We start from the raw sequence: 72,089 nt of genomic DNA on the forward strand, positions 1-72,089 counted from the left end.
AAGTCTTCCTAATGTATTCACCTTTGTGACTGTGACTGTGACTGTGTGTGTGTGTGTGTGTGTGTGTGTGTGTGTGTGTGTGTTGCTAGGGATCAAACCCAAGGCGTCACACAAACTAGGAAAGCATCCACCTCTGAACCACATCCCCAACCCAACGACTGATGTTACGTAACCATTTGGCTTTATTATAAATAGTGTTTCCATGGCACATATTTCTTTTCTTTTTTACTTTTAAGCAATGTGTGCCCTTGTAGTTAAAAGGTGTCTTTTTGAGACAGCATTTATGATTGGGGCTTGCTGTCTTATACTCATGGACACTGTTTGCCTTTTATTTATTGTTTGTTTATTTGTTTTTTGGGGGGAATACCAGGGATGGAACTCAGGAGTACTCAACTACTGAGCCTCATCCCTAGCCCTATTTTGTATTTTTTATTAGAGACAGGGTCTCACTGAGTTGCTTAGAGCCTCACTAAATTACTGAGGCTGGCTTTGAACTTGTGATCCTCCTGCCTCTTCCTCCAGAGCCTCTGGGATTACAGGTGTGTGCCACTGCACCCGGCTACGGTTTCCCTTTTAATTGGAAAATTGTATCCCATTTATATTTGATGCAACTATTGATATGATTGTGTTCACATCTGCTGTTTGCTTTTTCTATATCTGCTGTTGTTACCGCTGTTGACCGGTGACGAGTTCTTGCTCCCCGATGTTGAAGAATAACACCAAAGAAGCACGCCGAGGCAAGGTCAGAGTAGAAATTAGAAATTTATTAAAGGACAGAAGAAAGGACTTCTCCCGGAGGAAGAAGGGGACCCAGAAGGTGGAATCCGTGGAAGTGCAGTTGTCTCCCCTTTTTATAGTTCTTTCAGTGATGGAATGTAGGTTGGAAGGCCTGAGGGGTGGGACACAGGTGGGCCAAAGAAGTAGTCTGAGCAGGAAGGACTTTTGAGATGGGCTTATCACTTCTCTGGAATGGGCTATCTCCAAATCTGTTGGGGGCTGTTCATTAACACTTCTTCCAGGTGGACTTTGGCCTAGGGCCTTTTCAGGACTTCATTAACATTCCATGAGTTGTCCTGTATTTTCCCTGAGTCATTCCCAGCATGGCCTCCATTTTAGATTTCACTCGATTTTAGACCTGATTTACCTAACTACACTGACTACCTAACTTTAAATCTGGCTTCACTGTTGTTGCTTATCTATCTGTTCCTCCTTTCCTACCTAATGTTGAGTTAATTAATTATTATTAGCATTCTTTATTTTTCTTAATTGATATGACTTTTTTTATTGGTTGTTCAAGACAATACAATGATCTTGACATATCATACATTTGATTCAAATGAGGTATGAATTCTCATTTTTCCACATGTACAGATTGCAGGATCACATTGGTTATACAGCCACATTTATACACACAGCAATTCTAGTGTCTGTTGTATTGTTAGCATTCTTATTTTGAGATTTTTCTATTGAATTTTAGTACATTTCTTTGAATTTTTTAATAGTTGCTCTAAGAATTATAATACTCATGTTTAACTCTTTTCAAAATATGTAGAATACTAGTTCATATATAATATGTGGGAAACTTATAGAAATGTGGAATTCAGTTTACTACCCCAAGTTCTCTGAGATGCATGCATGCACACACACACACACACACACACACACACACACACAGAGCACAGTTTTTACATATACAATTAACCCCATCATATCATGTTTCAATTTTTCCTTTCTGTGAAAATACATCTTTTGTGACAGCTATTCTCAACCAGGAGCAATTTTGCTCCCCTGGGAGACAGTTGGCAATATCCAGGGACATTTTTGATTGTCACAGCTGGAAGAAGGGTGCTGTGACAACCGACAGGCAGAGGCCAAGGGTCCTGCTCGAGACCTCGCAGTGTCCCTGAAGATGCAGCGTTTGTGCACAGAGCCCTCGCAGGGCCGGGGAGACGGGGTTCGAGCCTGAAGGTGTCACTCTGGTCACCAAGCGTCCCAGCGGATCAAGGACATTTGCTTTCCATATTCAAAGTTCCTCCAAATACACACTGTCTGCATCGGAACCTAAGAGCTAAGCTCTCTGTGCTTGTGTGAGGGGCTCCTTAGCTGATGGCTAGTCTTGGAGTTTGTGGAGCGACTTGATGATGTTGTGTGATGTCACTCGAGGAAGGTGAAGGCAACTGAAAGAAACCAAAGACCCAAACTAGAGTCTCCACTGCCAGCCTCTCCCTGCCTCCCTCTTCTCCTGGTGCAAATACCTCTACGTGATCATTGTTGGGCTATCTTCATTTCAGGGCCGTCGAAGAAGACAAACTAACTCAGCCAAGTAGGCTTGTGTGTTAAAAAAAGTGCTAAGGATCTAAGTCCCTTCACACAGAATCACCACACATTTCTTAAAGTTTAATGGGTGGTTTCCTTTTTCAAGGGTGTCTTTAAATTTTATTAAACCTACTGCTGAAATAGTAATAAAGCCAACTTTGGAAAAATAACCCAGGATTTCCAGCGAGACTTGGATGTGAATCTCTGGATCCATAATTACTAAACCTGGGACACGGTCCTCCAGCTCTCCTCCGAGTCATCTTAGTATTATAATGTTTTAACTGTAAAGTGTGGGTGCTGCCTCTGTCCCACGGTGGTGGAGAAAGGCCTCACGCTGCTGTGGCGCAAATGCAGCCGCTGTGCCAGGCTGTGTTCTGTCTCGGGAGACTCACTGCCCCCGGGGATTTGGCCCCTGTGAGTAAAGGATTCAGGCGCAGTAAGCTGGACTCTGAGGAGGGATCTAACACAGGGGGTCACGGCCCTGGGGACCCAGGTCAGCATCACCGAGTCAGGGCCCGAGGCCTCTGCCACACGCCACTCATTTCAGGTAAGCTTAGAGCCACAAGGGAAGGGCGAAGGGGCTGCGAGGCCCTTCACGTCCGCAGGAGCTGCAGTTAGTTCCTTCCTGGGAAGGGCTGGGTTGCCTGTGACCTCCAGCAAGTCCACTGCTCTGCCAGATGCCCCCACGCCCGGGGCTCGCACACCTGCCTGGCCGCTGCCTTCCAGGCTGGAACCAAGAGCAGGCGCAGGAGTGGACCCTGTGGGCCAGGGCATCCTCCAGACTGGCAGCAGCACTAAGTGACTTTCACATCAGCCTCCAAGGTTGCCCCGAGGGGCCCTGCCTCGTCCTGGGTGAGCAGTTAAGTCAGCACCCACTCGATTGGCAAAAGGCCTTCCACCTCGCCTGCGGCCTGCCGTCCCCAAGGGTGCTCGGTCACACCTCGGTCACACCTCGGTCATGCCAGCGTCTCCTCGGAAGGCCTTTCCACCTCCAGTCAGGCAGGTTGTTCCCAGACCCGCACAGCAGCCTGAGAGGAAGCGCCCCCAGCTGTGCCGCACTAATGGTCTTCCTTGGTCACCTCCTGGGTGTTGTTGCTCACCTGCAATTAGGAAGCATGGTTTGCTTTGCTCGTGGCCTGGAGGAGTAGGAGGCAGGTCACGGTGCCCACGGACGGAGCAGGTGCCCGGCCGAGGCAGCCAGAGCCGTGATGGGTTCGCCCAAGGCTCTTCAGTTCTAAGGAGCCCCATTCAGCTTTACCACTTCCTGTGCTTCCTGGAGAGAAAGCAGACTCTCCGTTTCCTGTTCTGGGCTCAGCCGGGCAGGTCACAGGAGATTCTGAATAAAGGAGAAAATGCCAATTCTCAGGACTGGCTTATCCCTTTCTCATTGATTTCTTACCAAGCATCCCAGAGCCAATTTTTTTCTAACCTACTGATTTATTTCTATTTGGCAATTTTTTACTAGTATCAGGTTATTTTCCCTGAATAGTTAAAGAGCAACTTTTCCCGAATTACTTATCAGAATGAGGGGTATGTAAGAATCTGGGATCCAGGGAAGAAACAATTTCAAGTTTACAGAGATAATTTCCCATTTTGGAGAAAAGGCCAGATCACTATTAAATTTTGCTCTTTCTAAGATGGACACACTGTACATTTATTCTCTGAAAGTGTTTTCCCCAAATTTTCTGATGAGGAAAATTAGAAGGCATTGCAGAATACCATAACAACAACACTTGGACTGCTGGAAGAATGGATTCCCCCTTCCCACTCAAACTGGCTGAATCAGTGAAGGCCTGATGTGAGAAATCATGTCACCGAGGACCCTCATTCCAATCCGATTCTTCCATTCACTGGCTGTGCAACTGGGCAAGCCCCGGGCCCCGCTGCCCCCCTGTTTCTCTACGGTAAAAGGAAGATGCAGCCCTGCAGAAGCCCCAAGTTTCAAGAAGGTTAGTGGAGAGGACCAGCCACGGAGGGGGGAGCCAAGGACAAGCTTTCTCAAGAACTGGGAGATGTTGAAAAAAATGACCCTGCTTCTCCAGGTCCTTCATTCTGATTAGATTTATTCAAGTGAGAAGGAGACTAGTTTTTGAGAACAAAGATGCATTCTGAGACCACTTGTTGCTATTAGAGGGAAGCCATCAATCCTGCTCACACTACAATTTGAGCACAATTTAGACAGAAGAAATCACAAACAAACCTTTCTACCACACACCCTCTTCCTCTGCCCCGTATTTCCACTTTGTGACCCAGAGATTCCGGACAGCCAAAAGCAGGCTCCGTGGCTCCCTTCCAGAGGTGTGTTTTTAAGTAGCCTCCAAAGGACAGAAGAGCCCCAGAGCAGAGGCCCCCACAGGCCCTCAGCACAGCTGCAGAACAATGCTGCAGATTCTTTTGTTATTCTGCAACGCCTCAAAATCTGTTAAGTCTTGTTGTCTCCCACCCTCGGGGATTTTGGCAACTTAATTAAGTTATTGTTTGCAGGCCTGGGATAAATTCATTCACATCACAAAGGAAACAAACTCAGTTCCAAATGTCAATACACACTAAACTCTGAACCAGGAGTCCAGGAGCCACAATGTGATTGTGGGTCTCTCTTTCAAAAAAAGAGCCTATGTGACAATATGAAAAGAAAAACAAGGACCTATAAAGCTAATTGTTTTGTGCAATGTCTTCACCAAACTCGGATGATTTTGCTTAAATCATAAAAGTAGTTGATGCTTTCACATAATCGTTGAGACTATAGAAGGACTTTAGGTGGAAGAATGTTAAATACTGAGTGTGAACCCAGCTCCTGTTCCTGATGCTTCTCCCTGATGTCTCTGATGGCTGATGGAGATTTTGCTACTAGAAAGCTCTAAACTGGATGGAACCACTGCAGGAACAAAACTGTGATCCAGGCTCCTGTTCTTTCAGCTGAGTTATTAGCAAAATTCACCACTGTGGTTTAGAGAAGTCCTAACATACCCTGGAAACTCATGTTGTTGGAGCTTAGTAAGGACAGTGATGAGGTTCCTGGTGGCTGGAAGTGACCCCCAGGTCAGACAGACCCCAGGAATCCCAGGGTATGCTCGGCCGTTCCCTCTCGTACTCCAGAGGCAGGCAGGGAAAGCTCCAGGGAACAGTGCCACCTCCCCTGGGCCTTGTCCTGAGACAGACCCAAGTCACCATGCAGCAGCAGCTCCGCACCAGTGTCCGGCCGTGGCCCTCACAGAGCCGCACCTGCTCCTGGGCACCGGCACACCGGGCACCTGATACCTGGCTTCCAGGTGGCGCAGGGCCCTCGTTTCCTAACTGCCCCAACTCTCTCAGACTGTTGCATACGGCGAGGCTCTTAAGACCCACCTGCATCTGCAGGGGTTGTGGCTCCTGTACCCAAGGCTTGCCCCGGCAGTAATGGATAGTTGCCTGTAAAAAAAGTGTCACTAGGAACTGCAATGATCTTTCAAGGTGAAAATCCCACCAGCCTGTGCCTAAATCCCAAAGCCAGCAGAAAACCCAGCCAGATCCCACCACACAGGCTACCAGGGGGGACACTGCTCAGTCCACAGCGTCCCCTGGCAAAATCACCGACCGCACCCAAAGGCTTCCCAGGGGCTGTTTGGCCTCCATTAGAGGCTCCATCTTCTGCTTCACAAGGTTCCCCATAAATGAGCCAAATACTCCAAAGTGGGGTGACGGGGCTTGTAAACAGCACTCCTGTCCCCCTCTGGGTCCTGTGCCAATTATGAAAGGAAATGGGAGTGGGCTGCTGGAGGCCCATCACTGGGCAGAGACACCGGGCAGGAGGCCCCGAGGGAGAGGGAGAGGAGACACGGCCGGCTCACGTTCCCGCCAAATGCTGCAGACCTACAGGGAACGGTTTCTCCGCTTCTGATCAGGGAAGTGTTAGTTTTGTAAAATGTAATTTTTGTCTTTTCCAAAGATTCAGAGAAGCTTAAAGCTAAGTATATTGGCTCCCTATGGGTTTCCTGGGCTGTGGCTCTTGTTCTGAAACACGTGCTGTCTCGACCACTCGGGTCCCTGGTCATTCCTTTACTTCACAGAATCGAAGCCTTCCACGTTCCAATCCATCCCCAGATTTTTCTGCTCCGAGTGGTCCATCGAAAGTGGTTTCCCACCAGGGCACAGGCAGGGTGACCCTTCAGGGGCACAGGTGGCCCTTCTCTGTGGTGTCACAAAGACACTGTTGATGAGCCCTGAAAAAGAAGAGGTTCCGGTGCTTCTGAGGTTGGGACTCTGGGTTCTCATGACCTGGGGCTCCAGATGGAGAGGAGATGGAAAAGCTGACTCCCAGAGACAGGTGAAAGCGGGTTTCACATGCTTCTCCCTCAGCAGAGTTCCCTTGCCAACGAGGAGGGAGACGGTGAGTTGAAAACGCAGAACTCCTTTGCATCGCAGGGCCACCATTTGGTGCCTTATTACGTTCATTCTTTTTGCAGAATGGCTTGAAATTATTAACTGAAATCAGGGGTTTCTGAAAACAGAGGGGACGGGAAGAAATCATCTTTCTATCCAGTGCTCATTGACGTGCTCTGCGTTGGTCAGAGGCCAGCGTCGATGACAATATTTTAGTCTTTCCAAACCTCTCCCCATGTGATCCGCTCTCAGGATTTCTTGATTTCCCGGCCCAGGATGCTGTCCGCAGTCTCCGCCTGGCTGACAGCTGGTGCCTTTGACCCACAGATGTCTTTGTGTCTGAGTTGTAATCATCAGAGACAGATTCCAGGATTAGGGTTGCCCTCCCACCCCTCTCCCATGTGCAGACACTTCCTTCAGAAGACAAAGGGAATGCACTTGAACACACCCCAGGGTGTGGATGGGTTTAATAAGTGCAGCCTCCTGTGGAGAAAGAGCCTAACTCTTCCCAGGGCGGTAATTGCACAACTCCACCCAAGTTATTCGAAATGGTTCCAATCAGGCCGAAGCCCTGGCCCATGGAGTCACGGTTGGAGACCCCTGAGCTCCGTGGGACCTGGGCAGCAGTGTCAGAGTGAGGAGCTCATGGGAAAGGAATCCCACCCTGTTGGCCTGAACTACACGGGCTGCAACGTTACTGAAGTTTTGCAACCACAGAGCAAGGTCTGAGCTGCTCTGCCTCCGGCTTCCACAGCTCCTGGTGGAGTGAGGCTGCGTCAAGCCTGGTGTGGTCCCCTCCACCAGTGACTGGCTCCTTCCCTCCAACAGGCAACTGAGCCCCCACCACCTCATCTAACAGTAAAGCCCACCTGGGGCATCCTGAGATTCAGGGCAGAAATACAGCTGAAGCACAGCCTGCCCCATAGATCACACTCAGCAAGGGATGTTGGTGGTCATTATTTATCTTCAAAACCACATAACCACCCAAATTCAAAGCTGACTTAACGTGATGCATGATGTGACTCTTTATATGTAAATAGTATATGTAGAAACACTGGGTTCACAGAACATGCGTTGGGCAGAGTCACATTAGGAATATAAGAATCTGTTCTCAAGTCCAGAATAACCAGACCTCATCTGTAGCTGACACCCTGCCAGTTATTAAGTTTAAAGCCCATTTTAATAAAACAACGTGCTAAAATTGCTTTGCTCGCTTCAAGGTAAGGTATGCTGTGTGACACTGTTGAAATCTGCACTGATTGTGTAAATAGCGGACCCATCTCTGGAAGAAAGAGGACCATCATGCAGAGTATTGAGTTTTAACCCGACAGCCAAAGAACTGGAGGTTGGTTTCAGGGGAAACAAGATTCCCTGAGGATTCCGTGCGTTCACACGGCAGCTATAAAGCAGGTGCCTTGGAGACCATGGGCCGAGCTGCCTGCCGTAGACTTCAACTTCTCCTGGTTTCATTCTATTTGAAGTGTTTCAGAGTATCAGTTTCAAATAAGGACTGTGATGTCTTTCCACTACACTTGGATGTGAACATTGTTTTGTAGCACTTAGATGAACAATCAAAAATGTGCTCATACTAGTTTTCAAAGGCATGTTTTAAAAATGAAGAATTTAAAAAGCAATTTTAAAAACTCCTAGAGAATACTCAGACTCCTGATAACGTCCCCGTGACTGATCTAGAAAAACACCTTTTGACGTGGACTCCCCTCGTTTCATAGGCAAGGTCAGCTCTCGCAGCTCAGCCTCTCTCTGTTAGGCAAAAAGTGCACAGAAAAGCTTGCCCACAGTTTCAAGATGGTAATTCACACTTTGTGTTCAGTATTTTCAACGCCATATTATATTGTCTCTAAAATTAATCAACCAAAGCCTGCAGCCCTCCATTTATGTCTTCTCAAAAGTCATTATCTAGTAAGTATTCCAAGGGTCCCTTCTATTAATGGTCTTCCTCTCCCCCTGAGGTTTACGTAGTCATATGTCAGTTTCTGCCTTATTGACAGTTACACTCTGCGGCTGCTCACGTTTACTACCAAGAAAAAATACCCGGCCAGCCCAGGAAAACCTTTCATGTTTACCTCAAGAAAAGTTTCAGCTCAGTCTGTAATATTTTATACCTCACCACACAAGACACTTTTATGTGTGCATTCGTGTTCTCTGCTGTTTCCTGGCTGGGCATGACTACGGTACTGTCTAATTTACCCTAAACCCTTGAATTCGCCCTGACTTTACCATCTTGGTTCTGGTGGTGGTGGCTGGAGAACAGGGGATGGTACCAAGATAAACAGACACAGAAATGGAGGGAAGCAGGAAGGGGAGAGGCCCACCCGGCCGCCCCACAGGCCACGCCCCACAGGCCACGCCCCACAGGCCACGCCCCACAGGCCACGCCCCACAGGCCACGCCCCACAGGCCACGCCCCACAGGCCACGCCCCACAGGCCACGCCCCACAGGCCACGCCCCACAGGCCACGCCCCACAGGCCACGCCCCACAGGCCACGCCCCACAGACCACGCCCCACAGGCCACGCCCCACAGGCCACGCCCCACAGGCCACGCCCCACAGGCCACGCCCCACAGGCCACGCCCCACAGGCCACGCCCCACAGGCCACGCCCCACAGGCCACGCCCCACAGGCCACGCCCCACAGGCCACGCCCCACAGGCCACGCCCCACAGGCCACGCCCCGCTTAGAACGCCTCCTTTTTATGAATGAAGCATTCACTTGGTTTTGAATGAAGACTCCCTAATAAGTAATAAGATATTTTAAGGGAACACTTGATACAGCAGTTTACTCTTTTTTTTGGGGGGGGGGACTGATAAAAACCGTCAGTATCACCAGGTTTTGAAAGAGTCGTCTTAAAAGGAAAGACACTTGAAGGAAAAGTCACGAGGAACAGAAGTCAGAACGCCACGTCTCCCTTCTCCAGTGGAAACTCACCTTTTAAACTTGGGCAAGTTGAGCCCAGGGCCACCGCTTTCCTCTCTCCCAGCTCTAACATGGAGAGCTGAGGAAACGCTTTTGTTCTGTTCTCGTTTTTCATTTTTGCTTTTGTGTCTGTGGTGCTGAGGTGGAACCCAGGGCCTCACACCTGCGAGCCCCAGCTCTGCCCTGAGATCTGCCCCAGCAAGCCGCGTACGTGGAGAGAGTCCCCACAATTCTCTGTTTTTGTTAAAAAGAATGTCTTCTGTGGATCTATCGATTTGATTTTGATAACGTGTGGCCATGAAACTAGTAAACATCTGAGACCATGTAAAATTGCAAAGTCACAGTGAATCTGAGACCACGGCCCCTTCCTAAATATAAAATTATTTTATTCTGGAACTGCAGGTTGATTCCATGGGTTGTGAAAAATTTTCTCCACCGACCTCAAAAGTGATGACCACCCCTTTTTAAATGAACACTCACTTCTGGATCTAACATTTTCTCTTGCTGCATCTTGTTGTGTATTAAAATAAACTGCCACATCTCGGATAGCTACAACTAACCAATATGATCCTAAATCTACAAGGGATACGTTTTGGAGGACAGAATTTTCTTTGTTGGGGGGGGCAGGGGGGGATCCAAACTGACTTGAAAGCAAACATGAACACAAAGCCTTTTCTTGCATTCAGATACATAAAGAACCCTGCGAATTTTCAAAAATCTCTATCCTGTCAAGTGGCTGTATTACAATGCTCAGATTTATAAGTAGATGTTTTTAATTAAGAACAATAGATCTTAGGCATCGAGGATCCCCACATCAGAGTCTTTCAATAATGTAATCTTTCTCTAGCTACTTGACATGTATATTGTTCACAATTTAAAGGATTTTCCATATTTTCAATCACTGATACTTATATTTGATTTTTAATGCTCTATAAACATCAACTAATAGTACAAAATACTGTATTCAAGAAAACAAACTGCAATAAATGAAAGATGAATTTGAACATAAATCTTTAAAAGAAAGACTTGTTTGACTAATAGAATTAATGCATATACAATGGGCCATTATCTGAGTGGATATAGTGCAATTTCAACTGTTCACATCAGGATGAGAGGAGACAGAGCTTCTCGTGGAATGTATATCCCTTAGCAATATCAGTGGTGTTCATTCCACAGACCTGCCCCTGCTCCACACTCGGTACCGGCTGGCGCCTGTTGTATGACATTCCACCCTACAATACAGTGTCTTGGGCCGGGCCCCTGTGTGTGGCTGTGAACGCAGCAGGTCAGCAGTGCGGTGGTGCCCAGCCTGGACGTTCTCCTACATGGCCTTGGCAGTCCACAGCTCCACCAGCCGAGCCTCCCTCTCCACAGCAGCACCCTCGTGGCTCACAGCTGGGGAAGCTCCGTGAGAGAGACCCCCTTGTGCAAATGCTTTCCAAGCCCCATTTGCTGGTGTGCCATTGGCCCAAGCAGGTCACCAGGCCAGGCCACATTCAACAGAGCCAAGAGTCCCCCACCTCTGATGGGAGAGCCTGGAAGTGCTGTCATCGCTTTGCCATCAACAACACCCACAAAATTTCCCCATCTGTATCCTTTCGATTTACTGCCTAAATATCTCCTGGCTCCATCCATTTTCCTCTCCAAGAGTCTTCTGCCAGGCTCCCTCCAGTCACACTTACGGCCTTACCAAAAGGCACCTATGAAAACCTTAAAAACAGATGTTATTGAGCCTTTCAGCCGCATCCCATCCTTAAACACAAGCCCTCCCTGTGGACTGCAGTGCCCTCTGTGACCTGGCCATTCCCCTATGGCCCTCCCTGTTCTAGGACCTTCCCCCATGGTGGGCAGAAACACGTATGGGGCTGGAGACCTGCCCAGGTGGAAAGCTTCTCTAAAGAAAGGGAACCCCATGGGGGCGCGGTAAAATATCTGCAAGGGGCGCCTGGGGAGAGCTGGGGAAACAGTGGGGGTCTGCAGGAAGTGCATTTGACACTGACTAGTGTGACTCGTTGAAGACCTGTTCATCTGCTCCTGGCCTCCAAATCCCTGGTCCTATCCAAGTGGCTGCAAAGGAGCTCCTCCCCAGTAAGGAATTCGGAGACGTTGAGATTCACTTCTGGGTATCTGAGGAAACACCAACATTTTAGACTTACGCGCACATGGCCATATTTCAGAATGAAACTTCATGAATCCTGGAACCACTCTATTTAAAACATATGGTAGATGTTTCTGAGATTCATATAAAGAATGAGAAAACCTGGGCTCTAGGACTAAGGCAGCCCTTACCTATCTGTAAAGCTCTGGTCTCAGGTTCCTCATCAGTGCAAGGAGACAGGCTCAGGCTGCAGACATGGTACTTAAGTTCCTTCCAATTTTTGAATGTTGTGTGATGCTATGATTCTGAGATTAAAAATCGGCGTCAAGTTTTAGCAGAGGAATAGCCTCCTATTGGAAGTAAACACATTTCTCATTTATTTATCTTGATTTACTTTATATGGATATGTCTTTAATTTAGGTAGCCAAAGAAGATAATTACATAAAAATTCAAGTTACTCAGAATGTTAAAATGTAGAGCTTTTTAAAAACCCTTTGAAATTTTTCAAAATAAAGCATGGAATAGAGAACAGATTAAACATACAATACGCAAATAATAGAACGAAATAAAATTAAACAAAAATCTCCTCATCTCAGCTAACAGGCTAACAGCTCCCAATTTAGGTACTGATTAGTTGGAGGCCTCACAGTGAGAAATACGCGAATTTCCACAAATTTTAACACATGGGATCTGCTTATGAAGCATCTGGGAAAATCCCCAAATCAAAACATGAGCTGCAGCAGGACAATTTCAGAAGAGTCTAACCGGGGGCCAAGTTCCCGGGGCTCAGGGCAGCAGGAAGGAGCTGGCCCCCACACGTCAGGACAGGATTTCTGCAGCACTTCTCAGGAAGACATCCAAGAGGAGAAAAGAAAAGCGGCAACACAGCAGTAGGCGTTCTTAATATATTTCAGATTTTACTCGAACAAAAACAACATCTGGGGGGCTAGGGATGTGGCTCCAGCGGTAACGCACTCGCACGGCATGCACGGGGCGCTGGGTTCGATCCTCAGCACCACATAAAAATAAAATAAAGATGTTGTGTCCACCGGACACTGAAAAATAAATATTAAAAAAAAATTCTCTCTCTCTCCCCTCTCTCTCTCTCTCTCTCTCCTCTCTCTTAAAAAAAAATCTGGAACTCTGAACAAATTCTACAATGAATCAAATAAGAGATCTTGAGCTTCTTGATACACCAAGTAATAGATTGAATTCTCGCCATCTGGGGAAGTTGCTGAGTCAGCTCCAGGGTGTGAGGAAGGAACCGGGCCTGGGGCACAGGCGCAGAGTTCAAGCTCAGCTGCATGCCCCGGCCTTCATTTCTCGAGGCTGCAGAAATGGGAAGAGAATAGACTCTGTGGCTGCTGGTCCAGGTTTCCTCCTCCACATCCCCTTAGGAAAGACGGTGGAGTGAGCGTGAGTGAGTGTGGGTGCCCGGCAAGAGTCTGGATTTTGCACAGTAGCTGCTAGAGAATAGAACATCATAAATTCCAACAAAAAGGTAGAAAGAAAATGCAATCACAAGAAATAATACAAACACAAAAGAAAAGCAGACAAAAATAAGAAAACCCAATACAGGCCAAAGAGCACAAAGAGGATGGTAGAGTTTGAACCAAGACACACCAATAATCCCATTAAATATAAATGAGCTCTGGGCCATTCAAAGGTGAAGATAGATTAAAATGCAAAAAAAAATGTTTTATTGATGTTACAAATAAAAATAAGAATATAGAAAGGTTAAGACATTAAATTTGAACATGGATATGCCTTGTAAGTATTAGTACTTCCCCGTTAAGCAATAGTCTTGTTGTAGCAATATCAGAAAAGAGACTCATCACAGCGAAACACCTTGCTGTGTTTTACCAGGGCCACTTCCCAATGGGAAAAGGTGCAGTAGATCCCAGCTCACCAAAAAGTCACACATTTTAAATTTTAGTGTGTTCAATAAAATATTGACAAAACCAGAAGGATACAAACACAAATTGAAAATCAAGATGGAAGATGGTAACCCAAGCTTTACAAGAATATAATAGAAGCGGGGAAATAACAACATGAAGAACATGGCTGGCCCAGTTTTCACACTTGACCCAGTGGACTGCGTGGATCCGTCCATCAACCAAGAACAGGATGGGCATCTTCTACCCTGTGGCTCTCTATACAAACTGCCCATGCCCTGAGCTAACAAGCAAGCTCAACAAATTGCAAAGGATTGAATCGTCAGGCCATTTTCTATGACAGGAAATTAGAAATCAATTTTTTAAACTTGACAGACCCCACATGTGTGGAAATCAGGTAGTATACTTTCTTTTAAACTCACATCAAAATTTAAAAATATTTTGAAATGAAATGCGAGCCAACCTGAGGTCTGCTCCTGTAGCTTGGCATGTGCCTGAAGGAAGACAGCACAGCCACACTAAGGAGCTGACTTAGTGACCAGTCCAGCCACACCGCGGCCGGGAAGGAGGAGGGTGACAAGGCTGTGGAGTAGGAGTCAGGGGGACAGAAGTGAGCTTGCTTTAGAAGATCAACAAGGCCCAGACTGGCTTCTCAGAAATCCAGTAAAACTGACCCACTTCTGGAAGGATTAAGCAAGAAAAATAGAAAGGGGAAAAACAACCAATATCAGTAACATAAAAGTGGATGTCATAATTCATACACACGTTAAAAGGGAAGAACAATATTCCAAAAAAAACTGAGGTAGAAATTTTTTAAATTCAGAGATTAAACTAACCACTAAAAAAATGTAACTTACCAAAATGAACAGACAAAGAAGACAGAAAACAGTAAAGTCTGTTTTAAAGGTTGAAATATGTCACAAGTCTTCCCACAAATAAGACTCCAGGTCCAGGCTGGCCTCCAAGCCAGCTGCTCCCAGCTCAGCTATCCCCACCCCACAGAAACTTCTAGAAGTCAGAACACAGGATCAAGCCCCAGATGATTCCATAAAGTTGCTGTAACCTGGAAAACAAAACTGAGAAGGAAGTTGGGAGAAATGCCAGCCATCTCATTCAGATGTCAATGTTGGGAAAGGAGAAATTTTAAAAATACATGAATACACCGTTCAGCAGTTTGGGTTCCTCCCAGTAATGGAGGGCTGTGGAACACCAGAGTCAGAGTGAGAACCACACCAACCTGCTAGGGAAATACTTAATGATCACCTCCCAAGGGCAGAAAATCCGTCTCACCCCACGGAACTCACTTGTAGAAACCCCTGAATGAGACACCTGGCATTTCCAGACACCCAAAGGTGGTAGGCACCAACAAGGAATGGTGGGAAAACTGCCTTTGTGATCAGAAAAGTGACTAAGACATGCATTTGTATGTTTTATCCTCATTGTTGTGTTGTTTCATGATAAACAGTCGCGGGGAGGAAGCCATAGAATGGGTGAGAGAATTTCCAGGGACTCTAACAGAGGAGCTGGATATACAGAGAGCAAATAAGGACAACACAGTCGAGGATTACAGGCTCAGACAGCACCATGCTCACAGAACAGGTGAGCTACAGGGACAAACACCAGAGGTCTTCAGCAGTTAGTAAAGAAATCCCAGTTAACTTGCTGACAACCTAACACTGTCTGTCCAGTGGGAAAATATTCTAAATGCAAAAAAAAAAAAAAAAAAAAAAGGAAACTAACAAAAATGGCAAAACGTTATTATCTTATATGTTTTGTCTTATCTTCTGGTTGGTTTGAAATGAGTCTTAGGCAAAAATCAAAAACTGTCCCAATATCATCTGACAAAATGTTGGCGTTTGGAGCCAGAGACTTCCTCTGTAAGTACTAGCTGTGAACTTTTGAGAATGTCATGCCTTCTCTACCCTCCATTTCCCCTTAATTGGATGGGATATAGATGATCTATCTTATGTGATTATTCTTAAGGACTCTAAAAAGCTAACAGTGGCAGAACCTAAGAAATGTCTGCCCCAAGGTGGCCTTCTACCAAGTTTCCTTTCCTGTCCTTGGGAGATGTCCAAAGCAGACAGTCTGCGGGTTCCCTTTACCTTCTCATCCCTCCGGTGGAACGAGAGCTCTGCACCTGCCCAGGCAGCGGCCCCTGGCTCTGCCCACGGCTCCTGTTCCACCGAGGGCAGGGCCACTCGTCACACTGGCTGCTTCCTGCTTGCTGGCAGTCCTTTCTAGTGTCTAGCACACTCTAACACCACAGTGTGCATGTTTATCACGCTCTGGTTGTGGTCTGTCTCTGAGCTGCCCAACCACCTCGACAGAGGCTCTCCAAGGGACATATTCCAGGTACCTAGCCCTCCTGGCAGGTGGGGGGCTCTCAGCCCACGGTTGCGGGGAGAGCACCTTGGCCTCAGAGAGAAACGGGACCTCGCAGCTCAAGCCACTTGAACTTGTCACACAAGTGAAGAACTCGTGACTCCATGTTTAGGATTCACAGAACTGCAGATAATTTGGGGTAAGCACATGCAGAAAAATGTTCACAGAAGGTTTCTGCCAAGAGACAATGCCACTATTTACAATCCTCTAACTTGACTCCTAAGACAAAAATAGAATTCTAGGAGAAGAGGAGCTTTTTAAAGGAGCTGTGACATTTGCCGGTCCTCGGTCCTGTCACAATCTCGCACTGTCAAGAATGGAGAAGGTGGTTGGGGTACGTGTGACAGATGCTGTTAACAGTCACAGGTCACCCGATGAACCTCCAAAGTACTGTGCCACGTTTCCCATACAGCTGCTATCTGAAACGCCCTAGCCTTGAAACTGACGTGGGACCAACCACAGTGTGACCTTCCAGAAGGTTCTCCATGAGGTGCCTGTAGTGAGCACACTGGATTTGTGTCCTCTACCCACTCAGTGGAAAATCCACTCATGGGTCTTTCCAAGGCTCATTCACTTCTTTAATATTATCATTCTTGTTTGCTTGACCTAAAAATAGAGCTATTTTGCATGTAAATTTATATTCTAAAATGAAGATATCAAATAAAGTCAAATAGGACAGTGGACTCTGATTGTGAACAGGTGTTTGAATGCATGGCAGGTCTGAAAGGGCGTTGGGCGGTGTGTCATTACTCACAGTGTCAGCCAGTGCCCAAGCCATCTCAGCACACATGTGGTCATGTGGGCACCTCTGCTGTGGCCCGTCTCTCTGGGACGCTGCAAGGAGTCCAAGCATCTTGATCCTATTCGCTCCTTGTGTTTCTCGCTGCTGTGACAATTAGAGAGGCCTTCATGGTCGAATCAGAACATTTTCCAGTCACCCAGGCAAACAACACTGAGTCAATCTGCCTAGGGAACATTGTGGTCTCATGTGTGCTTTTCTGGGTTCAGGCATCTGAGGACGGCGTTGACAATACTGCAGCTAGGCACGCATAACGCAGGAAGAATTCCAGAAACGGCTCGCAGGTAACTAACGTCTGTGTAGGGCTGTGATTCAGGTGAAGGTCTCCTGGGTAGGGTCTTCCCTAGGCAGACTCAGCTTTGGCCTGTATTAACACAGGAATTAAATATCCCACTAACGGATACAAGGAGATTAAAGGTAAGTAAAAGTGGGGTTTCGTTTTTACCTTTGGTACATTTACCATGTAATTTGAGAGGAACGACATGAACAGGTTGAGTTTTGGAGAAACGGCACTTTCAGAAGATTCTGAACAAGCCCTGGTGGTGGTCAGGAGAGGCAGTAACAGACCAAGCTGCTGCGGTGGAGCCCCGTGGGAAGAGGTGGTTGTGACTTGAGCCCCAGATGTGCCCCAAGGCCCATGTGCTACAAGGCCTGGGCCCCGCGTGACACTGTGGGGAGGGGCGGGGTCTAGTGGAGGAGGTCAGGTCCTGGGGTGTGCCTCTGAATGGGGACACTGGGACCCTGGCCCCTCATCCCCTCCCTGCTCAGTTTCCTTGGCCGGGCACACCACCATGATCTCCCCCTCCACAGGCCCAAGAAACTAAAGTCTGAAAACATGGGCCGAAATAAATCTTTTCTCCTTTAAGTCATTTATCTCAGGCCCTTTGTTACAGTTAGGGAAAGCTGACCAACACAGACACATAGGGTGGGGATAAAGGGACAGACGTTCATTCGTAGGCAGGCTGGAGTCTGCCAAATGGCAGCCACACCTTCTCCACCATACACTGACTCATTTCACCTATCAAATGTCCTTAATGCCCACTACCAACTCTCTTATAATTGGTACCTCCCAGTCCCAGTCCATCTCACACCTGTTAGGTGACTTCAGGCCCCAGAGTTAGAAATACGTCACCTTAATTCATCACGAGGCCCAGCTTAGCACACCTCCTTATAACACGGTAAATGAAAGTTCTCTATGGCAATGAGCTTGATCCAGCCTTCTTATAAAGGGGCTCAAAGAGAGACAGCCCAGGGTGGGGGTCCACAGCCCCGACTCTGAAGCCAGACCCCTGGGCTCAGAGCCCTTTCTATTGTGCTCCCTGTGGGTCTGATGGCAGGACTCTGAGCCTCGGCAGCTCACAGGGATTGTTAGTTAATGGCTCTAGGTGCCCTGCACAGGGCTCTGTGTAAGTGGTCAGACTATCACCACCAATAACAGCAGCGTGACTACTGAGTGCACTGAGAAAATCATCCCAGGGCTCATGCAAAACAGAAATCTCTTTCCCTAGGAGCATTCCCGGTTAAGAATTCGTGATGCTGGTTTCATTAGTGAAAATTTCATTAGTGAAAGTCATTAACCTTCAACACTCGCCAGCGCGCGCCTAGAACCTAGGGAGAACCGAAGTCCTCTGAAAAGGTGCCACACAGGTGGCTGGCGCTGTCCCTCGTGGGCCTAGCCCCTGCAGAGAGCAGAACTGGTCAGGTGGCATGGCTCCCTAGAACTGCTGGACAAGGGGCATTTGAAGATCTCCTTTGGGCTGACCCTGGAAACCCTGGGAGTGGGAAAAAAGGGGGAGTGGGCGGGGGCTTGTTCTCCCTGCCTGAGCCGCGGTTGGCTGGGTATTGCCTGACAGGCACCAGGCCGGGTTTGGTGGGAGCCCCGGAGTGAGGCCTCTGGCCTGGGACTCGGTACCCACTGGTTCTAAGGCAGGTACACGTCCTGGACCCTGGCAGACCCAGAGCTTCCAGCCACGTCGGCTGTGCCCACAGACACTGTTCCTGTCTTCCCTGGTGTGCGGTGGCTGAGACAGAGCTGTGCGTCCCAGGACTTCCCGTCTGGGAAGGAGGTGGGCTCAGAGATGCTGTGGAGGGATTCTCCCTGGAGAGGACCACAGCTCCTCCACTGCTGTTGCAGGCTGCACTTTGAGGCAGAGGGTGGTCTTGGCCCTGGGTGTGTCACAGCCCTAGTCCCATAAGCCACGTAAGCTACGGGGCATGCAGCCAGCTGCCACTGAGGCTGGGAGAGGAGAGGATTCTCACGGCCACGAGAAGCTGGAGAATCTGTGTCCGCAGGTAGCCTCACGCTGCTAATAGGGAAAGGACCAGGGGGCACCCCACGCCCCGAGGAGATGAGCATCTCACATTACGAGTGCCAGGGAGAACATCAGACCAGGTGGAGCCTTTCCAGAGCCTGGCGTCTTGCAAACAGAGCCAAAGCTACCAATCGGGCAGGAGACTTCTAAATGCTCATGAATTTAAGCATTTTCTAGACTCGTGAGGCTCAGGTGAGCTTTGAATAAAACATCCACTTGTCTGGGTGCTTATTTTAAAACAGAATCTATGTCTGAGCCTTAGAGGTCTTTGTATTCATAACAACGATTATCACAGAGATTATGGGATGGAATCATCTGTGACCAGAGGCATCGTGAAGTTTCTTAGCAGAAGGAAGCATGGGTCCTCCCCAGGCCCCTTCTGCTTTACAGTTATTTCTAAACCATGACCTATGTCCACCTCCACTACAACAGGAACCCAAGTCTGCAGGACTTTTACAACATGTAGCGAATGCCGTAACCCTGACATTCCCAGATGTGCTCCGGTGGGGGCTTTTCCTGGCCCCTCTTCCAGGGCCATACGGTCTGATTTCTTCCTTCCCCTCTGTTCACCAAGAGAGAAGTCGGCTCTAGCTTCTGAACGGGTGGCAGGCAGTGGCAAGGTGGCCACACCCACATGAGGCACAGCCAGCTGGACACCTGGACACTGGTGATTCCCGAGCTTCCCCGGCCCGTCTCTATCACAGGTCCATGGTAGGATCACCATCGGGTTCTGGCTATTTCAAAGTCTGTTTAAAGGGAAATTAGAATAATTTAGAACTGAGTTTCTTCCACAAAGGATGTACTGAAGCTCAAGTGAGAATCTGTGACCTGGGGCTATACAGTGGGATTCAGGAGGCTGGGGGGGCAGGACCCGAGGGGCTGGATTGAGGGCTGAACAGCAGACTCAGGAGGAAAGGACACAGGCGGGCGGAATAGACTTTCCAACCTTTCTCTCTCCACAGCTCACACACCAAGCCCTGGACTTTTCTCTCAGAATGATGCTAGGTACCCCTCACCCCCCGACCCCCCAGCTATATTAGCCCCCCAAAAAACTCTGTAAAGCCCTTAGGCCTCAACTCCTGGGTAGGGGGTCTCCAGCCCTGGAGGACCCTCTCCTCACTCTCAGGCACTGGAGAAAAGAGTCCCCTGCTGGGCCAGTCTCTACTTTAATGACAGGAAACCCCAGCAAGGCCCTCCGCCTAGCTTCCCACCCTGCAGGACACTGGGGCCCCTGAGGGGAGGCAGGGAGAGCCTGGCTCTACTGTTTCCACCAGTCCCTGGGTTCAGGGTCTCTTTAGGCTCAGTTCACAGGCTGGTGAACCCAGGGTGCCCTGGCCTGCTCCTCTGCCCTTCAGGATGGTCTCTCCTGGACACCAGGAGCTGAGACCCTCTGGGTAGTGCTGCATGCCATGAGTCACATGTGGGTGCTGCAAGCCCCAGAACGGGGTTCATCTTCAATCCATGGCAGTACACCCCAACTCTGCCAACATGCCCCTGCTAGAGGCTTGACGTGGTAACGGGGTCACCAGGAGACACTAGGTCTTGCCAACTTGCCCACGCGTGAGAAGCCTACTTGTAACCTAGTCGAGAATGTGTTTTCCAAGTCCTGATGAGATAGCGCCCAGCCTTTCACTGAAGTTTCTATGCAAACTACATCGTGCTCTGTAATCAATCCAGTAATCGAAACCAGGACTCGTAATCAAATAGCTGCCAGAGTATGAAAGGAATTTCTACTCATACGAGCTTGCTAGGAGTAAACAACATGGCCTGTCACCGAAGAAATCGTTGGTAAAAACCATCCTTAAAACACTGCGAACCCTTTGAGTGAACAACACGGGGTCTGGACCTGGGCGGTCCAGGCGGTGGTGTGCCCTGGTCCTGGAGTCTGCCTGTGTCTTGAGCATCCCACGAGACTGCAAATCCTGAGGAGGGAGGTGGATCACCAGCATGCCTGCGCAGACCTCGCGTCAAAGAGCTTCACAGAAAAACAGAGGGAGAGCCCCGCGAGGCTCCAGAGTGCGTTTCACACTAGCTCTCTCCAGAACCGCGCGGCACAGCAGGGAGTCAGCGTGGGATACCGCAAGGGCTGCCGCCTGACCTCGGGGTGCCTGCATCATCAGCGGGCTGGAAAGACGGCCCCCAGGACTCCGAGGAGGAGTGGACAGCGTGAAGGTCACACACACAACCACAGTGAGGCCGACAACCCTTACAGACCCCCGCAGAATTAGAACGGAGCCATGAGGACACGCTGGGGGGACTGGGGAGGGGAAGAGCAGGACAGGACCTTGTCCTCCTGAGGACCATCAGCTGGAGACATCCAGACCAGCAGGAAGCTCTACAGGCCTTGTTCAACCAGAATAGAGACAAAAACAACAAAATAACTTCTATGTGGCAAGAGCAGAAGGCCCTGCAGGACAGATTGAGAGGCCAAGATAATGAAGAGTGAGAGATAGGCTGAGAGGCCAGTAGGTGAGGCTGCCTAGGCCCGGCAATTAGGGAGGCGGAGGCAGGAGGATGGAAAGCTTGATGCCAGGCTCAGCAACTTAGCAAGGCCCTGACTCAAAATAAAAATGGCTAAGGATATAGCTCAGTGGTAAAGAGCCCTGGGGTGGTTCAGTCCCCAGTAACAAAACAAAACAAGACACAGGTTGAGAGATTAAAGACAGAATGAGGTGAGAAGACACAGCAGAAGAGCAAAAAAAAAATTGTAATATTCAAATTAAAATGAATATTCAATAATAAATGTCCCTCAAAGAAGATTAATTCAATGTAATAGAAGAGGTCATTGAAAAGTTACTCTAAAATACAGAAGAAAAAGACAAAATTTTCTGAATTTTAAAAATAAAGAAGAATTTCTGGAACACATAGAAGGAAATAAAATTACAAAAGGAACAAAAACTGGGAGCATCACACACTTCACCTGTCATCATGAATGCCAGAGATAATCGAATAATGCTCTGGGGTTTGGGGAGAGACATTTTTATTACTGAATTATAGTGCATACCTGGAAAAAGCAAGAAATGGTGAAATATGTCAGTGCTTAGAAAATACACCAGCCCTGACCCTCCTGAAAACATTACTCCAAGGTATGTCATTGCTGATTGACGGTGGATCAGAAGGAGGGCAGGAACGGAGGTCCAGTGTGAAGACCTCGGGGAGCAGCAGCACCCGAAGCTGAGACTCAAGGCCGCACAGGTCCAATCACAGAACCTGTGGAAGGCAGAAGTCACCTGATGAAAGCCCCAGCCTGGATCCCCCGCTCACCCCAGCGAGAACGGGATGAAGGTAGATCACACTAAGAGCATCCTGTCACACGGCACCGGGTAGACTCTGACAATCAGAGAATGAACTTGCAGGGAAAACAGTGAAACTAAAAGAGTTTTTAAGAATCCAGCGTTCAAAGAAAAGATAAAAGCCTGCAACTCTTAACGACAACCAAAGTCAAAGTGCCCAGAGAGGAGGAGGTCCAAAGCACCCACTGTGGAAGGTGCTGGTAAGTCAGGAAGGTGGGCCACCCACAGCAGACAGGATGGGCCTCGCCATCCTGGGAGACAGGCACACCCCGCGGCCATCCTGCCCTAGCAATGGCCCACCACAAAATCCACCCCACCCCAAGCACTTCCTCTCACCCAGGACCTGCCAGGCCCTGGGAGAGGCCAGTCCTCTGAGTTATGTAAATAGGATTCAACTTGTGCACTCTGATTGGTTTGCTGAGCTCAGAGCTCCAAGGGCTTGGCTGTCCTGGATGGCATGAGCGCCACCAATCACCTGCACTGGGCCACCAGAAAAGCCTTTTACACTGCCACCCCCCACACCAAGAAGAGCCAGCAGCACCCTCCCGTGGAACCCCTCACAAACAAGGGGAGCCTTTCCTGCTTCAAATAAACCTTGCCACTCTATCCTCCTCTGGTCGTGGGTCTCATCCTTAAAAATGCGCAAGATAAAGGACTCACCTGACATCACGCTCCATGTTACACCAGTTTTCTAGAACTGTTGTAACAAATTACTACAAAGCATTCTCTTAAAACAACAGAGATTTGTGCTCTGAGAGGTCTAGAGGCCCATGGGGTGAACTCTGTGTGGGGGCAGCACACACACACACACACACACACACACACACACACACACACACAATAATTTCTCCTTTTCTCAAAAATGAAGATTCCTTCATTAAAGAAGTTGATCTTATGGATCAACATTCTATAGGACAGGAGACAACTGTGTTGATAACAATTAATTTTGCATTCCCAAATATCCCGTAGAGAGGGTTTTGAATGTTTCTGACACAAAGAGGAAATCACTGCTGGAGGTGATGGGTGACCAATTAGCTTAATCTGACACTTCGTGTTGCACATATGTCTCACAATGTCACACTGTACCTCATAAATGTGTGCAATCACCATGTGTCAACTAAAAACAGAAATAAAAATGAAATTTTTTTTAAAAAATGAAGCTTCATTAAGGGGTTTGCTTTTAAGAAATAATCCCACAAGGATGAACAGAATTGGAATGAGAACTAAATCGAGAAAATTATAGAACCCAGAAATCCGATGACTAAAGAGCACAAAATGTGTCCCGAATGGGAGAAGAATAAAGAATGTTCTTATCTGTAAAGGTGGCCGTAACAACCACTGTCTGTCCTTTAATCCATGACTTAGGCAAACGTTCCCATCCACATGGACTGCGGCGTAGAAAAACAGGGGCCTGATGGAATGAAATCCTCTTCTACAGCATGTGTCATCAGAGCCAAGAGCTCTGCATCCTAATCTGCAACTCACCCAGGAGAGGAGGATGGGCACCAGGTTGGGGGCTCCACCCACGAAGCCGAGTCAGCACATGGCTGCCTTCTCACCCAAGGGCACAGGAGAACTCACCCACTGTGCAGACACGTGACAGGAAAACTAGCTGTCTCAGCTTGACACTCCCTGGGAAGGGAAAACGTCATCTCCCCCCAGAACGTGAACGAGGCCCACAGGTTGGCAGAGTCAATTTACGTTATCCATGAGGTTCAAACGCAGCAGATTCTTCACGAGGTTTGACTTAGAGGTCTCAAGGAGGCAACGTAGACACCGCGGGTGTTTGCTTACAGGGGTCAGCTGCCTGAATGTGCTCGCTCGCTCTCTCTCTCCCCCCCGCCCTCCAGGAATATTATTGTACAGTAATATTTTGAGGCCACAGTTGATTGAGGGCAACTGAGATCACAAAGTGAAACTGTAGCTACGCAGTTTACTGCTCTTATTTTTATATTCTATAGACCTTGATTTGGTGCTTAGTCTCTTCTTTGGCTCCCCCAAGATTTAGCTCATACTAGGGCAGCAGGGACAGATGTCAGAGGACTTCTCTGTGTTGTACACTAGCTCTCTCCAAGGGGAAATCATTACTCAGTACCTTGGCAATGTATTTCACATCTGTTTGTAAATGAAAAATTGCAGTAATCCTTGTTTTGAGATGGAATTTCTTTCAACAGAGGGCTGTGTCTTTTTCTGTTTCTCTGTTCCTGAGTTTTAATGGCCGAATCCTTCAAGAGCCCAGTGGTGTCTCCAGCTTCTATTTCCCAGTCTAAGGCCAACCTCACCATGCAGAAAGTGAGATGTGTTCTGCACAAACCCTCAACGTCAAACTATCTACACCCAGAGCATCCCGCATAAGAATGGGAGGAAGGGTGGATTCAGAACACACTTCCGAACTACTTATGGGCATTCTCAAAGATGAGATTCACAATAAGCTGGCAACTGCAAATATTTGGTACCTATACATACAATATTATAAAATAATTGTTCCTCCCATGCGAGTATAGAAAACGTGCACTCATGAATATATTGTGATAAATGTCATTGAAATAAGACGGAGGAAATACCATTGCTTCTCTTTTCAGTGTGGTGTGCTCAGGACGTTTTCTCACTACAGTAAGTAAACTTATGCATATAATTAAAACAAAATGTCTAGCTGAGACCATGAGTAATTTTGGCTTTATAAACATGGTCTGTCCTATTTGGAAAAACTGTTCCCCCATTAAGGTAAAAAAAAAATAAGAACTTCTTTTTCAAGGAGAGCTTTGAAACCTGTTTCTTCGACAGTTTGGTACAGGTACTAACAGGAAAACAAAACAACAAATCATTGCTGGACCAATTTTCTACTAAACAGGACTCTTGGTAAAATGTGGCCTTGATCCAGAGGCGGGGGAGCTGAGCCACCAACTGGTCCTGCTTATTGAGTTGCTGACAAGGGCACCCGCAGGCAGGACACCTGTGATCTGAAGCACCCTCGGCCACTGCACTGGGACATGCGCAGCTTTTCTAGAATGTTCTTGTACTAAGCCTGAGCTAAAGTCAGCAAGTGGTGATGAATGACCACCACTGAGAGTAACTGAGCTGTAGAAAAGCAACGCCATTGCATATGGTGCATCAGGAATGAGACCTCTAAAGCCACTAAGTAAATCTAGTGTGATTTTCTCAGGAAGGGGTCTAAGTATGCTTGTTTCAAAATAAACATATTTGGGGGGTTTCTTGAAGTAAAAAAACAAAAACCAGAAATTTGCCTAGCCTCTCTGATAAATGCAGGTATGGCATTGTAACTAATGGACCCTGTAAAACTGGCAGCGTTTGACCATTCTTTACCCACCCAAAGGACAGTCTCTCTAATGACCTAGTGTGTACACAATGGTAGACGTTACACATGTAGAAAACGATGTGCCAACCATTTCTAAAAATGTGTGTCCAGTTGTTTCCATTTTTGGTGGAAATTCTGAATCATTCTTCTGTACCCGGACTCCATGGAAGCGGCACATGAGGATGAATCTGTCGTTCTGGGACAAGCCGGGAGAAAACTATGGCATTTGCCAACTCCAAGAGAAGAAGTAAAAGTAACACAGAGCAGAGGAAGAGAGCGGGAACAGGAAAATCGGGAGCTGGGGTCCTGGCTCAGTTGGTAGAGCGCTTACCCAGCATGTGTGAGGCCCTGGGTTCGATTCTCAGCACCACATATAAGTAAAAAACTTATAGGAAAAAAAAAAGAAAATTGAAGGCAAAGAGGCTCACAAAGATAATTACCTCTTAAAAATAGATGAATTCTCAGAAATGTAAAGCAGGAGGTGCCATGAGCAGTGGCAACACTCAAAGTGAGGCCAAAGGGGCCTTGAGAGCTTTGGAAGAAGAGAGAAACCTCAGGATGGAGCTGCAGCCCCAGAGCGGCTTTGTGGCTGTCCAGCTGGGCTCAGGTGCTCTGGGCCCTTCCTGGAAGTCCAGGAGGGCGGGGGCCTCAAGCACGCCGTCCTTAAGGGGAGACGGAGGAGATTCGTGTCTGTGCTGCACCAAGCCCTGCATGATTTCAGTGAAGGGGAGTTATTAAATCAAGGGAAATGAGCTCCATTTTTAATCCCCTCTTCAAAAATTGCCATTATGTGATTTTCACAGAAAATAACTTGCCCTGGTTTGAGTTTTGTGACATCTGAGTTTCATAACGGCTCCCTAAAATGCCTCCTGCAAATGATTGTATGGAAATATCAAGTAATGATTGTCCTAAAAAAAAAATTGACTTCCTGTCTTTAATTTCCATCATGGATTTTACTTAGGGTTTTGCAATTCCTGTTTTAATTGGAAAGAAGATCCCTCTCCAAAAATATTCCCCTTTGAAAAAGATTTTGAGTTCTAAACAAATACTAATCAGGGGCATTTTGATAATTAAGTGTAAGATGAAAATAAAATCAACCTCATGGTATATCTTTTTCCCTTTGTGAACTTTAAATTGGCCAGGGAAGTTTATTTTGGCATAGAGCTCCCATATCACTTTCTTCTCTTCTCTTCCTAATTTAGAACCCCACTCAGGAGAGCTGGCCACTCAACTGTCTATTTTTAATGTGAAGGAAACTAAACAAAAGCTATTACAGGACTGCTCAAATATCTAAAATATTAAACAAAAGTCTATTGACACAGAAAAATAACCAAACAACTGCTAATGATTTTCCTACAAATTCCTCAGTTTTGTTCTGTTTTTCCGAAGGAGCCAGCCGGTTCCAGGGGGTGCCTTGGTCCTCCCCCCTCCCTGGACATCACAACTTCACTGAGGTGCAGCTGCAGCTCAAGGCCACAGCAAGCCCCAGGGCCCCTGAGAGCAGGCCCCTCTCCCTTGACTACTGGCCTGGCTCACCTGCGTGTGGAAAGGACACCCCCCCAGGTGGACAGAATGGCATGGCTGGCGAGGGACATGAAGTGGGGTCCAACATGAAGTGCAGCACAGTCAGCTCTCAACTCCAACCACCTTCTTGCTCTGCCCAGGGCCGCCCACCATGGCCTACAAAAAGAAGTGCCTGCCCTGCCAGGCTCCTCAAATACACAGCAAAGGCCAGGGTCAGGGACAGCCCCGCTGCAAGGTCTTGAATGAGCACCAAGAGAGTTCAGCTTGGCAACGTGAACTCTCATGCAGGTGTCTCTCTCTCCTCTCTCCTCCACGTGGGTGTCCCCCGGCCTTACCTCAGTGTTTTCTGTCATTGTGTCTGAGGAGGTTAAATGCTCCTAGCGTGACTAAGGCCTGGTTAGAATGTGCTGCAGGGGCGGCCAGGGGGTCACTGTTGCCTGGATGTGGGCTAGATGCCGATGTCCCTGTGAGCTGCTTCGACTGTCTCCCTGTGAGCCTGAATCACTGTGTTCATCACCCTGGATCTTTAAAGAGAAGAGGAAGACAGAAAAGTCCAGGCGGGGTGCACAATGCTGCTCCCCGACTCCCCGCCCAGCCCCAGCCCTGGTAACTCAACAGGAACCCAGATTCCATTAACAGTGTCTTGCACGAGGGCCACACAAGTCTCCCCTGCAGCTTTTATGACCTCCGTGGGCGGGTCTGTGGATTGTAGTCATGTTAATGACAAACACTTGGTGCCCTCAGAGAAATCTCGTGTTAATAAAACCTACAAAGCATGGAGCTGTGCCTTTGAAGTCGCTGTAAGCATGTGACATTAGCCTGTGGCAGTGGACAGGGAAATGAGCTCCACAGGCCCCGCAGCAATGCGGTAACGGCTCGGAATTGATTATTTCCTTCCCAAAATAAACTGCGGCAACCCAAGTGGCTTCCTTCCCAAACGCACTCTGCCCAGGAATCTTATCTCGAGGATATGAACAGCAGAGCCCAGACAACGTGATAAGGCACGTTCACAGGGTACTAGTCCCCGTGAACTAGGGTCTCCTGAGTGCTGCCCGAGTTAATATTCATTAACCACATCCCAAACACGAGTCAGCAAAGGACAATGCCTTCATGTCATTAAACAGCCAAGAAAAACAAATCCCTGGTTAAGAAAGAAAGAAGGCGAATCCAAACCAGGTGCACTGTGGCGTGGAAAGCGTGCACGTAGACGTGGTATGAAATAGGTGAAGAGCAAGTCGGCCACCGACTGTACCTTAGGATTGGCAAGACTTTGGTAGTCATTCATCTGCACGTGCTGTTAGAAATCAGAGACCCAAAGTCGTACTATCCATCGATAATCCTTATTAACAACTCTTCTGTGCTCTTTCGGGTATGTATGTACCTCTATTTTAAAACTAATATTTCTTTTTAGAAAACTCCATTCAGGTAACAGCATTTTCTGCATTCCTTCTACTTCTTCAATTAGCATTAGTCGCATAAGAAAAAGAAAGAATTTAGAACAGCAGATGCTTGTGGCTTGGGGTTCTATGAAGACAAGGCCCCCTTTCACCCAGAATTACTATGCAGCAAGGTTAGCTCTGTTTAAATACGGCTGTGCTGCAATTATTTCAGATTAATAAATAAATCTTGATTTATATAATCTAGAATGTCCAGTTGTTCTTCTAAATTCGTAGCTCACTCACTCCATATGTCTTCTGCCCTAAACTTGAACCCAACTTGCTACTGGGGTATGTCAGGAGAATTGTTATTTCAAGAAAAGAAAAGAATTGAGAGTACTTAGAACCATTATCATCCCCTTTTCAGAAGATACATTTGTAACCAACTAGAAACATCATGTCTCTTACAAAAACCATTTTTAATAAGTAAGCCCAGATCCCAAACCCCACAATCCTCACTTAAAAGACTGGCGATCCCTTTGCCTCTTACCCTTGGAGGAAGACATGAGAAGTCAAAGTCACGTTTTTCCTTGTAAAAGAAGTCCTCATTCATAGCGCCTTCTGTAGACCGTAAAACATAGAAATGGCCCGAGAAACAGTCACTGGTTTTGTAAGTTCTTTAGCGGCTCCAGTGACGGCACATACAAAACACGGGTTCTGCCCTCTTTCTCTGGGTCCTGTGTGCTCCTCCAAATTCCCATCCCTCAAGGCCCCAACTACCACCGCCAGACCTTCCCACAGAAGGGAACCCATCCTCTGTCCCCTAAGCAACGGTCCTGGAAGATGATTCTGAAAGCAGGTAGTCAGCTCCAAAAACCCTTAGAGGGTTTTGGACTGAAAAATCATGTGGGGGAGGATGCCATGCACTATGGACCCCAGCCTCTACCCAGGTCCAGTGGCCACCCTTCTGCCCAGCATGGCAGCAGGGATGTCTGCAACATCCGCATCTGGGAGGTTCAGGCCACCAGGTGACGAGCTGCTGCTTCAGGGGAAGTCCAGTCCAGGGCCCTCGGTGAAGGACAGGCTGCATCTTCCAGCCAACTCTGAGGATGGTCTCCAGGACAGCAGATATGCCCCCCTAAAAGAGCCTCCATTGAGCATTGATCACCTCAAGGAGGAAATGTTACCACTTTCTCTGTAACTAAGCAAGAAAATCTGCAAACTCATGCTGTGAAATGATGCTGGACTCAAACAGTCCTAGGCTGAGGGCTGGGTGGTGGCTTCCTTTATAGACACTTCTCTTCCTTTAACACCCTGGAGGTAGCCAGGCCACATTAACAGCCTCATTTTATAGACGTGAAACAAACGTGCGTTTGCCCAGTGTAACACAGCAGAGGTGAACACCAGGGGCCCAGACTCAGAATTTCCTCATGTTCTACCAAGTCGTGCAGATCATGTTCACCTCGACCAGACCGTTCACTCAACTGTATTAACGGAAAGCCTATTGCATTCTCGACTCCCAACACTCAGCAGTGAGCAGACCAAAATCTTCATGTCGATCGTTTTAGTCAGCTTTTTCACTGCTATGGCTAAAGACCTGTCGAGAACAGTTAGAGGAGGAGACGATTCTCTGGGGGCTCTGGTTTTAGGGTCTCAGTCCGTAGACAGCCGGCTCCGTTCCTCGGGGTAGAGATGGGGCAGGGTATCATGGCAGAAGAGTGTGCAGGAGCGGGGCAGCTCACATGAGGATCAGAAGCAGAGAGACTGCCCTCACCAGATACAGACCTCAAAGCCACGCTCTGATGCCGCCTCCCCAGGCCACATGCCGTCAGCTGCACTCAGTGAATCCCGTCAGAGGATGGATTCTCTGGTTGGGTCCAGGGTCTCACCACCAGTCATCCCTCCTCAGAGCCTTCTGCACTGTCTCACACGCACAAACCGTGACACCTTGGGGTCAGCTTGTTCTGCAATTTAATACTACTTATTGAATCCATTAATATGCTGCTTATCTTCTTACAAATAGTCTTATTTTAACAGTCTGCTCTCTACGAATAGTGTCAATGCTTTCTTTCTTTTGTTGTTGTTGTTATTTGTCCTTTTTAGATGCACATGACAGTCGAGTGCATTTTGACATATTATACAGACATGGAGTATGGCTTTTTCTAACGAGGATCCCATTCTTGTGGTTTTGCACGATGTGGAGTTTCACTGGTTGAGTTTTATGAATTAATATAGGAAAGTTATATCTGATTCATTTTGTCTTTCCTATTCCCATCCTCCCTACCTTCTCTTCATTCCACTTTGCCAAATCTACTGAACTTCCATTCTTCCCCTTCCCACTGCCCTCAGACATGCCCTGCGGCCTGTCTGCAACTGTGCTTTCTCCACATAAGGGTCGCGGCTCCTGCCCCACTGGGTCCAGCCTCTCCAAAGGCTAAGAATGCAAACAGCAGAATACGGAACACGGCCTTCTCCCTGGAGTGAAGAGGGCCGCTCCCTGTGCTCCTGGGGTGTGGGGAAGGGCACTGAGCACCAGCACAGGACAGCAGAGGCCCCTGTCCTGGGAGGGACTCCCTCTGCTATGTCTGCCCAACAGGCCAGCCTCGCGCTCTCTGCCCATCTCTGTGAAGAAGGAGCGGGAGGGAGCCCACGGAGAGACGTCTTTATTGTTCCTGGAGAAAACCATCTTTTGATAATGGCAGGCCATCCGGCCAGTGCCCCAGTCACCTGGTTGGTTCCGATGCTCTGTTCACTGAGCTGTGAAACACTGACAATACAACACTTCACCATGCAGGGGGTCTTCCTCCAGTCGCGGCCAGTCTGGGCCCAGGACTGAGGTCATCACTCTGCCTGACGCAGGTCCGCCCAGGCGGGGGCCTCTTCCAGCTCGTGAAGCCATAGCTGATGGCGGTCCCCTGCCCCCTTGCCTTCCTGGCCGGCGCAGGTGCCTCTCTGCCAGCTGCAGGGTTTCACATTCCTATCACCCTTCCGAGGGCCGGAGTTCCATGCTGTAAGTTCATCCGGGAGTGTTCTGCTAATGGTTTAGGGTCAGGACTCAGGACTTGTTCCTTTAGGCAGAAGGAAGGGCGTATGTCAACTCTGCCTATCACAGCGGATTCCAACCTGCTAGACCCACTCTTTAGACATTTTATAGTTGTACCTTCGTGTTCGAAAATCACATTCGTAGGCAACATAACCACCCTGTATGGGGTTTTAAAAATCAATAAAACACTAACTACCGCATAAAGAAAACAAGAGTTGTGCAAAAAATAGACCATCTCTCCATGTACAGTGGTGAACTCCAGGGGACAGTGAGGACCCAGCTGCCAGCACTGCGTGTGGCGTCCTGGTGACTGAGGTATGGGGACAGCTGAGACTGTGGCTGCCGACCACGCCCTTCTCCAAAATGGGGAACACTGTATGGTGCTCTCCCTGGTACATGGGGCAGGGGGCGAGCACCAACATAGGACCACACAGCCTCCCCTTGACCTGTCCAACACCATCACCGTGGACACCAGGGGCGACCCTGTCATCTTCCCTGAGCCTGCCTCTCGCCTTAGTGCAGATGGAACCTGCCGCTTGCTTTGAACCAATGAATGTGGTACGTTGATGAGATGTCAGTCTGGTGACTGTCACACCAGACTGCGAGATGAAGAGATCTGTTGAGAGCCACAGCCGAGTCGGAATGGGCCCTGGCATTTTTGCCAGAGGTAGTGGTTGAGAGGTGACACCAGCGAGCCTTTAAGATGATGAATTTTGAGTTCTCGCGGAGTTCCCGCTGAGCTCACGCAGGGATTCCTGAAGAGTTCACGTTGGTTGGTGGATTCCGGTGGAGGGAGTTCCGGTTGGTGTGTGGTCGCTGGGAGGACCGCGTGTGTGGCGTTTGGGGGAGTTCGGAAATAAAGTTTGTTCCTGCTTGAGCGGCTGGTGATTTGTGCCCAGCCAGACTGTGGCAATTGGTGGCCCACGGGAATGCCTGAGGGAAAGTGATAAGGTAAACTGCTCGCTCCTGAGGGCAGGGCGAGAGGATGGGTAGCCATTTAAAGATTCTTCTTTCCTTTTGTTTCGCTTGTTTTTGTTTTAAGTTGCCAGTCCCTGGAGATGGGTGGGACAGAAGAAAAACCGCTCACATCTTAATGGCTCGCTGGTGTCACCTCTCAACCACTTCTGGCAAAATGCCAGGGGCCATTCCGACGCGCTGTGGCTCTCAACAGAGATCAAGTGGGTGTAGTGGACTCTGCGGTCAGTTGGTCTTGAGTTCTTCAAGAGCGAGGTCATCTCACGTACTGGCGTCCGTCCCAGGGCAGAGACTAGAAGGGCACAGCTGTCCTGCTGCCCCCCAAAAAGCAAGTAGCCAGGGCCTCTTCAGCTGCCAGAGGAAGCCCCCACTGTAAAGGTAAAATTTCCAAGCTGAATCTAAGCCGCAGAGCCTGAGTTAAAGTGTAAAAGACCAGGCATCCTAAAGTTTCCAAAGTGCAGGGATTGGGTTAAAAAGTAAAAGACTAGTATTGTTAGAGTCCCTCTGCTACCCCCAAAACCTGTAATCCCTGTAGTTGTTAGAACAATGAGGGAACAGCCTAGTAAATGTCTCCATTGATTCCCTGGTTGATTAATAGCTAAGGGCTCTAGGTAGCATGGCACGTACGCATCTAGGCCCCAGAACCAATCAGTTTAAATGTGTACCCCACTTAGAAATGACCAATCATCTCTGCCTAAATTGTTCCCGCCAATGTATGTACTAATCATGTTTCAGAATTGTTGTTCAATTTTCCCGCGCCTTATGATGATTTGTTCTGATGCATGCAAAGCCCCCCACCCTCTCCAAAAAGTGTACTTAAGCTCCACCTGCCCTCCGCTCTGGGCTCTGGGCTGCTCTCCCTTCTTGAGTGAGCACAGAGTCCCAGCGCGCTGGAACAGGATCCTCAATAAACTTCCCCCTGCGATTGCATGAAGTGAGTCTCTTGTGTGGTCTCTCCCCTCCGACGCTTCGCTGCACCCCAACATTTTGGTGCATTGGCCGGGAACTGCGCATCGCCGGACAGGGAGACCCTAACAACGGACTACTTCGGGGGTAAGTAAGGCGCCATTCTCTTTCCCTCTCTCTCTCTTTCTTCCCTCTTTCTTCCCCTTCTCTCCTCTTTATTTTTGTTTTTGCGATCGCTCAGGTTCTGGTCTCTGGCTCAGTGGCGGGCGTAAGTCCCCAGGGAACGTAAGTTCCCAGAGCCTCGGGTGGGGTTGGCAGTGTGTGTGTGTGGCTGTCAGTGGAGAGCGTAAGGCTCCCCCTGGCGGTGGCAGGCAGACGTGCCTAGGCGCCACAAAGCCACTCCCTCCTTAGGCCGCTCTGGAGGGTAGAGGGGGAACAGGAGTGCCCCCCCATCAGGTAGAGGGGCGGCGGACCCTCGTCGGTGTATTTTGCTGCCAACCCGTCTGGATTTGCCGGCAACTCTTTTTGTCAGGTTGAGTTTACTGCCTGTCTTTAATCTTTGCTTCTGGACTTGTGTTAACCGTTTACTGTGTGTGTGTCCGTGTTTGCGTCACGTTTGTGTTGTCTCTCTGCGCTTCAGAGTGGCCCACCCTCAGAGTTGAATGGCCCCCTTCATCTCTCTCTCTAATCTGCAAAGTCAGAGATATTGTCTTTCAGCCAGGCTGCATGGCCATCTAGATCATGGCTTCTAACCTTTCAGGACATCTGCGAATCTCTTCCTGCATGGGTGGGGTCCGTGCAGTCCGCTGGGAGGATTCCACCAGGCGGTATGGCAGATCTGTCCTGTCCCTGTTCCGGTCCCTCCACCCGCCTGTCCTCTCCGCCCCCTGGCCGTCTCCCGAGAAGGGGGGGTGCTCCGGCGGTCGCGGCGGACGGGCGGACAGAATCAGGGGTGAGGTCGGCGGGGGACCGCCCCTTCTCCCGCTCCTCTGCCGGCAACCGGCTGCAACCACAGCGGGGTGGGAGGGGTCGGAGACGGAGTCGGTAAGGGACTGCCCCACCTCTGTCCGCCCGGCAAGCAAAAAAAAAAAAAAAAAAAAAAAGCTGCGCTGGGGCACCGGCCCTCTCCCTCCCTCGTGGGGGTAGAAGGGACCAGGTCCCCAAATCCCCCCGAGTGTTACAGCCCTCCTCGGCCGCAGTGATCACGGGCCAAAGAAGCGAACGGGTCTTTCTGGAGTCGGGCTGCTTAAAAATGCAGCCCAAGGCGGGTGATAAATTCCGTCTAAGGCTAAATACTGAGGCTAGGGAAACAATGTTTCCTTTCCCTCCCATAACGGGCTTGAGTGCAAATAGAGCTGCCTGCTGGGGATTTAACAACTTTGACATCTCGCTTTGACTTTTCTCAAAGCCCTGTCTTCATTATTAAATTGGTGTCAATTGGCTTTAGAGACGGGAACCAAATTTTCAGTCACAAATTTTAACACTCCCGAGGAAACTTTTAAGGAGTCTCCACTCTGCTTTCTTGGGGAAGCCTAGCACTCGAAACAACTGCAAGCAGAGGATGAGCTTTTTGGGAGCTGGTTACTAAAAAGTTAGGAAAAAAAAAATTGCCTAGTTCCTAAGGTCAAACCAAACTGGAGGAGCTGATCTGCGGGTGAGAGATAAGATTAAGGGACTCCCAGCAGCTGCCAGAACCATTTAGTTCTGGGGAGTGTCCTCAATCCTTATCTACATCTTAAAGATTAAGCCACCTCTGTTTACTTAAAAATAAGGGACACTGAATGCAGTAAAGCCAGCCACACTGAGACCCTTAATTTTACACCTATAGTTGCCCCTACGTGAAAACATCTGGTCCACTTATGGGGAAGTCTATGGTGCTACTGATGGGAGTCATAATTAAATGAAAGTTCAAAACCTGGAGAGGTATTTTCTTATCTGGTTGTCTGATTGTTTCTTAGGGATAATCTAGGTTAAATGTGTGTCTAAAAAAATTAATTTTTTATTGTAACAATCTGGTATCTAAATGGGTTTCTAAGGCATTGCACTATCTTGCAGTTAAAAGTTGGGTTTAAGCAAATTGTTTAGTTTGATTTCAGAAAGTTCATGCTAAAAAAAAAAAAACTTAAATACTTGGGAAAAAAAAATTAAAGGGTTTCAATTTTTGAACTGGGTAGCCTAAGGAGATTTCATTAGATATACAGTGCATTGATTTGAGCAAGAATAGTAAATTATGATATGGTATTTGTTTCTCTCAGTGTGTAAGACTTAGGAAAAAGTGTTAAATTAAAACGTTGGTCTGGCTTATTACAATAACATTAGATAATTAAATACCAACAGTCTTAGAAATTTTCAAAGCTTAATTTTAGATATACATGGTAGTGTGTGGGCAAATTTAATGTAACTTAATGCTACTTTAAAAACTTCAGAAAAAGCAAAGTGGCTTAGGGGTCCTAAAGAAATTTCTTCTGATGGTAGAGATCCTATTTCTAGTTTTATGTGAACAAGTTTTTCTAGTGTAAAAAGATATGAAATTTTAGAAATTGCTTCTTAAATTTGTAATTATAACTTAAGGTTAAAATGCGTTAGGCCTAAAGTGTCTGCTCAAAATAGCAGTTTCTCCCTGCTCCTTCCAGATCTTAGCCAGGGCTTAAGCCGATATGCAAACAGAAGCAGCTTGGAGCTCAGGCCCAAGAAAAGAAAAAAAAAAAAAAGAGAGTAAAAGTGTCTTTTTACCTGAACTCAAACTAGACCAAACCAAGAAGTAAATTGTATGGTATTTACTAACTACTGGCCAGTCATCTTTTTTTTTTAGGACTCTTGTTTTTCTTAGATTCTGTATTTTTTTGAGCTCGTAATTCTGATCCTGAGGACCTAAGTTAATGTTTTTCTGATCAGTGGAGTTTTTTTAAAACAAAAACAAAAACAAAAACAAAAACATTGCAATGGAGATTTCATCTGCGAAAAGCTACGAGGCCTTTATTATTGTTATGTGTGCACACTCCTGTTATGTGTTGTATGTCGGTATGTCTGTATGTGTGTATGTCCATATATCCTGCAGTGATATAACAATTGCCAGATGAGGAGCGCTCCTGAAAAATTAAAAATAGATCCAAATATCTTTAATTAACGTGATTCAAATGGTTCAATTTAGATTGGGTAAACAGATAAAAGTAAAGATGTCCTTAAAATTAAACTTATAAGTTTCTCTAGGTGTTAAAAAAAGGCCCTAATAAAATGTTAACTCTGCTTAAATTCAAAGGTTGGCAAGTATTGTTTCAAAATGTGAACAAAAGGAGGTTAATAGATAAAAAGGAAAAACTAAAAGGTTCTAGGTATGGATCTGATAAAAAAAAATTTTTGTATCACTAGATAGGAGAGTCTATGTGACTAAGTAATCAAGAGGGTTTAAGTAAGGGATAAAGGAGGTTTATGTAAATTGGTTATGTGTATAAGTTTTTGAGTAAGTTACACAACTATGGTTAAACAACAACTGTTATTTTTCAATACTTTCTTGTGCTCTCTTGCTCTGAATAATGAAGTTCCTTCAAATCCGATTGCAGAAAGTCTCAAATTAAACTTCCAACCAGCTTCTGCTTAGGCACTTCCAGTCTCTGACGACCGATGGACCCCCAGCATCTTCAAGAGAACAATTCACTCAGTGCTGAAGCTCACTACCAGGCACGATGGAATGCAGCCGACATGGGACAGCGGGAAACAACAAGTTCAGAGAACCTCTTAATCTGCCATCCTGGATTCATGAGTCTTTATGTTCTTTTAAGCTTCCTCATGGTCCTTGGTCTCTTTTCTGTCAGTCCCCCAACATGGAACTTCTGCCAGAAATTGATCTTTGCTCTAATTTTTATCTTCATTCTGTTTTTATTTGCTCTGATCTTCTTCAGGTGCTGGTGATGATATCTGAAAAAAAAACTTGCCAATAGACGGGTTGCCTGCCATTTATCCAAGCCCTGCCATCTCCCCCTTAGTCATTTCTTTGGAAGCCAAACTTGGTTGGCGTGGGATCATCAGTGTAATTGTGATGTTACTGGTGTGTTCGTGTCTTCCAGGTGTACAGGTCTGTAGGGTAGAAGCTTTACAAGCTGGTGTCCTAAAGTTATATGGTAATTTTAGGATCAAAGAAAAAAAACATGTTGGAAATTTATTTATCATTTGTGTTCTATAACTGGACTTGTTATCAGTAAGATATGTAAATTTCTATGTTACTTTCTACACTGAGATATAATTTAAATGTATTTTTAAGACAATGAGAGCCTAATCTGGGTAAAGGTTTTATTGTAAAACACAGAAGTACTTTGCTACTTTCCTACAAGAGGTTAAAAGCTTTCAGCCTTTCCTTAATTCATGTTTTAGGTGTGATATTATGTTGTGGTAGCTAATGTCCATGTAAACTTGAGCAACAGTTTATGTAGGCTTTGTAAAATGATGTCTAAAAAGCAAAGATCAGCTTCAGAACTATAGTATTTAAGATTTATAAAGAGCCCTGCCTTACTTGAGATAAAACTCTATGTCCCATCTCACTACATGTAAAAGTGACTATGAAAGAAATAGACCAGATTTCAGTGCATATAAGGTTGTGTTCAAAAGCTGGTTTTTGTCACGATTGCCAGGACCTCAAACAGGGGATTATAATGTATAACTCTGCCAAAATTCAAGGTAGCTATTACATAACTAAATATGTTTTTATCCTAGTTAGTTTTGTTTTGTAGTTTGCTTTTAGATGGTCTAAGGATTGCCTGTTAATGTTTTAAAGAGGTACTGCTTTAAGAGCTCACAACCTGGGTTAACTTAGGATGGGGAGTTATCACCTACAGGATAGAGAGATAGACATTGAGGTTTAGTGCCCTTAATATAAGGCTGTTGACTTATTTGCTGGATGTTTAAGATTAAGTTTTAAAATTAAAAACTTGGCTCTTGCCCTCTGAGTCAGTCTGAATCAGGGAATAGGGAACTTTTCCAAAGGGCTCTGCAACTCTAGGCCACATAACCTCCTGATCAGGGAGATTAATGAGACCAGTGGAGGACAGAAAGCCAATCAGTGCATTTGCTGTGAAGAGGAGGGTCATCAGAGAAGGGAGACATCCCTGATGCTTCTGAGGGAAGCCGTATGGTCAAGCAAGGCCTGGACCCATCCTAGCGCAAATGGCACTAGCAGAACTGAGAAGCTGCTGTGAAGTTCCCGAGGACTCCCCAGGGTAATTCAGGTGACTGTTAATAAACAGGTGGAAACAAAGTCAGTTTGACTTGCTTCATCTTAAACACTTAGCAAAGACAGTCAAAGCCAAAGCACAGCTGTTCCTGGACATTTTAAATGATAATAATAGTTAAATGTAACTTCCAAAAATAAGTAAACTGGAGGCTACAAAAAAGATTCTTAGACAGAAATGCCTGATAACTGTCAAAGGGACTGCTAGAGTAGTTTTAGTCTAAGGCCTTTATTTCTAGCCAAGGCAGGTAGGCTTGATGTTTGCTAATATGGATACCCAGCCCTAAGTAGTAAAATTAAAGATTTCTCTATTAGACACAGAGGTCATACTAGTAAAAGGATTTTGCAGAATCAGATGGCATTAAATTATTAGACTATATCTTAAGGAAAAAGATATCTGTAACCCTAGATGTTGGTTGTTGTATTTACATTCCTGATATTTCTGGCAATGTGACAAATATCCTTAAAGATTTACATGCTCAGATAGAAGCCATGTCCTCAGCAACTTTGTTATGGAAACAATATCTTAGCTTCTGGTTCTTGGTACTTCCTGGTGGAAAACATTGTTAGTCTCTGTCTTTGCCATCATACTCATTGGCATATTCCTGTGCTATGGCATTTATTGCTGCATCAATATGGTTCCAGTACTAATGAATTCTTGTTTCTCTTGTAGACCAACCATCACTCAAATGGCCCTCCAGCCTATTACTCCTCAATTGGACTTTTATCATGGATCACTCGATAGACCCGATACTTTTAGGGGGGACTCCGAACTGCTTGCCCCACGCCGTCCCTTTTCAGCCTGAAGAAGCCAGAAAGATTCTCTTCGTCCCCCTTCCTCACAGCAGTAAGGAGTTCCCAAATTAGAGGGGGGAATGAAGCCAGATTTAAAGTTAGGTAGTCAGTGTAGCTAGACAAATCGGGATCTAATACCGAGTGAAATCTAAAATGGAGGCCATGCTGAAATTGATTCCAGGAAACGCAGGACAACTCATGGTAATCAGGCAGCAATATGCTCCACTGGCAGAAATGGAAAATGAGACCTTCCAATAATTTTGATTCAGTACTTTTAAGATTAAAAGTAGTCAGAAAAAGGAGTGGGGAATGTAAAGGTAAAATTTCCAAGCTGAATCTAAGCCGCAGAGCCTGAGTTAAAGTGTAAAAGACCAGGCATCCTAAAGTTTCCAAAGTGCAGGGATTGGGTTAAAAAGTAAAAGACTAGTATTGTTAGAGTCCCTCTGCTACCCCCAAAACCTGTAATCCCTGTAGTTGTTAGAACAATGAGGGAACAGCCTAGTAAATGTCTCCATTGATTCCCTGGTTGATTAATAGCTAAGGGCTCTAGGTAGCATGGCACGTACGCATCTAGGCCCCAGAACCAATCAGTTTAAATGTGTACCCCACTTAGAAATGACCAATCATCTCTGCCTAAATTGTTCCCGCCAATGTATGTACTAATCATGTTTCAGAATTGTTGTTCAATTTTCCCGCGCCTTATGATGATTTGTTCTGATGCATGCAAAGCCCCCCACCCTCTCCAAAAAGTGTACTTAAGCTCCACCTGCCCTCCGCTCTGGGCTCTGGGCTGCTCTCCCTTCTTGAGTGAGCACAGAGTCCCAGCGCGCTGGAACAGGATCCTCAATAAACTTCCCCCTGCGATTGCATGAAGTGAGTCTCTTGTGTGGTCTCTCCCCTCCGACGCTTCGCTGCACCCCAACACCACCACCAGAGCTTTCAAGAGGCCTGAGCCTGTGTGTGGTTTAAAAGTCAACAAAACATTAACTATAGCATAAAATAAAAAGAGTTGTGCGTAAAATGAACCATTTCTCTGTGTAAAGTTATGAACTGCAGAGACAGTGAGGTCACAGCCACCAGCAGTGCACGCAGTGACAGTGGTGTGGGGACGGAATCCCCAGCTGGTACCTTAATGAAGCTTGGTAAGACCCCAAGCCAAGGAGCCAGCTCTGCACCCACTACTGACCTCCACCCACAGGAACTGTGAGAAGGCCGCTGAGCGCAGCTGGCCCTCCACACCCTTGGGTTCTGCATCTGTGGATTGAGCCAGTGCAACCTGAAAGTGTTTGGGAAAAAATTGCAGAAAACTTGCACCTGTACTGCATAGGCACAGACTTTTTCTTGTCCTTATTCCCTAAATGACACAGCCTAACAGTTATTTACAAAGTGCTTACATCATATTGGACATCACAAGTAACCTAAAGGTGACTTAAAGCTTATGGGAGGATTGTGCAGGGTTAGGCAAGTACTGTGCCATTTTACACAAGAAATGCAGGCACCCTGGGGTTTGGCATCCAGAGGGTCTGGAGTCCAACCCAGTGGATGGCAAGGGAGAACTCATGTGTGTGTGTGTGTGTGTGTGTGTGTGTGTGTGTGTGTGTGTGCATGCATATGTTAAAGTGCTAATTCATGGTCTGTTACACAGCAATAGAAAGTAAATATATTAGTTCTTCCAAGTGAGGTCTGCCTTCGGTCATCAGGAGGAATATTACAGAGACGTGGGCAGTCGACGTCAGCTGAGCTACGGATGGTCAGGAAGGCTGGCCTCTTCACAGGGGCTCTGCCCTCTCTGCCCACGAGCAGCTTGTCCTCTGGAAGCTGCTCACCTCTCCTTCATCTAGGTCTACAGGTCTCCTAGGAAACACGTTTCATGCTTGGGGTTGGAATTCTAAAGGGAAAATCCTGCGATCACATAAGCCAGTGAATACATGTTTTTCATATTGAAAAACTTCTTCCTAATGAGCACTTTCGAAAAGAGCTGCCACTCAGATTTCTCCCAGTGTCTAATTTTTTAATTGACTTTTTAAAGAATTTCTTCCTTAACAATCCAATCCTACGATTTTGAAAAATGCTGGTTTGTCACATATAGTGACCAATACAGCTTAGACTTCTTTACTCATTCACATATTCTGATTTTATTGCTGACCCACAAACAGTTGAAATAATGGTTCTTGAATGAGTGAGCATCAAGCAAAACGTTCGCTTTCCTTTGAGGCAAAGTTAGTTTCTATTAAAATCTAGTCTACTTATTCCTATTACATTAGTTTAAATATTAGGATGTGACATTTAAAGTGACACTTTGTTGCATCTACTGAAATGTTTTCTTGCTTTTTTGTCCTGTTTACTGAGGCCGCACACATGTTGAACGATTGCTATGGAAGAGTGTGCTTCCATGATGCACGCGTGAAGTTTTACATGAGCTCATTTCCATCACTTACGTTCAACAGAAGCTGTGCCCTAGGAGAAGGCTGGTGCAGGGACAGGCCAGTCGCACACCCTCCCTGCCCGCAGCCTCTGCCCTGCCAGCAGCCTATGCCCTGCCCACAGCCTCCACCCTGCCGTCCTGCAGCCATGTTCAAATGGCCCAACCATCCAGGCCACTTCAGCTGCCACTGGGTCTCCAGTCCCATGGTGTTGGCCTCCACGTTTCAACAGAATAGCACAGCAATTGTGGAAAAAGAAGTGAATTACTTCAGTTACATTTTTCTGTGTGAACACTTAGCACTTCACGTTTTAAATCCAAAACAGTGGAACTGAGCATGAGCTACAAAGTGTAATATCTGTTAGTACAAATGAAGGGAATATTTTACTGTTTCAATAGCTTTGAATTTTAATCCAATCATTCTAATTGTGTATGTGTCTATTTTTTGTAAAAAACAGCTTTATTGAGGTACAATAATCACAGCACAAAAGTCACCATTTTAGGAGGACGGTGGTTTTGGGTAGATTTACATTGCCACGTAGGCGTCTCCGGACCTACTTTACAACATCTCTACCCTCCTTAAGAGATCTCTGTCTCCCTTTCAATCAGTAACCATCCTGCCTCCAGCCCAGACAACACTGAGCTGCGTTCCCACTGCAGGTGGACCTTCTCTGGACTGTCCAGTAAGCGGGGTTGCGCACTGTGTACCTTAGTCCTTCCACACTGAAGCTGTGCCAGCAGGTGCGGCCGTCCTTCCTCCTGCTGGGTTGCACACCCGCACAGACACGCTGCGTCCCCTTCCTCGTTCCCACCTGAGAGGCATTCTACTTTTTCTACTCCAACTATTATGAATAAAGTTCCTAAGAACATCTGTGTACAGGCTTTAAGTGCACCTTGGGGTTTATTTCTCATGCATAAATACCTGGTCACAGGTACATTGATGTTTAAATTTTTAAGGAACTAGTTTTTGTTTAGAAATCAAAAAACAAATCTTGAAAATAAAATGTCATATTGGGGTATAAATTTTTTACATTGTGGTCTAAATCTTAGCGTTGACAGATATTTTGCTTTTCTTACAATTCACTTATTAATTACTAATGAATTAGCTACATGAATTACTATGTCAGACGATAGCCGCATGTTCCAAGTTCAAACTTTTATGGAAATATGAAAATGTTGAATTTATTATGCTTGTAACGTTTTCATACCATTACAATTATTTATTGTTGCTCATTATCCTCCTTTTATGTCTACTTTAATTTTTTTTCTATTAGTGTTCCTGTTTATTTTTGCTTTAATTAGCTTGTTTTTAATTAATTAATTTATTTATTTCAGTTAGGTATATCTGACAGCAGAATGCATTTTGATTCATTGTACACAATTGCAGCCCAACTTTTCATTTCTCTGTACACGATGTAGCAACACACCATATGTGGAGTCATACACATTCCTAAGGTAATGACGTCCATCTCATTTCACCATCTTTCCTGCCCCTATGACCCCTCCTCATCCCTTTCTACCCTTGGCCCAATCATAGTTTTTTTATTTTTCCCATACCCCCTCCCCATTATGGATCAGCATTCGGCTTTTGGTTTTTTGGGGTTGGCTAACTTCACTTAGCATGATATTCTCCAACTCCATCCATTTACCTACAAATGCCATGATTTTATTATCTTTTATTGCTGAGTAATATTCCATTGTGTATATATGCCACATTTTTTATTCACTCATCTATTGAAGGGCATCTAGGTTGGCTCCACAGTTTAGCTGCTGTGAATTGAGCTGCTATAAACATTGATGTGGCTGTGTCCCTGTAGTATGTTGTTTTTAAGTCCTTTGGGTATAGACCGAGGAGAGGGATAGCTGGGTCAAATGGTGGTTCCATTTCCAGATTTCCAAGGAATCTCCATACTGCTTTCCATATTGGCTGCACCAATTTGCAGTCCCACCAGCAATATATGAGTTTACCTTTTCTCCACATCCTTGCTTATTGTTAACTGTATTCTTAATAGCTGCCATTCTTTCTGGTGTGAGATAAAATCTGAGAGTAGTTTTGATTTGCATTTCTCTAATTACTAGAGATGTTGAACACTTTTTTGTATATTTGTTGATTGAATGTATATCTTCTTATGAGAAGTGTCTGTTCAGCTCCTTAGCCCATATTGATTGAGTTGTTTGTTTTTTGGTGTTTTCTGAGTTCTTTATATATCCTGGAGATTAGTGCTCTATGTGACGTGAGTGTGGCAAAAATTTGCTCCCAAAATGTAGGTTCTCTCTTCACCTCATTTATTGTTTCTTTTGCTGAGAAGAAGCTTTTCAGTTTGAGACCATCCCATCTATTGATTCTTGATTTTATTTCTTGCGCTTTAGGAGTCTTGTTAAGGAAGTAGTGGCCTAATCTGACATGATGGAGATTTGGGCCTACTTTTTCCTCTATTAGGTGCAGAGTCTCTGGTCTAATTTCCAGGTCCTTGATCCACTTTGAGTTGAGTTTTGTGCATGGTGAGAGATAGGGTGATAGATATGGTGATAGATAATTTCATTTTGCTGCATATGGATTTCCAGTTCTCCCAGCACCATTTGTTGAAGAGGCTATCTTTCCCCCATGTATGTTTTTGGTGCCTTTGTCTAGTCTGAGATAACTGTATTTATGTGGGTGTGTCTCTGGGTCTTCTATTCTGTACCATTGGTTTACATGTCTATTTTGATGCCAATACCATGCCATTTTTGTTACTGTGGTTTTGTAGTTTAAAGTCTGGTGTTGTGATACCTCCTGCTTCATTCTTCTTGTTTAATTAGCTCATTTTTAACATTGTTTTTATATTTTTAAGCTGATAGGGTCATACATACAAAGTTTAATTGAAAAATGTGTCCATCTATTCTATTTAATTTGATTTTTTAAAACTTAAAATATAAGTTTATTAAATTGAAGAAGGATATTAAAATTATTTCATTCAGGTATCAAATGTATTATATATAATAATAAAAGTCGGTAACTAAAGGAAACAATTCCTTAAATAACTATGGTCAGTTTCACTTCTATTCCCATTCTGTTCCTTAAAAACCAATTAGCAAACCCAGGCGAAGAAGACTGAGAAATGCAGGCTAGCCCAGTGTCCAGGGGAGAGAGGGAGGCTGCGAGTGGAGCCAGACTTCCCAGAGAGGCGCAGTGAGGGAAAAGCCGCCAGGACTGCTGGCCCGCACCTGGGACAGGAAGCGCCTTATTACCAGAAGCCTAACGGGCTGCTCCGCGCAGGCAGGGAGCAGCAGCAACCCCTCGAATGATACTTTCCCTAGGCTACAATCATGGCCGTGCGTTAGGAGCAGGTTTAGTCTTGGTGACTGGATAAGAACAGTCAAGTGGGAATGGGGAAGGAAGGTGGCTGTAGCTATGCCCCCAGGAGCCCACGCAGCTCCGGTTTCCCAGGTGACATCCCAGGAGAGCAGGTAGCGGACCAGCGATGGGCCAAGTAGAGCCAGGACTTCTGCTCTGGAGGGGTTCAGGCCAAAACAAAGCTGAGCAGCCTCTTCTTTGAGAGTGTGAACAGCCCACAAGGTTTTGCTGCCGGGGCCTGCTTCCTGGCAGATCAGGGCTCCCAGGCAGAAACTTCGAGGGGACAAAGTCCTGGCTGGGTCTGGGCATGTTCCCTGCTCCACCCAGTGGCTGGGTTTCTGGGGAAGCCTCCAGACCTGTGGTCGGAGAGAGGAAGCTTCATCCACATTGACAGAAAGATGATTTAAGAAATATCTACTAATCTTTTCAATGAGGATTTCAAGGAAGTAGGGAATAACATTTTAAAGTTCGATCTATAGAAATTTTTTTGCTAAACAGAAAGTACAGAATTACTTTTTTTTTTTTTCATATAGGGGATAGAACCCAGGGGCATTCTGTCACTAAGCTACACCCCAGCCCTTTTTATTTTTTATTTTGGGACAGACCCTCTAAGTTGCTGAGGGTGACCTTGAACTTGTGATTCTCCTGCTACAGTCTTCAGAGGTTCTGGGGATTACCAGTGTGCACCTTTATGTCCAGCAAAAATTACTTTTGAAACCCACTCAATAAATGGGCAACCTTCTAAACAGGCCTTCTCCAAAGAAGAAATATGAGTGGCCAACAGGTATGTGAAAAATGTTCACTATCCTTACTAATTGGAGAAATGCAAATCCAAACTACCCTGAGATTTCATTTCATTCCAGTTAGAATGACAGTTAACAAGAATACAAATAATGATGAAGGCTGGCAAGACTGTGGGGCAAAGGCACACTCATACAGTGTTGGTGAGCTGAAAATTAGTACAAGCACTCTGGAAAGCAGTCTGGAGATGCCTCAAAAGACTAGAAATGGAACCACCGTATGACCCAGCTGTCCCACTCTTCAGTATTTATCCGAAAGAACTAAAGTCAGCATACCACAGTGACAGCCACATCAATGTCTATAGCAGCACAATTCCCAATAGCCAAGGTACAGAACCAGCCCAGGTGTCTGCCAGCAGATGAATGGATAAAGAAAATGTGGCATATATATATATATATATATAGTTTTACTCTTGGCATTTACTGGTAAATGGATGGAACTGGAGAACATCATGCTAATTGAAATAAGCCAGACCCAGAAAGCCAAGGTTGAATGTTTTGTCTCACAGGCGGAAGCTAGAGAGAAAAAGGAATCTCATGAAAATAGAAGGGAGGTTAATAGAGTAGAGTTGGGGAGCTCAAGGAGGAGGGAGGGAGGAGAGAAAGGGTAAGAACTGGGGAGTGAAGTTGGCCAAATTAAGTCATGAGCATGTACAAAGGTATCAAGGTGCATTCCAGTTTTATACATAACTCTATTGCACCAATTAAAAATAAGTGGAAGGAGCCCAGTGCAGCACAGGAAGGAGATCAGGGAAGAAAGTGCAGAGGGAAACAGTCAGACCCAGGATTGAAATGTGGCTGTTGTGTACCTTTATGAACACGCCAAAATGAAGCCCACTATTATATGAAGTTACAATGCACTAATAGATTGTCAAAAGAAATAATGTGAAAAATACAGAAAAAATACTTTTGAAAATGATTTTCTGGAGAAAATAGAGGAAAAATTTTTGTACTGGCTGCTTAACAAACCAACCCAATGAAAGTAATTTGCTTGTTTTTTTCTCATGCATCTCAAATCTCTAAGAACCGGTGGGCTCAGCTAGGAAGTGCCTTTGTGGTTCATGTTTGTTGCTTCTCTCGGGTGCTCTGCTGACCTGCGGGTTCTCCACGGGATGCTTGTCCCTCAGCACCACCGAGAGGCAAGAAAGCCCACGGGGCCTCGGGTACCTGCATGCAGCACACCCACTGGGACGTCCTCCCACCTGCTGCAGGCCAAAGGCCGACTCTGGGGACGCCCAGACGTGTGAGGACCGGGTGCCAGAAGTGGTGAGGCCCCTGACCTAGTGCAGCCCTCCAGGAAGTCCTCCAACACAGCTCGAGATCCTGGCTCCCCAAGAACAGACGGAGGGGACGATGGTCCTCCCTTCACCCAGCAGGTCCAGCCTTGGTGTGTGGAGTCTTTCTCGGTGCCCGCTCCTCCTCTTCGCACTCTGTTACCAAACTCGTTTCTATTATTGTGTCTTTGAAGTGTGAGATCTGCAGTTTCAAAGAATAAGAAAAAGGAAGGGCGGACAGACAGGAGGAGAGTAAAATACAGTTAAATAGAAAAGAAAAAAAAATGCTTCCATACAAGATCAATTTTAAATGAGCTACAATGTAACAGAGAAATTTGTGAAGGCAGGAAATGGAATGAGATGCCTGGTGAGCCACTGAGACATCCTGCCAAACTGCAGAAGACCACCGAGCTGGGACCGCCCGGGGCAGGTATGACATTGGACAACAGCACACAGAGATCCAAATCCAATAAAGAATGCCAGAAAAAAAGAACAGAAGACCTACTGAAATAAAGTCTTAATAAAATTTCTTACTTGAATCCAGAGACTTAAAGAGGTGACATCCAAGGAGTGAAGCACCCACATCTGGACAGCCCTGTGAAGAGAGCAATCCACCAGCCGCAGGCCAGAACAGATGTGTCCACAGCAAAGAGCAATCGCTCGGGGCTGAGACACACTGAGTGCCGGCACCAGGGAGATGCTTCCTAACAGTTTAAACGACATGGTCTATGTTCACCCAAGTTTTACTTCACGTATAAAAGGAACTGAAGAAAAGATACCATTCATATGGGGAAAAAAATACCCCCCAAAGTATCCTACCAAGCTATATCTGAATACAAGAGAGGGAAACGACAGTGTAGGACCCGTGGAACTGTCTTTAAAACAATGTTACACAGTGCTGAGTGTTAAGTGAAGTTTAACAACATTATGTCAGAATGTATATGTAGTACTACTTGAAAACAAGAGTCCACATGCCCTCCCATAGTATGGAGATGATAATTTGAAATGAGCTGGGTACAGAATCATAATTATGTTTTCAGGAATATGTTCAAATAGAATAAGTTATGACATAAAATCATAAATCATGGACCTTCAACTTAAATAATAATAAAATAAAGAATCATATAATAAAAAATTGTTTAAAAAAAACAAAACACAACAATCCTAGGACGCCTCGTCAAACGTCAAACCTTAGTCCCTGTTACACCCAGTCCATCAACAGCAGGTGAGTCCTGGGGAGGGAATCCAGTGCCTCGGCCCAGAGCAGGAAGCTAAGCTCTACAGGGGCAAAGGTCAGGGCAACCTCTTCCTCCCCGAGCTCCCACCCAAGCTCTGCACTAAGAGGAAGTGGAAGAAGGGCAGAGACCCCATGGTGTCTGAGACACTGAGGATCTGTAGTCCGTACCCTGCTGCCTTCCCCGTGGCCACCCACGGCCCATCCTGGCTGTAAGATTTCCACCCTCACAGGCAGACCTGGCGGTGCTCTGGGGAGGGAGACGGGTCACCTGACCTCTCTCGGGCCCCCACCTGTCCCTCCTCCTGCTCTCTCTTTGAATGAAGTTTTCTATCAACTCTCTCCAGTAGATTTATCTTGGTCTTAGACTGGTCTCCCCATCAGTGGAGACAATTTACTACTAAATCATAAAAACATATGAAGTAAGCATTCTGCTAGCAAAACAAAACAAAACAAGCTCAAAGTGACTAAGAATCAATCAATATAAAAAAAGAAAATACTATTTTTTGAACTGCAGAGAAATATATTTAAGAATTTCCATAAATATTTTGCTAGAAATTAAACCAATAACAATCTCTCAGCAGAACCAAAAATGCATACTACATAAATTAGAAATAGAAAGAAGGTGGAATGACAGTTGTAGAACACTTTTTAAAAAAAATAATGATGCTTTGCAAAATACATATTATAAGAAAATGTGGAGAAAAAAGCAACTCAGTTTAAAAACACAAAGGTTAAAAAATCCCAGAGTATCAAGAACTCTCGAAAAAACAATAAAATGTGGAAATGTTAGAATCGCTTTGGAAATCTAGAAATCTACAGACTTGGAAATAGACAAGAAGACTCAGTATTTTATAGATGTCACTATTTTTTGTTATTAATAAAAATATTGAACATAATTTTGGAAGTAAAATAAAATTATTCTCATGTCCAGGGGAAGAACTTGAAATGACCCATCCCACGGGGCATCATGGTGCCCAAGGCAGGAGCTGCCCTGTGATTACCTCCTTTTGTGTATTGCCAGCTCAGTTTCTCAATAATAATTTTCCAGGAAATGACAACTCACAGTCAAATGCTCAAATGTAGGAGGCTGATGTAAGGTGAATTTGCAATCATTATAATTTAATATTATTAGATCTTATTCATTAATTGAATTATTTTAAGATCATCATTATATACTAAGTATGTCATAAGATATGAGCATAGCTGATGTACTGCTTAATGAGCAAAAGTTGTAGACCCCATGTTCAGGATTCTGTATTCTGTAAATATATGCAAAGACAGAAAAAGGTCAATAAAACATATAGGAAGATCGTAAAAGTAGTGCTTTGTGTGTTATACAAGAATGACTACATTTTTTATTATGTTTTTCTGTTTTCTAAATTGGACATGTATTTATTAATTAGAAAATTATGAAATTGCAGAAAGATGGGAAAAGCAGGATGGTATCAGGTGCCTGCAGACTTAACGTCCAGTGTGAGGTCCAGTCATTAGCTTCTCTGTTCTCATACCTGAGAAGCAGCACAGTCATACGCCGTTCCTACCTAAGGCCGAGGAAATAAGCTATTGAAGCCACACAAAGGGAAGTCAAGTGAGTGTGAAAAGTGGTGAAATTATAGAATTTAAGGGAAAGATTATTGTCTAAAAAGTGTCCACTTCTTGCTTAAGTTAGTTGTCTCCTGTGAGAAGACACTGCAAGCCTATCATAGCCCCATAGTAGGCCTCTCACCTCATTCCAATAACCAGTGTTTAAATAACTGTATGTTTCTTTAAAAATTAGAACTGCAACTTCTTTTCAAAGGTCACTACCTTTTATTGTGTTATTAACATTCACGGTACAACCCCGTCAGCCCACTCACACGAGGATGGACCGACCAGGTCACAGCTCTCACAGACCAATCACTTCACCTCCATTCACAGGAGGTTTGGGGGCACCTCCTACCAGCCGTACAGTGCCCTGCTGGAGGCAGCATGTTGGCTGCAGTGACGAGGACGCCTGCATTCTAAGAGCTCCCTGGAGGACGGCGGGGCGTGCAGCACATGTCCACTGTGCCGCGGAACCTTCAGGAACAGCTCTGACTTCTCCCAGCTCAAGGTAAGCCCAGGTGCCTGGGAGGGAGCCTCCTGTAACAGCAAAGGGACAGCGGAGAGGAGGGGGAGGCCAGAGGAGGGCCGCTTGGCCCATCGTTTGGCTTCTGTTTATAACTAAAGTTAAACACACCTGACATATGAACCTCAGTCTCAAGCATCTCCAGATTGGCCACTTAGTTCACTGCTATCCATTCCCCCATTCCTGTTTCTGCGATGATGGAGTCCACACCACGCTCAACATGACTTTGGAATGAAGATGGTACTTATGAATATTAAAGCTTTCCTTATTAAAACCTAATTCATGTCATCAGAACATCTCAACGCCATCTCCTAAACTCTTTTCCTCTTCTACTTCACCAACTAAGCCTTCAAAAGAACAAAAGGATACTCTTTGGCTTCTCATTGTAGGACATGTCACAACATGACCTCCTGTTTTGCTGTTCATTCTTATTTTGCAAATAATAGGGATTTATGAATCGTGTTCAGCTACAACCCTAGCTAATTTGTCTGTTTCCAAAAGTCTGTACAGAATCGACTACTTAAAATTATAAAATTACATTATTTAACACTAGAATATTCTACTGAAAATATTTTTCTATCATCTTGAATTTCTCTGTCCACACACATGACAACTGTCCAAAAGTAATGTAATGACAACAAGAATCACTACTTGGTTTTCTAAAAGCAACTAGAAATCTCAAGTGTTCTCAATATCTCTCTCTGGGTGGAGATTTGTAAAGAATCAAATCAGAATGTAGGCTAAGGAGTACGCCTTCTATGTGAATTGCTCTTTTTATTTTGCTTAAGGGACCTCGTCTCTGTCCTTGATGACATCTTGTATTTAATCAATAGCAATATTGCTATGTCAGCTTCCTTTGGGAAATATTTGATATATTTTTCATACTTTTTATTATCTATTTTTAATTTTTGAATTTTTAGTGTGAATTTTATATATAAATGAGCCTATGTATGTATATTTAGTTTAATGAATAATGATGGCCGCTTACAGATTGGCCTGGCTTAGTAAAAGGGCATTACCAGACCTCTTGGAACCAGTATCTCCTCCTTGGTCACATTTCCCCAGGGGTTGTTCGGCCTCAGGGCCTCTACTATGCCTAATTGTGGCCAAATTCTCCCCTGCTTCTCTGTATAGGCTCAGAACACGGGTACGCATGTCCATGTTATTTTTAAATTTTATATAAAAGAATTCTGACATCACATTCTGGGGAAGAGCTTGCTTCTATCCGTCATGATAATGCTATAGACATTTAGGCAATGTTAACTGGAAATGTGCATTCATTGTGCAAATATTCCAGAATTTATTTATCCAGCCTGCTAATAATTGGTCATGGGGGTTCTTCTCAATACTCTGCTACCATGAACAATGCTGCTGTAAGAGCATTTGAAAGCATCTTCTGAAACCTCAATGTGGGCAAGTGGCCCACTGCAGGTAGCCTGGAGCAGAAGGGTCTCTAGGTAGCATAAGCCTGTTGTACAAATGCAGATGGATGCGTTCGTTTCCTGTTGTTGTTTTCACAGATCTCTACAAACTCGGTGTCTTAAACAGCACTCTGTACTTTCCTACGTTCTGAAATACAGAATCAGGTCAGACATCCAAAGCTGATCTCCCTGGGCTATAATCCAGGTGTTGGACAGCCAAGCTCCTCTCCAAGGTCTGCCACGGGCTGTCTGCTCCTGGCCCCATGGCCCCTTCCTCCTTCCCAGTCAGTGGCCTCTAGTCTCTCTCACACCCCTTCATCTCAGGGCTGATTCTCCAGCCCCCTCTTCCACTGCTAAGGACCTTGTGGAACAACCCCCCTTATTTCAAAGCCAGACGGCAGCCTGAATTCCATCTGCCTCCTCAATTCCCCTGAACACAGCACATCCACAGTACTTCAGTCATGAGCTGCACGAGTTTGGGAGGCCATTATTCTGCCTAAAGGAGAAAATTCCTGAAAAGGATATAGATGTGGCTGTGGGACACGGAGCCAGCACCAATAGATTCATAGGAAACCCTCAGTGTTTTCAAGAGAAGGAGGTGAGTGAAAGCACACTGCTGGGAGACACTGAGGAGGTTCAATGTGAAGAGATGTCTGCACCCCCAAGTGGGTGCATCCAGGAACCGACATCCACTCAGCAGCAAGTTAGGGCCACTCTTACAGAAAGGAAGGTCCTTTCAAGTGCAGAGTCAAGAGCAAAGTGAGCTCTAGTAAGAAACATTCCCTGCCTGCAGAGTGGGAATCCCTGACAGCAGGCACTGGCTGGATTTCAGATGGCTCTGGACCTGTGGCTGCCACGTGCTCCCTCCCTCCTGGCTTGAGCAGGAGCGTCTATTGTGATGATGACTTAACTCAAAGGACTGAGATGTTCAGACCACAGAACAAAGCACAGAAGGAAACTCCAGGACCTTTTTTGGGTAATGACTTTTTTATGTGAACCCATGAGACTAGTGCAAATAAAAGCTTCCATAGCCAATCAGAGGACCGACCGGGAGAGGAGAAAACCTGCTACGTGGGAGAAGCGTTTGCAAACCATATGCCAAGGGGTAGATATCCAAAACATACAAACAACTCCAAGATGTCGATAGTAAGAAAATAACCCAATTGTGGGTGGAAATGCTAATTAGCACAAGTATTGTGGAAAACAGTATGTGGTTCCTTGAAAAAATCTAAAAATAGAACTGCCATGTGACCCAGCAATGCCCTTCTGAGTATCCATCTAAAGGAAAAAAAAATAGTATGTGGAAGTAAAACCTGCACCGCCATGCACATCACAACTTGAGTCACAACAGCCAAGATGCACAACCAACCTGAATGTCCATCAGTGGACCAAGGAATAAAGAAAATATGGTGTACGTATGCAATTGAATGCTGTTTCATCTTTAAAAAGAAGTAAATCTGCTGGGCATAGTGGCACACACCTGTTATTCCAGCCACTCGGGAGGCTAAGGAAGGAGGATCTAAGTTTAAAGCCAGTCTCAGCAAAAAGCAAGGCACTAAGCAACTCAGTGAGACCCTGTCTCTAAATAAAATAAAAAAATAGGGCTGGGGGTGTGGCTGTGTGATCAAGTGCCCCTGAGTTCAATCCCCAGCATGCACCCACCAAAAATGTAAATCAGAGAGAGAGAGAGAGAGAGAGAGAGAGAGAGAGAGAGAGAGAGAGAGAGAGAGAGAAATCCTGTATGTATTTATGACAATATGGATGGCAGCAAATCTTAACCTGGAGGGCAACTTGGGATGGTTTGACCTATAGATCATTGGAACATCCCAGGCACAGGAGGACAGCACCCCCTTCACTTGGAGGCTGAAGTAGCTCTGGTCTGAGCAGTAACTCTGAATTACTCTCTTGATGTAGTTTCTTTCCATTGTTCCTTAACCTTCCATAAACCCTGCTAAAAATTATAAATGTTCTCAATGTGTAGGAAATTACAGAAAAAGGACTGACTGTCCCAGGGAATAATAGGATTTCTTTTATTTTTTTTTCCCCTGAGACTACAGTGTCAGTCACTGTGGGCATGAGTAATGACAGACAGCTTTTCCAGAGGACACAGTAGTCATCTCCAAGAAGGAGTGCAGGGTAAGAGGGCGGGAGCGGAGCAGGTCAGGGTTCTTGTTTTGAGCACAGATGGAGGCCCCGGCTAAGGAGTTTCTGGCCCAGGTTGTGGACATTCTGTGGCACTTAGTCTCTGACAATAAAGTGGTGGGTGAGTGTGCAAGTAATAGTAACCTAGGTTAGGAACAGAAAGGAGAGACAAAACCGAAGAGGAGGAAAGGGCTCCAGCCATCCATGCCCACCCACGCCACTCCTGTGTAAGCTGCTCTCCTGTGGCCTGTTTTTCCTGGACATTTTGTTGTTGTTGTTTGCAAATGAATGCCAGCCTAAGTATCAGAAAGAATTACAACGTTTTCTGCACTTAGGTCCACTACTGTGCTCCAAGTGAGAAACACAGGTCTACTTAGAATGGGGTGACTGACCACTCCAGCCTGAGATCATTACACTTTTTTTTAATGAGGCAGTTATTGATCTAAACAAATTTGTAAAGCAAAATACAGGTACTTTCATCTGCCAGATCCAATGTCGTAATTTAATGGCCATGAGGTTATTTAAATAAGTAAACCCTGTAAAAATGTCATTATAAAGCCATTAGTCCCCAGCATTTACTTAGAAAGTAACATTGACTCTGACAGAAACTGTGATCTGGGATTTGATGGAAAATTACGTTCTCATTTATGGGAAAGTGTTTTGCTTGGTGCCTGTTACAGCGATGGGGCGGCTCGAGCGTCAGAGGTGATGTGCTGGTGCCTGGCCCCCTGCCGACCTGGACCCTGTCTCTCCCCCTCCTCTGGCCGTCCCTTTCCTGACACTTCTGGGTCCTGTGAGCAGGCCCAGCTGAGCTCCTCTCCTGCCTACCACACAGGACTGAGACCACGCGACAATTCAGTTCCACATTCTTGGTTCTGTGTTTATGATTCGTGAGTTTGTTCCCTGTCCCCTCGCTGTCACTGAAAGGTCTGGGACAACAAGCCTTCATCCATCTACGTGGGGCGTAGGCCTAGAGATTTTATAACAATTAAGGGCTGTTCTAGATCTATATTTTGGAAGCCAGTGTGCTAAGTGTGCCTGCTCCATTGTCAGCGCCAACCCACTCACAGTCTCTGGATGGGCCCCTCCCGTCAGAGGTCGGCCACCAGCCAGCGCCAGCTCCACCAAGCAGCAAGGTGGCACCTGGCACAGACTCAGTCCTCACAACCACCTGAGAGGTGGGCGCTGGTGTCGTTCTTGTTATTAGACACACCTACCTGGAAATTCATATCAGAACCTTAATTAACAGGTCATGATAAGTTTTTGCCTGAAATTAAGGCTATTAAAATATCTTCCTCCCAAAGACATGTGGCACTATTTTAAAATTTGTTTTTAAACAATTCCTATCTTTGCTTTCCTTCCACGGATTTTTTCAAGGTGGAGATGCAGGTTTAGAGCAGGTCCTTCCCTGGACCTCCAGGGAGCTCAGTTCTTAGTGGCCCCAGGGTTTGAGAATCTTTTAAGGATCTTTTCTTGAAAGTGTTGATTCTTTTTATTTCCGAATTTAAGATGGTTTTAAATGAAGGTTAGTGAATATTCAAAGGCTAGGAAAGAGCGGGATTTTAGTGGTAAAGGGGTCAAGACGAGTGGTCCTGGAATCCCGCCATGCTACCTCTGGCTGGTGGACATGAGCCTCCCACCGTCTGCTCTGAAGAGATCAACTAGCCGGCTCCGGGTAGCACTGTTTGGTGGCAGAAGAGAACATATTGAAAATCTATGATCAGCTCCGAAAGCCAAATCATAAGAGTGTACTGAGCTCTGCACAGAGAGCATTTTGGCAAACACTTCATTTGTGTGAACAATGATGTGAACATGTATTTCAACTTCAGCAAGTTAGAAAATCAAGTGCTGCTTACCTACATATGCCCTTCGAAAACTCATAAGAAAATGTTAGGAATCTAGCTAAATGGCATTATTTCAAGTTACTTCCAAATTCAAGTTACATAAGTCAAATGAAACTTGAAATTAAATGAAGATATTTAAATATTCAAAGTATTGACATTAAAATATTTAAAAGATTGTCTTATTCTGTTTGAAGTGCTGTAACAAAATACCTTAGGTTGAGTAGTTTAGAAACAAGAGAAGTCTGTTGCTCCAAGCCTGGTGGGACGCCAAAAGCCAAGGCGCCATTGGCACTGAATTTGGTGAAGCTGCTCCCTGTCTAGATGGTGCCCACTCGGCCCTGAGGACCTAGTCACTGCCACATGGCCCCACCTCTTGCTTTGGGAACTGGCTATCAATGTATGAAGTTTGCAATGAAACAAACGATCATGCTATGCAAATATTTTATTTTAAAAAGAAGCCTACAGAATCATACTAACTGAATATGTGTTTAACCAAGAAGCAGTGACTGAAAATGGGTGTGTGTCAGCCTCACATTATGGCAACCACTCGGAGTCCCGACCCTCAGCATCATGTGCACCAGGGTAGGGTCAAATTACTTCCCAGAAACAGGTTTTCAGTTGATCATAGAAATAAACGAGATGATGTGGCCTGACATCGCAGAGTCACTTTCCTTCTTTCAGTCACCCTTCTCATATGAAGTGTGGATTGAACCTGGAGCCAGAAGACATCAGGCCTCTGGTTTCCAAATGCTAAACCTGCAGGCTGATGCCAATTCAGAAGAACTCCCAGCAGCATCTGTGCAAGTCAGAAATAAGGACGATGCATCGGGTTCTCATGAGGCCAGGCACATTCAGTTATAGAAACACATAACGTAAATTTAAAACTATACTCGGTTTATTCTGAGGTCATAACCCTTGACTTTTAGAAATGTCCTGACTCAGGCCTAGGAAAGTCTGCAAAATTGCTTTGGAATCTTCAAGTCTGTGGAATAGAGGATTTGGGACCAACACAAAGAGCACATACAACAGAAGGGGGTGTGGCTTGGTGGTCATGCAAGACTGGGCTCAAATCCCAGCTCCATATCTTACCACTTGGGTGACTGTGTCAATGACTTAGTGGCTCTAATCCTTATCTTTTTTTTAGAGATTCCTTTTTTTGTTTTTTTGAATGGCCCTTTATTTTGTTCATTTACTTATATGAGAACCCATATAAGTGCTGAGAATCGAACCCAGTGCCTCCCACATGCCAGGCAAGCACTCTACCCCTGAGCCACAACCCCAGCTCCTCTAATCCTTGTCTCTCCCTCGAGTCTAGTTAGTGACGACACTGGAGTCTTGTAAGGGCCTTGGAATTTTATTCCCAGTCCTCTTAGCCGGGCCAGCAAGGCTGTGGCTGCAGCACTGGTTGCCGTCACACTGACGGCAGCGGAGGTGGCAGTGTGAAGCCGTGCCTTTCTTAACTACTGTGAACAAACAAAGGCAAATATTTTTATTGCTGGGCCCATGTAGAATCAAAGTGACAAAGACCACAGGTGACGTGAATTCTCTGTGACAGCTGGCGCTGTGCCCAGCACTGTTGCACACTTGGGTGCCGGGTGGCTTCCGCATAGCTCACAGCGGGATTCAGCTGGAACCCTGCCCCCTGCACACCTCTGGGCTCCACCCTGCACCAGCACTTGTCTGTGTTCTCATCACACCCTGCTCCTCGGGCCTGGGCCGGTGATCCAGGAGGAGCACTCCAGGGACACCGACCTCACAGGACGTCTAAGAGTTCATTGATATAATTATGCCTGAGTTTTTGGATGGGGAAACGTAGAGAGCCAGAAAGATCCAAATCAGCCGTGGGTCACTGGATGCTTGTTTGATAATAATCTGAAAATGACAAACCTCACGAATGCCGTTTAGAGATCCTTTTAATGAAAAGACACACTAATGACGATGCATCTTTATTTTTTATTGATCAACAAGGTGCCTAAAAATGTCACAGGGTCATCAGTCCCAAAGCCCCAGTCCTTCAGAAAGGGATTGGAAAACATCTTCTTAAGTGTTTAACTCTTGTTCTTCTCCTTCCTTCTTTTCCTTCCACTCTTCCTCCCTAATCTTCAGGGAGGATCCAGGGGCCTGTTCTTAGTCTCTGCACTTAACCCAAACCCCCTTCTTGCATTTGCTGGGTTTCGGTTGACATAGCCTCCTGCTGTTTTCTCCTGGAAACTTGGGTTTGTGTCATCTCAGTTTACCTTTCCGATGTCATTTCCGTTATCTACCCTTGGGAATTGTGTGTGTTTGGGGAGCCTAGGTTGCTGTCAGTCTGGCCCACAGTAGGTCCTTCCTGCAGAGTTCATGGTGTGGACGGAAGAAGAGGTCCTGGGTGGATCACTTGTGCCCTCCACCCCCGACCTCAGCCCTCAGACCACTCCTAACTCCGTCTGAAGAAGTACTCTGGTCAGAGCTTCATCTCTCTTTCAAACTACAGATAAAGGAAAGAAGAATGATTTCTGTATTTGCACTATGACCGCCCTTTACCCTGAATACTTGAAGGTATCTGGCTAACAGATGCTCTTGACTCAGGTTACAAATACTCTGGTTAAATGTGTACAATACTGAAGGGAAAATCAATCAAGGGAAGTTTTCAATCCAAAAGAAGAGGCCACATCTCTGATACCTGGTCACGAGGCTGGCCGTGCCCCAGGACGGAAATGCCAGCTGATAGAAGGTGACAGTGTGTAAGAGCATTTACTGACGCTCACCTGCTGAATTCATTATCTTCATAATGAGCTTTCCAGATAAATCAGCAGAGGACCTAAAATTGCATAAATTTGTTCTCCAGGTTGTAAATGTGTCTGAGGAGCTGCTTTTCAGATAGCTGAGTTGACCGAGGGCTGAAGCTCCCTGTGTCAGTAAGAAGTAAAATAGGGCAGGACCTCACTCTGGTCAGGTGCCAAACTCATCATCTATCACCTGGGATCCTGCAGGGGTTCTTTGCACACTTATGATGCAGCAGGTAAAATACTTCATCCCTCTCCAAACACACTAATCCACAATCAGCCTAGATGAAAAAAAAAACTGAGCAATAACCGTAATTTGAAAGAAAATCACCAAGTCACTGACCGAAGTCTTGAGGAGTGGCAGTGGCCAAGCGGGAGGTGGGCTCTGTGGTTTCCTTACAGCCAGAAGTGATCTGTGGGAGGAGAGGAGGCCACACAGCAAGGAGGCCACCATCCCCAGCCTGGCACCCACAGAGGACAGCGGCCTCTCCCTGTGCTCTTCCTGGGTTAGATAAGAAGCGACGCTCCGGTTGCTTGATGGGAGGCGGGCCCAGGGGACCGGGGCTCCGTGGCCCACTGAGTGCTTTTGTCCATCCCATTCCACCCCGTAGCTCTCTCTTTTTGCCACAGTGAGTGTTGTTACCTTTCCAGCCAGTGTGACATCCCAACGCTGAACAGTGACAAGTCATAAAAAGAAATTATGAGATGACCACTTATTTGTCACTAATATTACTTGAGCAAAAGAAAGAAATTTTAAAGACTCTGTGTAGGACTTATTTAATCGCTTACTTATCAATGAACAAATAAGAACACTTATCGTTCTACTTTTCTAAGTTTAGTAAATTTGGAGGAAAAAACAGGAGGACCGGAGGTGTAAGTCACCTTGACGACCTTATAATTGTGGACTTTGGGGCTGGATTGGGAGAGGTGGGGGTTTGGACTGGATTGAAGAAGCCCTGAGCTAACCATCATTGGTGTGACACCTGTCACAGCTTCTTGTGGACACTCGGCTGTGCTTGTAGCACCATGTGGCCTGTCTTCCTGAATTAAATATTCCATCACACTTTAAATACAGTGAACTTTATACTGTGTCCATCAGACAGACATCATTTGATCTCTTACTCATTCATTGTTTCTTAGATCCCTTAAATGTATTGACTTAACCCTAAACATCAAGTCATATTACACAGTATCCCAGGATACCCTAGCAAGTGAGCACTTTACTGATTCAGTAGAACTGGAATTCTCAAGTAACAAATCCCAACTGAGACGTAACTCGGCAATATCCAGGGGTCGGCATGAAATTTAAGTTTGATTTTACTTTCATTTCATGAATTTTGTGTCATTTTAACACAGTTTTTAATCTATATGACTTTTCTTTTAGAATGGCAATAAGCAGCATTTTATCCAAGTGAATTAATAAATCCCACTTAACCAGCTTCAAAATAAGTTTAAAATCTTATTTAAAAAGTTGAATTTAATTCAATAAACATTTTTAGAGGCAGCATTGAAAATACATGCTGCAGGATTGATTGTAGGAGATGGCTTAAGAGAAAGGGAATTTTAATAAGTCATCTTTTAAAGAAGATGGAAATGTAAGTGCTCCATGATTGTTTTTCAGAATGTGTTTGGCTCTGTCTACCACCCCTGGTGACACCTGCTTCCCCAGGATGCTGTGCCATGCCCTGGGGTACAGTGGGCAGCAGAACTCAGAATAATACCCTGCACATGTGGATTTAGCTCTGAACCCTCCAGAAACATACAAGAGACTTTTAAAAGTAAGTGCAAGAGAGTTGGAGCAGGAGAGGAGTATGGTGGAGGGCGGGGCCAGCTTTCCAGGGAAGGAAGCGTTTCATCTGCAACTAAGATCTCAGTGAGCAGAGAGAAGAGGGTCTCTCCAGGGTCATGATGGGCATTGTGCCAGGAGGGTAGGAGGCCCAGGAGGCGGCGAGAAGCAGGAGCAGGGACTTTCTGGATGAGGTGATGTGTGCGGGTAGACCCACCAGCCTTTGTGTCTCTCTGGGGAGGTCAAGGGTTCACCTATTTCTTTGCGGCAATTAGGACATTTAAGGTGTTCATTTATTTCTTCTTCTTGGTAAATTACTTCCCAAGTGAATTTTTCTTTGACTTTGCCAAGATGTTAGGAAGGTCGAGTCTGCTCTTCCCTGCTTCAACCCATCTTGCATATAGCAGCAGCCAGAGGGCTGTGGAAACACAACTGTGAGCCCCACACATTTACACTGCCTGAATAAAATGAAATCTAACAACACTTTATCTGACTTAGGGCCTCCTACAAAGTTCTTCCTTAAAAAAATAAAAAAACAACTTTTCCTCCTAAATCGGCCTCACAGGTTGTCATTTCCCAGCATCAGGTATCAGGTGAGATCAGATTCTCAAACACTTCTTGGCTGAGTCATCTAATGAGCTTCCCTTTTCCTTCCTCTCCTTCCCTTTGTTGTACTCACCACGGTTTGGAACTGTACATTTTCGTGCTGAATTAGCTCTGTGCTCTCCCATGTCCTGCAGGCTAGCCTCGAAGCCCCCCAGGGCCAGGCAGGCTCTTATCGATGTGTAGACACTGTACCCAACAGGGTCTCTGAATGTTGGTAGGATGAGCTAGTTTGCAGCTGAAATTCACATCCTGAAACATAACCACAAAATGCATGACCTGTATACAGAGTGGCTTGTTACCACTCCTGTTTCCATTGAAATCTAATTCGGGATTCCAACTTTAAGGGAAGAAACCATTTCTTGATAGTCAGACTTCCCTGGTTGTATTAGCAATGTGTTCTGCAAGTTCGATATGAATCTCCCGAGCATGGGGACATCCCACGGAAGTCTTCAACGTCATAACTCATCAGAGTGCATTTCCTCGGCAGCCCTGAAAAGCCACCAAAAATAAACACAAACCCCCCAAAAGGAGTTGACCTTCCACCTGGTGCTCAGCCTTGTACCACAGAATAGGTCTAAACTGGCGAGACCACTCACCAGAGAGCTGGAGTAAGGGCGTGAGGGTGGGAGGGCTGACAGAGTCCAAGGGAACTTGGATGCTGACCCGCTGAACAGGAACAGAGCTAGAAATCGACTGGCCTCGAGATGGAATTTTCCAAAAATGGCCATAAAAATGCTTCCTTCCTCATGTTCCCTTTGTAACAAGACCTGTACCCCAATCTCAAGGTGGGCCTGTGAGTCGTCTCCTTGAACATGGTGGGCCAACAGCCCACTTGAGACCAGCAGAAGCTTATGGCTTCTGAGGCAGGCCAGGAGGGCAGTGTGGCTTCTACATTGTCCCCTGGACCACCTGGACTTGGGTCCTGAGCCCCCAAGTCCTCCAAGGCTGCAGTGCTGTTGGGAGCCTAGCCACGTGGAGAGGCCGGTGGGACTCTCGGGCTGGCCGCCTTGGGTTTTGAGTCCTCCCTGCCAGGACCAGCTTCTGGATGAAAGAGCCCCTTGTCTCCCGGCAACACCACAGCCACAGCACAAACCCTGAGATAGACGATACAGTAATGGATAGGCACAGCCGCTCTCCAACAGAACACTGTTTACAAAACCAGGTGGCACCCCAAATTGGCCTGCGAGAGATGGCATTCGGACTGCAGCTACAGAATCACGGTCCAAGGAGGGAGCTGACCATGACCCTTACCATCTCCCGCTGAATGGCCGTGTCAACCTCAGTGCTTCTCAGTGACAGGTGTCCTGCGGCACATAAGGGCATCAGCACGCCAAACAGGCAAATGGTCGCACCACACTGAGCTTGCTTCAGTGGGACACTGGATTTGCAGGTGAATTGTGTTCAGAGTCTGTGACAAACCTGTGGCAGTACAGTATTGCTGAGGTGGTGGAACCGGACCTGAAACCCAGGAAAATTAGCTGCTTAATAGAAAAGCAAACTGTGAGAACCAGAATGGACGTCCCAGGAGTGAGCCGAGTGCGGTGGGAGTTCCTCACCACCCAGGGCTGTTCAGGCAGGCTTCCAGCTGAGACCAGGAGATGGGGACAACACTGAGACCAGCTCTGAACGAGCCTGTCATAGAAGAGATTCATTTTCCAGAAGAGACCACCGGGTCACACAAGAAAAATAAGGGTTGTTTTCATGAAATAGATCAAGCCACTTCTTAACAAATTAGGCTAAAAATAACTACAAAATACAGTGAACTTAAATGGAACTTCTAGTGGGTTTCCTTGAGCCCTAAAGACTGCGGTAATCAGGCTGCACAATAACCCAACAGAATGTCTAGCATGCAGCAACATTTTCTGGACTATCAGTCTGTATAGCAATAAGATAATTTAATTACTGTACTTTCAGCAAACCTAAATTCCTGGCTATTTAACTTGTTCTTTTAAAAAATTTTCCCAACTGACAAAGCCCCAAAATAAACAAGTACAATTGAGCATTACTTAGCAATTTGGTGAAAAGAACAGAATCTCTTTCAAATGCAATTAAGTTTCAGAAATTTCTATTAACATTATCAAGTCATTAATATCACCCTCCAAATAATTCTGTGAAGACCAGAATAGATAGTCCTCACCTAGTCTTCTTATTCTTTCTCTCTTTCTTTGCTTTTAAACTCATATACTAGACTGAAATTTTAAAAGTACTAGGAGGTGCCATATTTTTCTAATGCCCCCGCCCCTTATCTTTCACAGAGAATTTCACAGGCCGTTGGGAACTTCCGTGACAGTAATGCTTTTTGTGTTAGAACTTTTACATTTATGGACGGTGGTTAAAGGTGGAGTCTGAACTTTGGAGACCTTTCAGGTATGTGTGTTCTGGGGAGCCACAGGGCACGTTGGAGATGCTAGGGTCTCCGCAGCTCCCACAGGAGGGATCGAAGTTGGCTGCTGTGATCCTGGGATGGCTGAGATGGTGGCAGGTCCCACTTGGCTCCCCAGATGGGGACAGCAGAGGATGTGGAAAACATAAAGGGGAATTTCCACAGGTGTTTTTCTCTGACTTAAGTACTCCCATCCTAATATGGAGTCCCAGATTAATGTCTACGGGACCTAATTTTTTTCAAAAGGTGATAAGGCAAAATAATAAACCACATAGACAAGGAAAGGACCCTGGGAGTCTCAATTCTTCACCTATTCTTTGTTCATTCACTTCACACCTTCCAGCACAGCAACCAGCTGCGGAGAGCTGTTTTTTCCTACTGTCTCCACCCGCCCCAGTTCCTCTTGGGTAAGATCATCAGCCATGGCTTCTTCAAGAGCTGTGCCTAAGGTTTATGAGCACTTTTCCTAACGCGGCCTTTGTGGGTCCCCAACAGTGGTGGCTTCTCCTGCTTCGGGACGTCTCTTCTCTCCTGACCTGGGCGTCTCCGTGTTCTCGTATTGCCTGAGCCGCTCAGGAGTGTGAGAGCCTGGTGTTGGCACTGCCCAGGTGCTGTGGTGGCCCTGCCCTGCCCTGCACCCTCCCCCCCTTCACCCCTCCTGTGTTGGGGAGCCCCAACTCCGCGGCACCAGCCGTCTCCACCTGTGGCATTCTGGAGTTTTTTTAAACTTTGAATCAAACCTGTTTAAAGCTAGCCCCTTCCCTCACCGCCCCCTACTCCCCGTGCAGCCTCTGCCCTGTGCGCTCTGCCTGCTGCTGATCTCCTGTCACTCTTTGTTCCCCCTCATTCAGCATGGCCTGCAGCTGCTTTTAATGAATGGCACCCTTTCCTTGGCACAGGTGCCTATGAGATTCATCTCAACGTGGCTCTCTGCCTTTCGCCAGCATGCTACAGAGCGTGCCCCAGCGTACACAGCAGCACCGAGTCCTTAGCAGGTGCCCTGAGTGTCTTCACCTCCCAACACCCCCGCTGCCCTCCACTCACACCCCATGTTGGAGCCCCCTAAATGGATGCTTCCTAGCATGCTGCAAGCCCTTGTCCTCAGTGCTTGGGCACGTGCTGTCTCAGATCCTTCCCTCTTCTCCAGCCTGGAAAGCCCTCCTTTCAGACTCACGCCCCTTTCCTGCAGTGTTCGCTGTTGGTGCCCCCTTCCTTGAGCTCCTCTGGCACTTCTGCACACCACCCTCCCAGGGCTTCATACCGTGGCTCCTGAGCATTTCTTGACGCGGGCACAATTCCTTTCCCAGGAAAGGAACCACGTCTTATCCATTTTCCTTTGAAAAACACGAGGCACAGTGCCTCATACTCAGAAGATGTTTTCTTATTATTAAGCAGAGAATGGCAGATGGGTGCATGAAAAATGTATATGAAAGATGATATTTCAAAGAAATAACATTAATAATATAAAGTTTTATCATGAAAAAATATGAAATAGATTTGCTTTTATTTTGCCACCAAAGCAGACCTAGAAAAATTTATGAAGAATCAAATTCTTGTGTAATAAAACTGGCTGCTCTCATTTCTGGAGTTATCCGTGAGAAAACAGGAAGTCCGGAGACGCTGTGGCTTCTGCTGACTGGACACTAGACCGAGGGGCAGCCGCGGGGCCTAGTGCACCCAGAAGCTTGCTGTTCTCCAACCCACGGTGAAGAGGATCCAGGCCTCCAGGGCCCTGCTGGCTTGATACTGTTCTCTGAAGAAGAGACAGCTGAATGGTTCTGAGGAGACCGTTTGAGTAAGTTAGATGATTTGGTGCCTCTGCCTCCACTTCATTTTTAAACATGTTAAATTTGAAAGAATTACAGTGGTTATTATAATAATAACCCAAGTTATTATTATCATAATAAGAGTCACTGGAACTTTGTAACCGCACAATACTCAGGGAAGGTACCACCAGAGACACATTGCTTTTGGGGGGAGCAGTCAGTGACCCCCTTCTCCCTGCCGGGTGTGGTTCCAGGGTGGTCCCCGGAGTCTGAGGCAGGAGACCAGAACCATCCAGGTCACAGTGAAGATGAGCAGCATCGTTCTGTCTCCCCTTGAGAAATGTCTGTTGGGTCCTTTGTCCATGTCCACAGGACGATGTGTCCTATAGTTGAATATTGTCAGCTCCTTGTACATTTGGGACACTTGCCCTGCATCTCATGCACCATTTGCAAGTATTTTCTTTCTCCCAGTCTGACTGTCTCTCCTCCCTGCCGACTGTCCCTCTGCAGGATGAGAGTGTGTCTGTGACACCATCTCATTTGTCAACTTTTGCATTTGTTGCCAGGTGACCACAGTTAATATTGATGTATTATGCATTTCAAAATAGCCAAAGAGTGGATTTTAGGAACTCTCACCTCAAAGAAATGATAAGTATTTAGGTGATGGAGATGTTAACTAGCCTGATTCAGTCCTCCCCAGTGCACACACATGAAAAAGTCACGTTGTACTATGCATGCACATGCGTGCACATGCGCACACACACACACACACACACACACCACACACACACATTAAAAATAAAATAGAGCAAAAAAGGCCAGTGCTGAGTTGCAGACAGAGCCACCTTCTCCTGCAGACCTAAGAGACACTTCCCATAGGGAAACTACGCAGCCCCCAAAGATGCTGGCTGCTGGGCGGAGCTTCAGAATGGTGCCAAGCAGAGCTGAAGAACGTGTGGAGAGGACCTGCAACCCAAGCTGACACTCGGGGAATGAGCCGGAGAGTCCGACCCTGAGGGCAAGGACCTCAGGTCCTCTCTGCCCCGTTGGATTCACACATCGGAAAACACAACGTTGCTTCTTTGATCTTCTGAAGGATCGGAGAGGATGCACCTGGGGAAGCCCAGGCTCTTCTGTGGGTGGCTGGTTTGGTTTTGCTGTTGACATACACACCCCGCATTCAGCCAGCGAGATGCCCCTCAGGCTCCTGGCTTCCGTGCTAGTGACCAAAGACAAATAAGCCGCCAGCAAGGTCCTTAAAGACTCCACCTGGAGAAATGACCGAGTGCTAAGGATAATAGTGATGTTGGTGAGGAGATGCGACACCCGGGATATTAAGGCGGGAACATTACAGCTGAGCCCCCAAATGAAGGAGCAACGAATCACTGTACGAAAGGAAGAGACGCGTCAGGAGAACACCCCCCATGTTGTGGCCCCTGACGCAGGCCTTGACGCATGTGCAGGGGTTCATTCGGAGACCGTGGGTGTGGACATAGACATCCCTCAGGGGAAAAAAGGGTGTCCGCAGGAGAGGCGCGGACCCCTGGCTGCGCTCCGCCTTGGAACGCTGCACGCATAGCTTCCCCGCTGCGCCACACGCGCACGGGACCTGAGGTTCCCTTCAGCAAGGGAGCTCCAGCCAGGGTGGGGAAGGGGCTCGTCCTGTGTAAGACACCGTCCATGCCATGACCAAGCTCCTGCATCTCTCACCTCGCGCTCTCTCCAACAGTCACATCTTACAAGGCTCGGCACTTGAAATCTGGACTTGAGCAGTCGTGTCCACCGTGAAAGAACCAAAACCATTTTGCTTGGGAGTCAGAGTCGAGGCGGGTCGGATTCTAGGCAGTTCTCTGCAGCCCCCTCTGTGTGGCAGAAGGCCGTGGAGGAGTGTGTTCCGAGTCTGACTTCCTGGAGGAGTGCCGCGGGGCTCTTGCTGAGGAGACCCATTTCCTCCAAAGGCTGTCTCTGAACCCAGTGTAAACCTCATAACCTCCCCGTGTGCTGTGCAGACTGCATAAGCGGGGACCCCACATGCCGCAGGGCCCTGGCTCAGGAGGGACAGCAGGCCTAGGACAGGAGCAGGGGTCCCAGGCCCGCCGGTGAGCCAGCGTCTGTCAGTGCCTCGGAGGGACTTGGGTGTGCTCCTGTTGGCTTTTTTCCTGTCCTGTCTCTTCACAAACCAGCCCGTGCACGTGGACAGGTGGACTCCTCAGGGACCATGTTGAAGTTCAAGGTTCCAGGGTCTCAGCGTGCATCCTATGGAATCACAGCTCCTAGCTGGCGTTGCTGAGTGGCCCGAAACCCATCAGGTTCTAGTTAATCCGCCCTGAGGAGCCACAGCTGGTCGCCCGGAAGAAGAGGATTATGAAACCAAGTAGTTGTGTCTCAATCCCAGCAATTGCTGGCCTGCGAGTCCTGATCTCAAGGCCGGCCTTGCTCCGCGCACAGGCTCCGCACCAGGCCAGGAGCTGCTTCTGGAAAGTCTTTGCGGCCATACTGCTCCGAGTCCCTACGGTCCCGAGTTCCTCCACACTTCACCCATTAGAGCCATGGACGTTCTCCAAGCAGATGGCTCTGTGTCAGGACACACAATCAGTTTTCTTCTTGTTAATTCATCCTTAAAGAGAACCATGTTCTGTTTTATTATGAATCCATTTATCATGCTAATGTTGAGGCCGCGTGTTTACAGTACAGACAAGAGGCCGATGACTTACTGCTGATCCAAGTAGCATGCAGAGTCCTGACAGTGGTGGCTGTGGTGTGCATTCAACGCTGAAGCAGACTCGAGGAAGTCCCCATCACTACCTGTACTGGTGAGCAAGGTGTCACAAGTCCCAGCTCATAATCCCGACCCTTTTCCTGGGAACTCTGAAAGGCTCAGGGGGTACGATGGTTAAGAGCACAGGTTCGGAGCCATGCCGAGCTTTGCTGTGTGACATTGGGCCCATCGCTTCTCTTCTCTGTGTCTGAGTGCTCTCAACTTTCAAACAGAGATGACGGTGACAGCAGTTACTACGCGTGGTTGTCATGGGGTCTAGGTGACAATACTATGTAGAACAGTGCCTGGGATTTAATGAGTGTGGCACAATCGCTCTCAATAACATGAAACAGCTAAAGAAACACGCGGCAGGGTGGGCAGTGAGCACAGCCTGCAGGACTTTCCGCTCCAGGGGCTCGTGCTGGAGGCTAGACTCCAGGCTGTCAGTGCTGAACGGGGCTCTCAAGTGGAGTGGACTGTGTGAAGCTCATCCGGTTAACCCTGTCTTCTCACAAGAAAATAAGACGCGGGTCCACAGTGGTGTGCCGTGGAGGTGGGGCGGGAGCAGCCGGGGACTGGAGGTGCTCCAGGTGGTGTTCCACTGCTCTGAGGTGTGGCTCCGGCTCTTCCTGGCCCTGAGAGCTGGTGACGGTGACGCGGCTGGCTTCCTGGAGCCCACTGCAGCCTCTAGGTTTCCAGATGTGCCGTGGCCCCAACCTGGGCTGGGTGCTGATGCTCCTGTCTTCATGGTGACCTCCCCACCGAGAGCACCCAGCCATACCCTGACCACCAGCTCTTGCTTCTGCACCTGCTGCCAACACTGCCAGTGCCCCCGCCATCCTCGAAGGCCGGTGGCCGATGCTGATCACCACGAGTGCGTGGATGCCCCAGAGGCCACGGGGAGCTTCTGGATCAGGACACACACCGAAGAGGATGCATTTTCAATGGTTTCTCTTAATTCTTGGTTTTATTTAAATGTTGGGAATTGCTTTTCAGTCACATAAAACGTCTCTTTTTCACTTCCATGACTTTAATCTGACTTTCTGAAAGATCACACAAAAAAAGGTTTCAGGACAGGGTTTTTTCCTAGGATTCCAAAACATCATATGCTCCTTCTAATATCAAGACTCACTCGAGAGTTGATAAATGGGAAGATAATTGAAAGACAACCCTTTCTTTCTCTTTTTTTAGTTAAATGCAATTCTTTGAAGGCTAAAGTGCCTATATTTTCACAAAAGAGGTTGGTCCCAGGCTTCATCTCTTTAGGACACTCTAAAGGGTAGGTTCTAAGAACTTTTACTCCCAAAATTTGCCTCTAGACTTAAAGAAGAGAATACATGGAATTAAGTCACTTTAAAAATATTTAAAAGTCAAACTATTATAAATATATCATTATGAAAATAAGACCTCCTGAGCCCCTCACTCTCGATTCTCTGGGGAGGGTGTGTGTGTGTGTGTGTGTGCATGCACGTGCACACACGCCCTTGACAGTGTTTTCCTTTTAATAATTTCCTCACTGCTTGGGCTTCCATTCCTATAGCGAGCTTCTTAACATCTGTTTTCCATTTTTCTTTAATTTTGACTCGTGACCTTCAACCTATTCTCTGTGTTTGGGAAAAAACAGGAATCAGAGTTGACATTATCTCTCTGCCGTCTCCAAACTGCATGCATTCACGCGTTTCACTCGCCTTATGTCTGAACACTGGTTCTCGGACACAAATCCAGCTGTTGCTGAGGAGGAGGAAGTTTCATGATGCCCAACACAGAGGTCTGCACCTGCAGCTGGGGCTCCGAGGCACTGCAGGCTCCAGGGCACCCAGCACTTGGCTCCCAGCCTGGGGCTGCTGGGGAGAATCCCCCTCCCCAGGCAGTGCTCTGGAAAGTGCCCAAACCATGACACAACAGGAGGCTCTTCTTAAAATTACAGTGTAACACTTAGTTTCTCACGTAAGACTGAAGAGGTTGACACTAACCTAGAATGAGAATTATATTGTACATGTTTTTTTAAAGTATCAGATGATGAACCAGTACTTAATCGTCATGTATGAAATGTGAAGCTATTCACCAAAATAATGATGAGATACAAAGGAGTTTAATATCATGCTAACACACACACTAGATTTCAGAACACAGAAATGCAGAGCTAACCAGGACCCACAGTGACAAACGCACTGACCAAGGGATGAATCAGAGAGAGGGGATGCAAAGGAGGCTCTGGTGGTGTGAGAATGATGGAGTCACAGGACCGCCTCCCCTCTTGTCTCCGTTGAATGGTGATTCACACGCACATCTTCCATATGCAGCTAATGCATGTTCCTACATGTATGTGCTTGTGCCCACGAGCAGCCTCGGGGTCTCAGGATACCACAAGAGCTCGTCCCCCATGTCGAAAGTCAATGGAGCGTTATCTTCTTCTGATTCTTCTCATTTCCATTAGATTTCTTCCTCCTTTATGGCTCTTTATTGTTATTCTTTGCACTCCTGGGCTCAAATGAGGTGTTCAACAAATATTTGTAGCAGCAATTGGTTGACCAATGTCCATGCCGTGAGCATTATGTGCATGGTGAGAGCCAAAGATGTATTTTGTCCTAAAGACACAAATATTGGTGGCAGCACCTCCTTCCCAAGATGTCTCTTTTAATCTCTGTTAGTAGCTGCAACCTGCTTGTTTCTACTCCTGTCCTCAGACCTGCTCAGCAGCTATGGCAGGAACTAGAGCTGCCTGGAGAAAGGGGGACACACAAGGCCACTTGTGGGAGAAGTGCTCCAAACCTGGAAGTCGGTTGGCACTGTGTAGAAGATGCTGGAAACAAAGGGCAGTTCTCAGCCTTTGGAGAAGACTCCACTGAGCCTGCCTCAGTGCTGAATTACCTTGCTCTCCTACATCTGAGTGCCACTTGTCTCTTTCCCAGTGCCACGACTGTGTGGATTTTCCATACTTTCCATAATAGTAATGTCCATGAGATTTTACAGATTGTAAAATAGTTTGCATGTCCCAAGTGAGTCAAGGCTTGCCACGCCCCTGCCGCGTAAGCTCCGTGTCTGTGGAACTGCTGGCACCGCTGACGGACTCTGGACCTACGGTGCCTGGAAGGGGCAGGCGCTCTGTTGAGGATGGCTCTGGTCACATCATGGAGTGTGACAAGTCCTGCGAAACTATTCAACCAACAGCGGCAGAGGACACACGCCAACGCTGTCTTAACCTTTCAGAAGCTTCAGAGATGTTTAGGTTTCTTAGTTTCTCCACAAAGTTCAGAATTCAGGAGTGATCCTGCTGCACAACTGGGGGAGTTTCTTTGATTCCAAAAGAGTTTCTTTACAACGAACACCTTCGACGGGGAAGAGCTGGAAGGACACGCCGTATCTTCCAGGTAGATCTGCCACCTACAACATGCAGTCCTACCTCCTTAAGTTGTCACCCAAGGGCCTCGTGCCCCCTCCTCTTCACCCATAGGGTGTGGCAGGTGCGACTGTTGCGAACAACCTCTGCTGAGTACAGGGACTAACCAGCCATTGCTGCTTGGTACAGGGGATTTATACAAAGTCCAAGAGCAGCAGAGCCCCAGGGAAGTGGAAACCGAAGCCTGAGTCAATACTACCCAGAACTCACAAGGAAGAGGCTGAGGTGTTACCCAGGCAGAGGTGCACACTGCCAGCCGCTAGCCCTGCGCCACCTCCGGCTCACCAGAGGCTCCATTAACACGCCAGAGCCTGCCCGCTCCTTGGGCAGTAGCAGCCTTTAATTCTTCCTTAAAGAACCAATTATCCTTCATGTCAAATAACACTTTATATACAGATTCCGCTGCATTTTCCCTTGTCGAACAATGTATTCCCTTGATAGATCCCTGAGGGACAGAACAGAGCTACGGCATTTCCCGGAAGACACACACAGCTGG

The 72,089-nt window shown here is 46.5% G+C and overlaps 1 long non-coding RNA gene across 1 annotated transcript; it reads left to right on the forward strand.

Annotated features, from left to right (window-relative positions):
- The first annotated feature begins 33,001 nt into the window (after positions 1–33,001).
- On the forward strand, positions 33,002–40,417 carry LOC144366957 (uncharacterized). Its single transcript, XR_013426177.1, has 2 exons — positions 33,002–38,751; positions 39,427–40,417. It is a non-coding gene; the product is annotated as an uncharacterized LOC144366957 (long non-coding RNA).
- Positions 40,418–72,089: the final 31,672 nt, after the last annotated feature.

This window comes from Ictidomys tridecemlineatus, chromosome 9, assembly GCF_052094955.1.
Source record: "Ictidomys tridecemlineatus isolate mIctTri1 chromosome 9, mIctTri1.hap1, whole genome shotgun sequence".
Taxonomy (NCBI): domain Eukaryota; kingdom Metazoa; phylum Chordata; class Mammalia; order Rodentia; family Sciuridae; genus Ictidomys; species Ictidomys tridecemlineatus.